The sequence below is a fragment of the Azolla caroliniana genome, unplaced genomic scaffold (assembly GCF_043228905.1).
Source record: "Azolla caroliniana isolate FFs.n. ecotype wild unplaced genomic scaffold, voAzoCaro1.0.p SCAF_12, whole genome shotgun sequence".
NCBI classification, from domain to species: Eukaryota; Viridiplantae; Streptophyta; class Polypodiopsida; order Salviniales; family Salviniaceae; genus Azolla; species Azolla caroliniana.
The window spans coordinates 18,924,948-18,996,099 of record NW_028230447.1 but is presented as its reverse complement, the minus strand read 5'-3'; the positions used below and the strand labels follow the sequence as shown (position 1 = coordinate 18,996,099).

Here is a 71,152-nt window from a genome sequence, read left to right as displayed (position 1 = left end):
TTTGTGGTCATCCTAAAGTCCCTTAATATCATTTTTGTAAAGGTCACATTGTGGTTTTTCCGCAGCATGTCAAATCTGATTGTTATTGAATCTAATAGGAAGTGTTCCTCGCGAAATCGACCAAGAACAAGCCTCTCGCGAGGCTCATGATCGCCATGGGAGAGGCCCTTCGCACCATCTCCTTCAAGGTCCGCACCGCCTCTTGCGGGGCCACCGCATGTGTGAACACCTTCGGAGACGAGCAACTTGCCGTCGACCTCTTGGCCAACAAGCTCCTCTTTGATGTGAGTTGCTTATTTCTATTTGTCGACAATACAAGGTGCTACTTATTAGAGATGTCTAGGAACACAATATATGTACTAATTTTAATTTGCTTCTAAGGTTTTTTATAGGGATGGACACAATGATTGTGGCGATCCCACCTAATAATCTTGTTGCTAAATTTGATGATGCAGGCTTTAGAGCATTCTCATGTTTGCAAATGGGCATGCTCAGAGGAGGATCCAGTACCTCTTGACATGGGAGGTGGTAAGTAGACATTGATGTGTGTGTACATATATACATATACATATATATATTAGCATTCATCCTCTTCATGTATACAGAAGAGTTCATAGATGTCTTCCAACAATGAAGTTCATACCTAGCTAGGGGAAATGTTGGCACAGAAACGTTGCCGAGAAACCCTAAACCCACATGGGAAACCATTTCTAAAATTTGGATACCATTGTTACAGAGGAATTTAGCGTGGCCTTTGATCCCTTGGATGGATCGAGCATCGTGGACACTAACTTCACCGTGGGAACGATCTTTGGCGTGTGGGCTGGGGACAAGTTGACCGGCATCACCGGACAGGACCAGGTGGCTGCTGCCATGGGCATCTATGGGCCCCGGACAACATACGTTCTCGCCCTTGCGGATGCCCCGGGGACACACGAATTCCTTCTCATGGATGATGGTAAATATGCACATCTCAATATGACCAATGTCTTACGAGAATATGCTTAATCATACCAAATTTGCTCCATTAAGCTATACAAGCATATGGGCTTATGGGATTTATCTCTAGTTCAAATGATTCCATTAAGCTATGTAAGCATATGGGCTTATGGGCTTTATCTCTAGTTCAAATGATTCCATTAAGGTGTGATTGAGAGCATATGCTTTGCAAGCTATCAATGCAAATATACGAGGCTGCCTAATGTTAACAACTTATTACTTATCCCCTACTCATGGTATTAGGCAAGTGGCAACATGTCAAGGAAACCACGGAGATCGGTGAAGGCAAGCTATTTTCACCCGGAAATCTCCGTGCCACTTTCGACAACCCTGAATACGAGAAGGTAATCAATCACACAAAGTGCTTGTTTATGTCCATAAATGTGTGCAATCACCATTATCATGTCCTTCCTTTCCTAGTAATTTTGATCCATGTATGTTAGTACATACTATGCATCCATCCGAGTGTGCATCCACCACTATTATGTACATGCATAGATAAGACTTAACATACATTTGAGAGTTTTAGGGTTGCTCATGAGGGTAATGTTGTTTATTGATTGTGTAAGATTTATATATTCATCATCCTAGTTTGTTGTGTGGGTTGCATGGCACAGCTGGTTAACTATTACGTGAGCGAGAAATACACTCTACGATACACTGGAGGCATGGTCCCTGATGTCAACCAGGTAAATAACCCGAAACCGATTTTAAATTATAATATGTGCAACTATTGATTTGAATCCATTGTCCATGAAATGTACTCAAAGAACTAAGGGAACCAAAGTAATAAACATGTAATATATACAATGTATAGATCATCGTGAAGGAGAAGGGAATCTTCACAAATGTATCGTCACCGAGCACGAAGGCAAAGTTGCGGCTTCTCTTTGAGGTGGCTCCTCTTGGACTATTGGTAGAGAAGGCCGGGGGCTATAGTAGTGATGGCAAGCAAAGTGTGTTGGACAAGGTTATCGTGGGCACCGATGACCGCACGCAAGTTGCTTATGGTTCGAAGAATGAGATAATCCGGTTTGAAGAGACCCTTTATGGCTACTCTCGCCTGTCTGGCAAACCTGTTGCATCCACTGTCTAGCCATCTCTCTCCCTTTCCTACTCTCCCTGCCCTCAAAGTTGTGTAAAATTTTGAGTGCCAAGTATTTTGATCATTTTTAATTGAAAAGAATGGATATTTTGTTTCGACAATAACCTTAAAAATGTAAAAGTAAACCACAAAAGATTGTTGATGTACACAATACCCCTTGGACCATAATCTGATTGAAACAAAACCAAAGAAAATTAGAATGTTGCGGCCTGAATATCATCTAACCTTGGATAATGCAAGAGAGATTATCTGAGTGTCTATGTGAATCAATCAAGAGTTGCATAATTGAATATCCATGAGAACATTGTTTTAGAATATCGTAATTGTTCATGATCCTTAAGCATCACAAATTTCACCACGTTGTCATCAAGCATGAACATTTTCCATTCTATTAGGGCATCCAAAGCCACAAACTTGCAAATTCTTAGGGTGAACACAAAAGCAAAACTTCAAGAAGGTGAAGTTGTGTGTTTGATTGACTTCAAGGACATTGTTGAAGTTTGAAAACAAATTTAGTAGGGCTACATAGAACTATCAATTGCCATTTGGATGAAATTTGATGCATGATCAGAGATTGGCATATTGATTGCGTTGAGCTAGTAGAATTGACCCTAGCCACTAAACTCTCCTTGATTGAAGCCAATTGCAATCCATTGACAAACAAGACCATAGAATCGTAAGTTGCCCATGGATAGCTTTTTTTATGTTGACAAGCTTGCACAAAATGGGCTACTTAGGGTTTGGTAGCCAAGTCCATTGATGATCCCCCAATTGACAAATAAAAATTGCCACGAACAAGGTATGAGTAGTGTAATGACAAAGTAAAGATAATAAAAATAAATGGTTTAACAAATATCTTTGAATACTTGAGGCTCCAACTACTAGGCTCCGAATGCATTGATCGAGAGAACCCAAGCTCAAGTCGAGCCTAGGGTTACTTTAGAAGATAAATCTAGTGAAAAGAATGAGCATGAAAAGAGTATACTAACGACGAGAGTGAGCAAATAAATGATGACATACAATAGGGATCTAGCAATTCTATCTACCAGATATCGCTCATATCATGTTCATCCCACAAACATGGTTTTTCAACCTCTATTTACATATACAAATGATACTTGCCTCATCAATGAACAAAAGACATGCCTCATAATTACCATCCAAATTAAGCCACTTAATCGCAAAGTCGCCCACCTCTCTAATACCACATGTCTTCTCTAAAGATCATTTTCGCAGCAATGCTTTCATTAGAAACCCAATCAATAAGTTGGCTACATTTCATGTCCATGCATTTCCGAAACCTGCACAAAAAATATCATCGGACGAGTGTTTTCAACATGACTTATGTCTAATGCTCAATTGCACTTAACAAGGTATTTATCTCCATGGGTGTACAAAGCCCAAATGAAGCCCAATATTAATAGATCATTAAGAAACCTTAATCCATTTGTTAAAGATTGCAATATTTAACCTTGCTGAATCAATCATTAAGAAACCTTAATCCATCTAATAAAGAGCACAATATTTAGCCTTGCTTAATCGATCATTAAGAAACCTTAATCCATCTGATAAAGAGTCCAATATTTAACCTCGCTTAATTGATCATTAAGAAACCTTAATCCATCTATTAAAGGGCCCAATGTTTAACCTTGCTTAATTGATCATTAAGAAATCTAATCCATCTATTAAAGAACCCAATATTTAACCTTGCTTACTTGATCATTAAGAAACCTTAATCCATCTGTTAAGGAGCCCAATAATTAACCTTGCTTAATCAATCATTAAGAAACCTTAATCCATCTGTTAAAGAGCCCAATATTTAACCTTGCTTAATTTATCATTAAGAAACCTTAATCCATCTGTTCAAATGGCTTCAAATTTTTTATCAAAAACAGAGAGACGAAGAGGAGGAAGAAGAAGAAATTCAATACACAGAAGGAGACACAAGACAGAGACAGAGTGAATCAATGGGTGCTCTTCTTCTCCTTCTTAACAGATGACAACCGAAGAAAAACAAGCATTTCAGGAGCTTGAAGAAACCATGGATGGGATTGTGATCCTCAGAGAACAAGCTAACAAAACATAACAACTCTGTTTATTTGTTTATTTATTTATTTATTTATTTATTCTGCAGGTATAGTTAAACGGTTTTCCTTTCCTGCCCTGTGCATTATAAGAATCAATGGCTTCCTTTGTTTTCCTGTGCAGATAAGAATCAATGGCTTCCTTTGTTTTCCTGTGTAGATAAGAATCAATGGCTTTCTTAGTTTCCCTGTGCAGATAAGAATCAATGGTTCCCTTTCTTAGCTTGTTCAGGTACGATTCAATGGTTTTCTTGCTTCTCCTGTGCAAGTAAGAATCAATGGCTATCTTATTTATTATACAGGCTAACCAGTTCAAAGAGAAACACAGCAAGAGAATCAATGCTCTCTTCTTCTTCTTCTAGAACCAGAAATTCCAGCCCCTCCTCCTGACAGGAATTGATCTCTGCTGAAGTTTCACCCTAGCAGTGGCTATGGTGCCTTTCAAGCTCTTGTTCTTTTCTTGCAGGTGATCAATGGCAATACACAGCTGATTGATTGCCTGTCGCTTCTCTTCGCTTCTGTCAGTGATGATGAATCCCTGTCTCTGGTTCTCTTCTCTGAGGGAAGCAACCTGCTGTTGCATTATAGACTGTCTTTCATCACCCTTTCTGCGCTCTGATTCTACTGCAAGCTCCATGGCAGCTATCTTCTTCAGTAATTCGTTCACTTGTGTCTGCACCTCTTTGAAGTTCCCTACACCTATATTCATGGCTGCCCCGAAGCTTATCTTCTCTTCTCTCATGGCTTTGAAACTCTGATTGAGACTTTGAAGTTCATGTTCTTTTGAATCATGCATAGCTTTCCACTTCTTCTCTTCCTCTTCAAGCTTTCTTGTTTCTCTGGCTATGGCTTCCTCGAGGGCATGCTTGGCAGACCTCATCCGAACAGCTTCTTCTTCGAGCTCTCGTATTGTCCTTGCCCCCAAGGCGAGCTCTTCCGACAGTGTTTCTTTCTGGTTAGCAAGAGAGGCATGTTCTCTGCTAAGAGCAGCCATTGCGGCTTCAAGCTTGACATAATCCTGCACCTTCTGTTCAAGCTCCATGCCTACAGACATCCTTTCTTCATGAAGCAACTTCAGTTTCACTGAAAGTTCCTCCATCTCCTGGCTCTTCAGCTGTGATTGCTCCCTTTCTGCACTCAAATCAGACCTCACATTCATCAATTCCCCCTCTAAATCCTCAGTTTTTCTTTGCGCACTACTCAGAAGCAACGCCATAGATGCGATCTCGACAGAGAATGCCTTCTTCTCGGTCTCGAGTTGAGAAACCATGGCTTCGAGCTCCTGTGTCCGGCTACTTGCTTCTTTGAGACTCGCCTCAAGCACAGAATTCCGATTGTTCTCCGCACCGAGATTCTTGTCTGCAATCTCGAGTTCTTGGATTTTCTTCTGCAATTGCCCCTGTAAATCATCACTCCTTCTCTGAAACTCGCTCATGGCAGAGGAGATCTCGACAGAGAATGCTTTCTTCTCCGCCTCCAGGCAAGAAATCATGGCTTCAAGTTCTTGTATTTTGCTGCGTGCTTCTTTGAGCTGTATCTCGAGCAGAGAATTCCGACTGTTCTCTGCAGCAAGCTCCTTCTCGACTTCCTCTAACGCTTGGCGCACCAATTTATGTTCATCGAGGCTCCTCTCTTTCTCATGGATCAGATGGCTTCGCTCTGTTTGTAGCTTGCCATGGATTCCTTGGAGTTTAGACATTTCCTGTGTGAGGAACATCATCTCCTCGAACCTTGACTTTAAATCCCGATCCATCTGCTCATTCTTCTCTGTCGATTCGGCCAACCTTTCTTCCAGGTCCCTTATCTTCTCCTGTTTGTCCTGTAATTCGGAGTGAAGGATATGGTTCTTTTTTTCGATGCTCACCATTGATTCTGTCAAATCAGCCATGCGCACAGCTCCTGACGCAATCTCACTCTCAAGACTTTCCTTCACTTTGCTCAGATCTGATAGCAGAATCTGAAGGTGTCGGATTTCTGAGGTTGTTTCCCTGTACTTCTCTGAGATTCTTGTTGATTCCTCAAGCAGGCCATTGATTCTCTGTTTCGATTCTGCGAGAGCTTCATGAAGCTCCGCATCACTCGATCTGTGCCTTTCTTCCTCTTCTGCCTTTGCTCTGCGAAGCTCTTCCATGTCAAGCATCAAATTTGCGGTCTGTTTCTTTGAATTGTCGACCTCTTTCTGCAACTCCATCGCGCGGACATTCGCAGCCTCGAGTTTCATACACTGAGCCAAGTTTTCTTCGTCCTTTCTCAGTGATGCAGATTGCAGAGTATCCAACTCCGCTCGCATGGAGGAAACTTGTTCCTGGAGATCATTTACAAGGCTTCCACGAGCTATGGACTCATCTTTGATCTCTTTCCTGTCTGTGAGCAGATGGAGCATTCCATCTTTCAAGTTTCTGAGTGTATGGTGCTTTGGTTCAGGAAGGTGGATATGACCAATCGAATGCTCGCCATCACCATGGAAGCTGTGGTGGGAGCTTCCATTCTCCTCATGCATCAAATGTTGGAGAGTCTTTAGCATGCTTTCCAGCTCCTCTTCGAGCTTCTGCACCATCTCCGATCTTTCTGACAATTCGGAGTGCACCCTGTTCTGCTCGGCCTGATGAAATCTACGAGATTCTTCTGCCTCGCTCAATTGGCTTGTTAAGCTTGCAAGCTGTGTTTCCAGATTCTTTACCTGTTCATTGCACAGGTCGAGAGCTATTTGAAGCTCTTGCTTCTCCTTCAGCAACTGCGCTTCAAGGCTGTTTTTCTCGAGTTTCCATGATTCTTCGTGAGATCTGAACTGCTCGGTGGTGGTAGCTAGCTCTTGTTTCAGGCCCATAAGTTGCTTCTCCAGAATGTCTGTGAGCTCAATCCCTCTATCTCTCTCACCATGGAAGCTTGCCAGTTCTTTCTGCAGACCTTGAATAGTCTCTTCCCGGGTTTCAACTGCCTCTTCAAGCCTCTTTACCACTGAATCTCTTTCCGAAATCAAACTCTCAGCAGCAATCTTAGCATTCGATTCTGTGGCTTGGAGCTCCCTCTGCAGAGCTTTCCATTGTTCCTCGAGACCATGGTTCAGAGACCTAGATTCATCTAACAAAAGCTCAAGTTTCTGGACCTGGAGATGGAGAGCTTCGGCTTCGGTACACCTTTCTTCCAATCGATCCCTGAGGATTCGCTCCTCTTCTTGCATGGCAGAAATAACTCGTCTGAGATCTGCAACGATCTCTTCCTGCTTCTGTATCCCCGATTGAAGCTTTTCCATGACTGTAGTTTTATGGATAACCTCAGTCGATAATTTGTGAACTTCATCTCTGGCCTGTGAGAGCTCCTGTTGAAGATCACTAAGTTGTTCCTCAAGCATCCCTGAGAGCTCGATCCCTCTATGTTTCTCATCATGGAAACCTTCCAGTTCTTTCTGCAGAGCCTCCATGCGACCTTCTCGTCTCCCTGCTTCCTCTTCCAGCTTCTTCACCTGTTTATCTCTCTGCGACAGGTTCTCCATGGCTTCCATGGCATCAATTTTGGCTATTTCAAGCTCTTCCTGGAGCTTCCTGAGTTGCTGTTCTAACGCATTCCGCAGACCTTCAGAGCTCTCCAGCAAGACACGCAAGTTATGGAGTTCTTTTTCTTCTTCTTCCCATTTCGTGGCCTGTTGAGTTCCTACAGAGACTGCAAGAACCAGCTCTGTGTTCTCCTTCTTCAATCTCTCCATCTCCTCTTGAAGGCATGAGAGCTCAGAATTAGCAGAAGTCTTCTCCATGGTAAGCTGCAAGTTCTGACTCTCTAGAGCTTTAAGCTCTTCCTGAAGCCTAATCAATTGTTGCTCCATAGCCTTCTGCTCAGATAAACCTCTCTCGAGCTCTGGACTCAGCCCTTCATTCTCGACCTGCAAACCCTTCCCTACCGAAGAAGATCCCCCTCTTCTGACATGGCGAGGATGATGATCATTACCCGATCTTCCTCGGCTAGACTTTGTGGGAGAAGGTGTTTCTGGGTCAGAATCAGAATCAGAAGACGAGGAGGAAGAAGAATTGTCTGCTTTATGGATTACTCGGCTTGAGAGAGATGTCTTCAACCTGTGTATGTATGAATTGGGGGAGGTGTGAGATGGATCGACAGAGATACCATAGCCAGCAAGAACATCTGGGGGGATGATCTGGAAGCTTCCTTGCTGTTGATCATATCGTTCAGCTAGAGCTCTGTAGCTTCGATAGAATTCCTCGACCAAGCTCACGAGCTCAGGCCTCTTCTGATAATACATCTCTGCTCGCTTCGCGAAGGAGTCCGCATCTTCATCTATCAGCTTCCTCATTGTGGTCACCTTGTCTTCCATATCTGCATTTGTTTTTGGTTTTCATTCCATTTTTATGCAGTGCACACAGAAATTTCAATTACACAAGAAGATCAGACATTAGCTATCAGTGATGACTCATCAGGGCAGAACGGTCGATCTCTAATGACTATGCAACAGACCATTAACAATGACCCATCCTGAGCACGGATTGATGGATTTGATTGAATGATGTATTACATTAGCGAGAACACATCAATCAGTAAAAAAAATGATTAGATTACGCACTTCATTAGCAAGAATTCATCAGTTAAGATTGATCCAATGAATATGTAGAGGTCCCTTAAAGATCGACTCATCAGCAAAAGTTTGATTGAATCAATATGCAAACTGATGGCTAGAATTAATCACTAAATGATGGATAAATAAGCAAGATAATCAAAGAGAGGTATATATGTGTATTTGATACTGGTTAATTTAGAATAATACCTTTGAGGTTATCTTCCAGCCATTTCGAGTTTTTGAAGGATTTATGGCTATCCCGCCACCACGAATGCGATGACTTCGTATGATGCAGAATGTTGTTCGCTTCCATGGAAACTTGATCGACTTTTGCAGAGAGATAGTGATTTAATACAAAAGAAAAGGTGTTGCAATAACTTTGATTCCAATCGATCGAATCAATTCGATTCAATTGACCTTCTGCTTACTGCAGAAAGGCGTCCATTCCTGACTGAATGTGGTGGGAAATCAACAAATTTGATCTGCTGCAAAAGAATGGTATATGATTTGTTTCAGAAACAGTATCGGAATCGATTTTTATGCATTTATATATATGGTCAAGCATATCCGAATCGAAATGTTGCCAACATGATTCTTGTGCAGAGTAAATTCGGCAGAGAAGGGAGGCTAGGCATGAAGAAAAAGGGGGGGGGGGGGGGTTTGATCAATATATGTACATGTACATGTGTATTGAACAAGAACAGAAACAGAATTATTCTTTCTTTTTTGTTTAAAAAGAGAGAGAAAGAGTACATACAGAGGGGGGGGGGGGAGGAAGAAGAAGAATGAAGAAAAATGAAGGAAAACAGAGGAAGAAGAAGAAGAAGAAGAAGAAGAAGAAGAAGCAGAGAAGGAAAAACAGAGAAGAAGAAGAAGAAGAAGAATAGAAGAGATATGGAGAAGATGAAGAAATTATTTATTTATATTTATTTATTTATTTATTTATTTATATTTATTTATTTATTTATATCTATTTATCTACTTCTTTATTTATTCATTATTTTTCTTTCTTTCTTTCTTTTTGCTTGTTTATTTACATATTTAGTTATTTACTTATTTATTTCGCGAGCGAAAAACATGGCAAAAAATAATAATTTTATTTACTCATTTAATTTTAAATGGAAAATAATTGCGCACGAAATTCAAATTTTCCTTTTTTTTATTTTCCGCGTCAAAATTTACATATGTATTTTTTTGGAACATCGCGGCTATGGGCCGGGCGGCTGCCAATCAGGATGCGCCACGTGCCCGCGGGAGTTCGTTGCTTTCCACGTCATCCCCGCGTCATCATGACTTCTGCCTGTTAACATATATTGTTAAAAATTCGTGGGTACGGCGTGGCAGGCCGGGCCAACGGAAGGGCGCCACGTGGATCGTCCCCACGCCACGTCAGCCTCCGTCCCTGCCAGCTCGGCAGCCCTTTCGAAAGGGGTGCATTTTTTGGGCGGGAAATACCCCTCCGCAAGTTCTCCAAAATTACGAGCATGCCCCTCATCTCTCTCTCTCTCTCTCTCTCTTCTTCTGCTTCTGGGTAAAAGCACATAATCATATAGTAATTGTATGTAAAAATCCACTTGTTATAACTATCTCTGGCCTTCTCGTGAGCTTCTTATCTAGTTTTCTCGGCAACACATTGGATCGCCTCACACCCATGTCAAGGCCTCGTTTGTTCTCTCCCACCCTCGGTAATAGTAACGAGACTAATATGCACGCGCGTTGTATCGTACGCCTCTCTTTGTTCGAATGAAGTCGACCATCGGGTTTGTGACTTGTCGACACCATATCCCATCCCTTACATATGTACTACAATAGCATCCCTAGTCCCCGCCACGCTCCTTGCCGACCTGTTAATGTTTTCCCTTCCATGTCGCTAGTTTGTTTTCATATTCCGTCCTGTGATTTATTACACACGATGGTCTTACACCTCTCTTTCCTAAACTCCTTCCTCACAGCTCGTCTGGATTCTAAGTACACACCAAACCCTTTCACTAGGTTTGGTTTCCTCATAAAACCTTGCTTCAAGTTCATACTTTGTTCCTCTTGCTTGACCTTGACATCAAAGCATGTTTTGGCTCGATTTTCTACGGAGTAAGCTTTTGGAGGGTGTCATGTTGTTGCCTCTTTGAAATGGTCTACTTTGTAGAAACTATGCTCAGGAATTGGTCTTTTGTAACAATAGTCAATAAAGATGGGAATGAGAGATTTACTCATTATCTCCTTAAAGTAACCTGCATGGAAGGGATAGACCAGTCTTTTTGTCTTGATGCAAATAAATGTTATTTTTTAAACTTCTAGTGCAATAAGACTCGCAATGAAAAATAACACAAATCTTACGTCACACTATTTATGTTTCATGTAATCGAGGCATGTCTTCTTCTAAAATGTATGTTTTTCAAATGGAAGATATCCATGAGAACCTGCCTTCTCTTGGTGTATAAAGTGACAACAACAATGGTAATTTGTATAAATTTCGCGACATGTAAATACCTCGAAGGAGAAAAACAAAACAATATAATCACCAGCAATGTGTAGGTTGGCTCAATATGCCCCCATTCTCCGTTGAGTGCCCACAATTTACAGTGGTAGAATTTGACGGGTGCCATTTATACATTTATTAAGATGAGCAATTGTATGGTTTATGACATGGAAAGCTAGAAATTTTATCTTCAATTGCATATCGATATAGTGCTTTAAAGAATATATGTGCATAACATATCAGTTGTGTTTCCTCAAGCAACCAAAATTCCAAAGACTTCCATGAAAGCTATCAAATTTTCACCCACATTCATAAACTCGGGTCTCATGTACATAATGTGGGCAAATTGATTCGGCAAGCAAGTGGTTGGCGGTATTCTTAATTCAGGATTAATTGGTGAGTCAACTTTTTGTATCATATGGCAAGCTTTTGGACTAGATTTGCAATCTTTAAAATGTTTGATTCTTCCAACTCCACATTCAATAATGAATGCATGGCCCACCATGTAGGAGCACCTATGACATACCCACGGGCCACGACTCATCCATTATGCATCGGTGACATGGATGGATCATAGGAGAGGAAAAAACAAACTTATTAAAACCATGTAAATCGTGGTGAAAAGCTCTCTTGCCACTTACTCTCCAAGGAAATCACCCCATGTTTCAATGTGTTAATTCTTCTCATGTTTAAAGCCCACGTCCCATCACAATACATTTACAAGACCGATGCAATTTTGTATGATTCCACCTATTTTAATTGACAATTGTCATTAATTTTGCTTAAAAAGTGAAGAGCTCGACATTTTAATGGTCTGACTTTTTGCAAGGGTGAGAAAGGTAGATGTTTGATCAGTCGTTTACCCTCGGATCGAGGTTTTCGAGGAGTTCGTAAACTTGGGAAAAAGTTTCGTAGCTTCTAAAAGTGCCAAGTGAAAAAAATTTGAAAACTTTTTTCTTTATTATGAAAACCCACTAAAACCCCTAGTGGGAGATGGTGGACCATGGGACTCAACCAATGTTCCAAAAAGAAAAATGAAAAGAATTACAAGCATAAACTAGCCACTATCATAGGCTCTAATAGTTTAGAGGAGTATACATCATGAAATTGTGTTTCTGTTTAGATTATTGTCATAGTTTTAATATAAGCAAAGGTATAATATGGGCCAACCTTAAAACATAATGCTACACACGTTTTCAATTTCGGTCAATTGATTTCTCAAAAACAATTCACAAAAAAATTTGTTTCATTAAACCTCAAAGTTTGCACACTAGTGAAACATTCAAATTGTTTCTGCATAGGTGTCTTTCTTTCAAATGTGTCCTATACATGTATTCGTAAAGAAACCAATCGTGCCCTTTGGGTAATACAACATAAGTGCTGCTTTTCGAAGCATGAACACTAAGACAATTGCCCTAGTTCGAGTTGTGGTCTACGGAAAGAGGAAAAGCGCACTAGACATCATTTAGTTCATAAACACAACTTGTCAAATGTTTTTTTATCATCATCAATATTGAGCATTGGATTTTTTGAATAATAAAGTTGGGTATTTTTGCACATGTTTTTCTTGGAGATTGTTGGCTTGAAATGTGTGGTTTAAAATAGCGCATTGATTTTTATGGTTGGGCATGGGGGTTTATATTTAGGAGGAGGCAATGACGGCTTACAAGTGGTGCAATATATGACACAGATAAATTTGATTTGTAATGTGGTGGCTTTTAAGCCAATAGGAGGTGGCGACAAACGATGTGCCTCAAATAAGCATATCAAAATATTTCAAATCAATACTCGCACACCACACACATTTGCATGCATTGTCAGAGAAAATGAGTCACAAATTGAAATATAAATGCACTCTTTGTCTCGAACCTTTAGTTGTTGGTACTCATTGTAGGACACCATATATTCTAATTGTTGGGGCCAGGGGGGGAGGAAGGAAACCGTTAGCCATACTTTTTAGGGTTTGTGAAACCTTTAAATGCTTTTACAAAGGGCAAGCTTAGAGAAATGCCCTTGGAAAATAAAGTATGAATGATTGTTTTTTTCTTTTAAACTGTTGTGACATTGCTCTAAAAGGAATTTGACAAAATAACACCAAGCATGTGTTAGGAGAATGTTAGCACCAACACTCCTTTACGTGTCTCCTCTCAAACATTGTATTGCCTGAAAGCCATTACTACAACCAACAAACTTAAGGCTTCAAGGAGAAGAAGAGAATCCAGGAGACAAAAACGTCTATTGAATTATCTTCTAGTGGGACTCACTAAAATTGAATAACTGTTTGTCTATTGGTAATTAAGAACGTGGTCAATATTAGCCAATTTTCTATTACATTCGATTGATTCCTGTACAATTTAGTTGATTCTCTCTCAAGTTGATACTTTACTAAATATTTTATTGCCACATATCCGCATTAAATGCAAACATGATTGAGTTCACATCTCTAACAAGACCTTGAATATAGTGCAAACTCGATATTGCAAGTGCAATGACATGGAAGACACGAGTTTTGGTTCTTGTAGTTCTTTTTTTGCTGGGTATGAAGCCTTGATCTTGTGTTTGTGGCTCACCTTGTGGCTCTTATCCTTGACAAATTAGGATGTGTCCATCATGATTACCTTTCATTTGTTCTCGCACCCCTTCCTTTTATGATTCGTGATATATGATAAGTACAAGTGTCATTTCATTTGCGGGTCATGATCTTGTGTTTGTACATCATCTTCTAATTCCTATCATCGAAACCAACAACATACCCATGCTCGAAATCCTCGTTAAATTTCCACCTCTAAACTACTGATCATTTCAAATCAATCATAATTGGGATTATACTTTGAGCGACAAAAAACCATATTTGTCTTTTTAATAACAATAAATGATAATAATGTATGAAATGCTATATTAAAACGTTGTATTTGTAAGTGCAAAATATCTTATAATGTTTAAATGTAAAATTTGACCGAACGAAACTTTACAAATAGTTTGTTTTCAATCGATGAATATGGACAACTCATTAAATTATTCTCGAGTCCCGACTTATCATTTGATACCTTTTTTCATGATTGGATTTCATGTTTAAAGCATATTACATTTTACATCTACCTAAAATACAAAGATGCTCCCAGTCCCAGTTTTTGTGGATCCTTCAACGTATATTGATTTTGTACACACAAAATTATTGTCATCATGACAAGGCACCAAATGATTGAGATACATAAAAACCTTGGCAATTCAATACTTCGTTGAAACACCTATTTGGGCACCCTTATGAGGTATGATCTAAAGTGTTGTTCATGCACATTTGTTGCTCTCTAGACTCTTAACCATTTCGTGAAAGTCTGAAATGGAGAGGATGATCTGTACATGTAACATTAACACACATAAACAACATTATATTTGAGTAAATTTTATATAACAAGTAGAAATGTGCCATTAATTTAAAATTCGATAAAACACCAGCCATCAATAAATTATTTACCTAAAACGTTTCTCATGGTAATATTTTTACAATCACAAGTGACTCGTGAAGACCAAGAATAATACATTTCCCAATTTGTGGCTTTTCTAAAGATATTGATCACTCAAACAACTTCTCATTGACGAATTCAAAAATCATTTGAGATGCATTGATTTTATTGGAATTGCAATCTTGGTGTCACAATCTTTAAGAACTGAGAAGTGTCTCATTGCTTAATACACATTAGCCTACACCATCATTTAAATGTATGAACCTTTGAAAGAACTCAATGCATGCATGTACGATTGGAATTTTGTGCAATTACCATGATAAGTGAATAAAATACACCATCCTTGTCGATACACACATAATGTTTTAACAACAAGATGGATAGACATTCTAGACAAACTCCAAATTCTCATAATCAAACTCCAAATCTACTTTATTGTATACATAGTCAAATCGATCATGAAAACAAGTTATTGAGTTACAAGATTTGCATGTTAGTATTAAATACTTTCCCCATACACAACACGTTGCACGACCCATGAAGTCATCAATGTTGTCAATGATACGAAAGACCAAGCATGAGACCAAGAGAGAGGGGGGGGGGGGGGGGGGGGAGAGAGAGAGAGAGAGAGGAACAAAACAAAGTAGTTCTAAAGCTTTAGTCCTAATGCCACCCAAACGTTAAATGGGACAACATTTTTGTAAATGAGTTATAAATGTTTCGTTTGTGCCTTTTTAGCTCTTCTTCTTGAATCTTTAATTTTCTCCACCCTTTGTAATCTAAGTTACTACTTTCTCTCACTTCTCTCTCATAAGTGTTAAGTGCCATTTAGCCATACAAGGAAATTGCACCTAACTACAATAACCATATCTATTGTCATATAGGGAAATTGCATGCATCAATAAATGTTAGAACCTATCCATTGTATGCCATATAAGCCATTGTTTTCATATGATTTAGCTCATGCTCCATTCATTTTGGGATTGGGCGTTGGGGTATAAGTCATGAAACTTGTCAACTACACACATTTTGCCCAAAACAAGCTTGGGTGTATGAATATCACACTTTCATAAAATGTTATTCCATTATTTACTTTTGACTATGCTTTCCACACATATTTGAAGAACCCAATCCTTGTGTGACTTTCTCATGTACTCACAATGTGCACTCTTCATAGTGACATTCATTAATAAAGGTCTTGATCATTGAGAATCACTACTCATTTTCATATGTATTACATGAAAATGTTTTTTTTTCCCCCAAAGATGATAATAAAATCTATCTACCTATCTGTTAAGTATCCAACACTCAACACACTGGTTGTGGAGATTGTGGTGCTAGGTGACTCCTAATATCCTATTGATTCTAGATCCCAACACAAAAAGCAGATGCCCTCTCTCAATGTGTTGAGCTATTGATTTGCGCTAGGATGAAGCTTATGAACAACAAACTCATTGCCCTTCGAAATTTGATCATGTCAAAGGTTTTTATGACTTGTATGCTTCCTATAGGCGATTTGCTCGTCAGTGACATATATACAAAATTAAAGAATGATTTCAATATTCAATTATTTGAACCAAATTACAATTAATGACGAGCTCTTGCTTCATAATAACCATGAAAATGTGATCTTATGTTATCTAATGGATACTATATGACACTTGTAACAATAGACAATTTTACAAAGATGGCCCATTTTATTCCTTGTTTGAAAAATATCTCTTGAAATGTGGATACAACAAATCTATGAGCTCCATAGGCTTGTAGATCACATAATGTCAAATCAAGGGCCACAATTTCATCTCACAATATTTGTGACAACATCTCTTTCTAATTCCTTAGAACCATAACAAAGTTGCCCTCAACGTTCCACTCAAGGATCGATAGTCAAATCGAACAACCATGTCTTCAATCAATATCTTTGATGCATGGTGAGCTATCAACAATATGAATAGGTACAACTCTCACCATTGGTTGAGTTTGCTTACAACGCCTTACATTCTTGAATCGCCACAAAACCCTTCTTCACAAGCCATGGTTTTAATCCAAGCTTTGACGTTGATATATGGCAATTTAATGAATCCAACTGAGGCTGAGTGAGCCAAGGTACTAGCAAGGGTTCATTGCAACCTTGCGCACGAACTTGCCAAGGCACATGCATTTTATAAAAACTAGGTTGATTGTTGGAAATCTACACCACCAACTTTAAGGTTGGTGACAAAGGTTGGCTTCCATGTTGACACATCACCACAATCCAATATTGTGCAAAATTAGATCAATATAAGAGATTGAGAACATTCCATGTCTCCAAACAAATAAAACATTGGTGGTCTTTTGACTCATCTTACGAAAACATTTCCAAATTCATGGGTATCTAATATGACACCCATAAGGCCATATTATGGATATTGGATTCTTATTTGACAATATGGACAACCTCCTAGCATACAACTCAAGGACGGGGGAACATCGAGGAAATCTTGACCTCAAGGAGATTGCACCGCCAGATCCATTACTTCATCTTGATGGAAGTTTATCCATTATTAGAGGCCACTTGGGACTTTCCATCCACCTCACCAATGCACTTGATGTGATCCGCAAGTTCCATCACCATTATACACACAAGACGTCTTTGACTCGAAGTTGTCAATAAGAGGAGGGGATGATTTTAGGAACTCTAAATGGGTTTCCATGTATAAGGTTCTATAGTCGCATGTTAATTCATGCATGGTTTAATATTGATTCAATAAAAGGAGGCATTAACCATAGTTGATTCTCAAAAAGGTCAACATATGACATTCATGTTTTGTTCTCATATCCTGTTTTTGTGGCAATTTCCTTTAACTAATTGAAGTTTGGTTTACTTATTTGTACATTCTTTTATGCATTGTTAACTAAAAGGTTGTTTATTTGTACATGATTTCTTGCGTCAGTAACTAATAGATTACTTATTTGTACATGCTTTCATGTGTTTAATAACTAATTGTCTAAGAGTTGAAAGGATGAGTTTAACTAGGTCATAATATATAAGTGTTAGAAGTTCAAGAGTGCTTGACAACCACTCTTGCCTATTTTGCCAACAAAATGTAGTCTGACTCTGACATACGTCCTTAGTAAGAGATAGAACTCTGACCGAGATAAAGATGTGTTCTTGACACAACACACCTATAAGCATCACACAATCATCATTAACTTACATTGCCAATGTGAGTTTATCATGAAAATTTCAAGTTGAATTGATAAGTTGTTGACATAACTTTGGAGCAATAGTGTGGTGTATGCTTTCCCCCTCTTCCCGATTGCTAAATCAATTGGAACGTATTGTAAATAGCAAACTATGCATTCATAATTTGGGTAACATTCAAAACTAGTATGCCCATTATGTCTTTTGTCATATCTGTTTTACATCAATTTAAGCATGATGTATGCACATTGTCTTCTGAAATATACCCTCCATAATCTTTGCTCTTGAATTCGCTTGAAATAACAAGAATTAGGTGCTAAAGCAGAACATGAAAGTGTTGCATTTATACATTTAAGAGACTACATGTTCCCTCAAATTATGGGATTTACGAGGTTATCTTATTATGGCAGCCTTCAAAAGGAAGTTCTATTGGAGGCATCTTGTCAAGCGAAAGTACCCAAGAGGTAACATGGACTTCAAATATTATCTGAAACTATAGAAAGTTCTTAAATGTATCATTTTCAATGTCCCTTACATCTTTTCTAATGATATATATTCATATCCTTTTTGGTTTCAAAGTTCAAACATTCCTATTTGGATTGTTCGATAGTTACCATAATCTTTTCTAGTACTTCTTGTAATGTAGTGACCATGTAGTTTCCAAACACTAAAATGATGACCCTTCTCTTTTCCACAATTTTGCATTTCCTTTTACTCACATTGTAGAAAATAGAGATTTATTTTTCATACAACCATCTACTGACAACAATGATGTCTCCTATATTAACAAGATTGATTCACATCCAAACAGCAAATGTGCAAATGATTGATTGGATGAAAATGAATTTGAATATGGTGCACCATTCCAAATTTTACCAAACACTTTTGCACCATATTCCAAATGGCACATACAATACACACATTTATCAACTTTTCACATATGTGCATAGTGAACCAAAGTAAAAAAATACATGGTTTGTCACAATACATACAAACTCAAGTAAAAACTTCTTATTAGATTGTTGACCACCTAAATGATGATTTTTTTGTGTCCCATCAACATTTCGTGATCGTGTAAAATGTTGGGATATTAAAGCTTAGGAGCCACGTATACTCTAAATTTTTGTTTATTTTAAAATACAACCAAAGAATCGGGAAATCATGATTCTAATTTCTACCCTTGAGAATCAAATACATACCTCATGTGATCTTTCAAAATATCATCACACAACATGAAAATATCATTGAGTTTATTGGTCTTCGACAAAGAATTCCTTCTTTTCTTTTGGGGTGGGGGATATACAAATCTTGACCTCCAAACTTCAAGCTATTGGCGGAGTTTGGTAATGGTATGGAACCCTCCTTGTATGTACACGGGTCATGACTTTGACCCAAGTAATGCTGTACATCATATAAACAAGCAAACAACGGCACAATCATCGGACTTGGAGGTTGTCGTCTTGGCCTTCCAAGCACCCATTGCCTTGTCCACAACAGCTTCCGCTGCAAATGATCGGTCGGATGTGGATGCCACTATATCTACAACTTCTTGATTCGTGAGAACATTCCACACCTATAACCAACCATCATCATATGACAAAGGATTTAGACTATTACGAGCAAACACATCGCCATAATCTTAAAATTAGAGAATATGGGCCTATCTGTACACATGAAGGTTTAACATGCATTAATTAAGTTGGGGTATGATATGGTTACTTTGAGCTAATGAATCTACATTTGGCTTTAATAGTTACTTGTGTAGATCTACGCCATAAATGACTACATGAAGGTATGGTTGGTTCCATTTAGGCATATGGTGACCCATGTATACCACAAGTGATTCCATCAAGGTATAATTAGATAGTTGGATCCATTGAGGTATATGGTTGCATATATGCTTGTAAACATTATCTTTGACGTACCCCATCCGTGGCGAGCACGACAAACTCATCTCTCTTGGATAGTCGCCATATTGTTACTTCAGGCTCCGATATTACACCATAATTCTTGAGGCAATAATCACCGAAAGTTCTTGCCATGGCTAACCCAGGAGTTGTCTTATTGGGTAACCAAACCCTATGCACCGAGGGCTCGTTTGGTAAAGGGAAAACACGGCCTTTGTGTCGTTTGATCCTCTCCGCCTCTCCTGTTGTTTTTTTTACCAACAAAGAAAAGTTATTTAGGTACTTGGTAATCGATATATTAATAATCATTTGCATCTCCAATTTAGAGTGTCCATTTGCCTACTTGGTACATTAGGTATCAAGTCAACAGTTAATTGTGATGCTATCATGGAGTTGTCATCAACCCTAGTCCCCAATACAGCCCTTGAATCTCCAATATTACCTACAATGAGGTCATTTCCCTGTAAGAAGTGTTGTAGAATATTCAAAATATATAAGCACCATTGCATGATTTATCACATACACAACGATGAGAATTGATAAAAAAATGCAATTATGAGAGTTGATCATGTCAAATGGAATTATGAGAATTGATCATATACAATGCATCTAAGTTTTGGCCCACAAAAGACAAAAGTCCTCTCAAGTAGGTGAGGAAAATAAAATGGAGGGATTGTCGCAACATGTTATAGACCAGTGCTAATGCAACCTTTTTGTGCTAATCAAAATTTGGATGTAGTTTTGATCACACAACTATGCAAGAAAACAAATTCTAGAGGATACATTCAACACTTGGCATATATGATAAATTATACCCACCTGTTTTACGAGAGCAACCGCGGTCGTACCACTCGAGTGGGAGTCGAAATCCCCTCGCAAAAGCTCTCCATCCATCTGCTCAAATGCAACAAGGAAAGACTCTTTCCATGCAATAACATGAGCCGCGTCATCAGATGACCCTTGTCGACGACTATCGGCACCGACAATGTCAGTCTCGCTAGCACCAGATGTAGAGAAAGACATGGAGTTCGCAGGAGGTTGCATATTCATCCAACAATTAGCTAGAATGATCGGCAATTTGTCTCTCACTGTTCTCGAGATTCGATGCCCATGGTTGCCATGCCCATCGAAGACCCCACAGAAGATGGTTCCTTCTTCACAACCAAACCTCTACACATACAAAAAAGTAAAGGTTTCAAGTTTACATGAATTGATTTACGCCAAAACATGACCTCTCCAAGCAAACATTGCATCTTGATGGATAGTAACCTACTAATGGATTAGTGATTTAGGCTTTAACTCCTAAGGTGTCAAGCATTTCGCAATGATCAAACATGGCAACCTACTAATGGCTTAGTGATTAGGCCTTAACTCCTAAGGTGTAAAGCATTTCGAGATGATCAAACATGGCATCCTACTAATGGATTAGTGATTTAGGCTTTAACTCCTAAGGTGTCTAGCATTTCGCGATGATCAAACATGGCAACCTACTAATGGATTAGTGATTTAGGCCATAACTCCTAAGGTGTAAAGCATTTCGAGATGATCAAACATGGCATCCTACTAATGGATTAGTGATTTAGGCTTTAACTCCTAAGGTGTCAAGCATTTCGCGATGATCAAACATGGCAACCTACTAATGGCTTAGTGATTTAGGCCTTAACTCCTAAGGTGACAAGCATTTCGAGATGATCAAACATGGCATCCTACTAATGGATTAGTGATTTCGGCTTTAACTCCTAAGGTGTCAAGCCTTTCGCGATGATCAAACATGGCATCCTACTAATGGATTAGTGATTTAGGCTTTAACTCCTAAGGTGTCAAGAATTTCGCGATGATCAAACATGGCAACCTACTAATGGCTTAGTGATTTAGGCCTTAACTCCTGAGGTGACAAGCATTTCGAGATGATCAAACATGGCATCCTACTAATGGATTAGTGATTTCGGCTTTAACTCCTAAGGTGTCAAGCCTTTCGCGATGATCAAACATGGCAACCTACTAATGGATTAGTGATTTAGGCTTTAACTCCTAAGGTGTCAAGCATTTCGCGAACATCAAACATGGCAATCATCTTCAAGTTGATTGTGACAAAAAACAAAATCTCACTATTGGATTAAAATCATAAGATTTTCAGTGACATACCTCCCAAGCAAGCATAGTGTCTTGATTGATCCCCTTGCGAACACCACGCCGAGTGAAGAGAGAAATTCTCGAGCTTCCACCGTTGGATACATACCACTTTCTTGCTCTTTGGGAAATCTGGTCATCTGCATGATCAGGATCAACAACACTAGAGTTTGTGGTATTGATCCTGCCTCTTCTGTCCATGTCTGAAGAAGAGTGGCTCGAAGAAGAGTGAGCGAGGCGCCAGCCCCATGGTGTCATCGAGAACCTTGGGCACACGGTCAGAAACCCTAATTTCTTCCTAACTCCTATTAACTTGGCTTGAAGATCCCTAATCTATTTTTTTCTAAACCCTAATTTGTTTTAAGGAAAACAAAACACACACACACACACACACACACAATTTCCTCCTAAGGCCTAATTTCTTTCGAAAATCCCCGATTTCCTCCTCCTTAACCCTGACCTATTTCGAAAAACCCAGTTTCCTACTAAACCCTAATTTACTTGGAAGCCCCCAATTTCTCTGGAAGCGGACTTTCTTTCTTTTTTAAACCCAATTTCCTCCCAAACCCTAATTTCCTTGCAAAGCCCCAATTTCTTACTAAGCCCTAAATATATGTTTCTAACGGAATGGAACAGCAGAGCTATGAGTGAAGCATTTAAATTGATACGAGGAAAAACGAAAATAGAAAACAGAGAAAGTAGGAAGGAATGGGTCGTGTTCAGCCGTCTCTCTCTCTCTCTCTCTCTCTCTCTCTTTTCTAGGGTTTGATTGAAAAGAAACGACGCAGGGGCTGATCCATTTTCAGTAAATTCCAACTGAAAATCGAGTCACTGACTCTATCATCATCAGTGATCACCATCATAACCATCACCATCACCATAACTATAACTATAGTATGAAGTTTGAACCATACGTACCATACGTGCATTCGCAATTAAGAATGTTTCAATCATTCGAGTATGGTAAACACCCTCGAAGTATAGTAAATAGTAAATACCATTCTTTTGTATGATGTATTCATTATTTATTATAAGGTAAAAAGTGTAAAAACAAAACATAAGAATATTTTCATAATATGCGCATTCGTTTGCATTCGTACGAGACAAAAAAAGAATGTTTGCCAATGCATTCGAGTATATTACGTACTATGGGACTCCATAACCATCACCATCACTTCTGCCCCTAGGATTAATGGCACCTTCCAAAGACCCAACTAACCCGAATCGTCCACCTCGACTCGACCCAAGTCCGAGTGCTTTGCCGATGTAATGCCATGATTTATAGATTAGTTCGATCGCGACACTTTGCACACCAATGTGACATGAACATGTGCATAAAACCCTTGGGATTGATTCAATATGCGTGGTCGACAATCCATGTGGAATGATGACAATCTGAAACCATCTAAACCCGTAGATATCATGATCCTGTGTCTGACCCACGTAAGCTCCCATGAATTCGATGGATTCTTCAAAAGTTGTGATATAAAGAGAAGTGATGGATGGAATCAATTTGTAGATGTCTTAACAACCACCCCACCTCATTGATGGTCGAATGGTCATTGTACGTGTTGTGGGTTGGTTAGTTCTTATCATCTACATGTATTTGGGTTATGTTTTTGCTTTGCATGTGTGTGTATGTATCGTATGAAGTGAAAAAGATGATAGGCAATCACTTGACACCTTCCATATCAAAAAATCGAGCACATGTTAGGGTACACACCCATCCATGCATTTGGAATACAAGGTTAACGGTACTATATTGTGTCATTGCTTTCACAAAATGTTTATCTTGCACTAATCTACTTATAATCTTGAACTTAAGCACTCTTCATATATCTTAATGCTTTGTTTGTGTACATTAGTTTTACCCACAACAATGTAGAACATCACGAGAGGAATTTGATTTCGATCATCCAACCCATGATTATTCGCGTTAAATGTAGATAGGCTAATTGCACCATAGTGTTATGTGCATTTCACAATACTATCCAATATGTCATAAGAAGGATTGAGTATTTTACGATGTAAATGTCATTTGAAAATGAATTGATCAAAACCTTTGGCTTTCAATATCAACAAACCATTATAGGGATCTTAATGCTTTGTTTGTGTACATTAGTTTTATCCACAACAATGTAGAACATCACAAGAGGAATTTGATTTCGATCATCCAACCCATGATTATTCGCTTTAAATGTAGATAGGCTAATTGCACCATAGTGTTATGTGCATTTCACAATACTATCCAATATGTCGTAAGAAGGATTGAGTATTTTACGATGTAAATGTCATTTGAAAATGAATCGATCAAAACCTTTGGCTTTCAATATCAACAAACCATTATAGGGATGTCCATATCAGGAGAACTTGCTGGCAGTAGCCCGTGGCCAATATGATAATATGCACGGTTCCCCAAAGTCTGTGAACAAGAGAAGGAAAAAGCTTCTTCACTTATGGAAAAAGTTGCCCCTATTGACAATGTCAACTCAAGCCTCAATGGCACTATCAACTTCCATGGACTCTTTCTTGAATATTAACAAATTCCAACACCTTCTACAAAGTTCAATATTTCGTCTTAGGATTATTTTACATTGTTGTACATAAAAAGCTGTAACCTTCTGGGCAGACAGGTTCAAGTTGTAGTGTTCAGGCATTTTTTCTTAATACTATTGAAGAAAATCTTTTATAAAAAAATAATAGGGATGTCCATATCCAAGTTTTTAGGAGTTTATGTCCTTGTATGGTTATTGAGAAGTAGAAGCAACACGAGTTATACTTTTGCACGAAAAGGTTTGAATTGTATGGTCAAAATCTTATTATGTATGTTTTTGAAACATTGACTAAAATTTGAGCATTTGTCAAACAATCTTGTCAAACGACAAATGTAATTCAATAAGCTAACTCCATATTGACAAGTCTTTGATTAGATGTTAGATTTCTTGTTTTTTATTTTAGATAATTAACCTCAATGACACTACATGAAAATTTATTGTTTGAGATTGAGATCATGTTGTTTCTTGTATACAAGTCTTACACTCTTTGTACATTTGAGCCCTAATATATATTCTTGAGTGCAACCTTGCACAATGAAGAGATTCTTGCTTCAAAATGTGTATTTGTTAGGTTGACGTTTTCTTTCTATTTGTTGAAACGATGTCTAGAATTTGAACGAGTAATAGTTTGATCAAACCCTAGAGTGCAATTTCAATACGCAAATTGTTATGCATATTATTCACAAGCCTTGAATATGGATGTTTAAAATAATGGTTTAGACTCGAGAGAGTCTTTAATAGATACAACGTTTTGGATGGCAAAATGTTCTATCTATTGAGATAAGGGATGTCAACGACATTGAGAAGTATGAGTAAAGGGCCCACATTATCATGATGATATGTCCAATATGCCCTCCATATTGGGGCTATATGAAGGAATTCGTATCAAATTCACATACATGTATGAAGTTTGAACTTATGTATGCCCTCTATCAAAAAGGGGAAAATCAAGTGCACTTCTTTGTCTTCATATGTAATTTGCTTAAGTGGGGGATGAGGTCAATCAAATGAATACCTTAAGGTGAGAGAACACACAATTAATAAAGCAAATTAGGCATCATACATTAGCTAATAGATTGCTTTTCCAACACGCACCACGTTGTTTTAACAACAAAATCAGACATCATAACAATACTTGTTTTTTACTCATGGTTATTGGTTAATTGAAATTAAAGAAGATGTTTTAAGTAACTATGTTTCCCGAGTTTATTACTGGCATACCATGATTTATTTCCTTGCACAAGCACTTTTCAAATACCACTCAATACAAATTACATTTGCCTTTGGTTGTTAAATTGTTGCTTTGGAAAGTTTTAATGACAGTTTGGAATGTGTAACCTGGAAGAAAGAAAACCAACTTTTAAATGTTGTATGTATGGCTGGACTAGCCGCAACACAGGTGTCTATCCGACACTTCTCCAAAGGGGTGGTAGGGATAGAATGTTAATACACGCGTAGGATAATTACACTTAAGCACAGACGAAGACAAGATTAATCAGCATAAGCAAAACTATATTAATTCTTCGCGCTTCCATTACAAAACATCGGATCCTTTTATAGGCATCCGGCCAGATTACAATCGGTGCTCGGTAAGCAACCGTTAACCGAAACCGAATCGGTTCGGATCCGGATCGGTTACAACTACCGGATCCGTCCCTCCTAATAATTCTATTCCTATTTCTATATTTATCCGATCCGACCTTGCTTTCCCACTTGCCTTCTCTGACCGGCCAACACATGGCACGCCCGTGGGAAAGTGCGTTGCACTTCGAACCCACAGCCGGCTTCAGTCTTCCTCCAAATTATTCAGCTAACTCCGCTCAGAGGTTCCAAGTGTTGTCTGGCCTGTGCCGTCTCTGACTTCCGATTGGATTGGCTGCCTTTTCGCATCTTGCTGCTCCGACTCTGCTTGTACCGGTGGTACCGGTGTTTCTTCTGTATGCTGTCCGGGTCTGTCCTGCTCTACCTCCGTTCCGTTCCCGGTATCGCTCTCTCCGGTTTCCACTGGTTGTGTCCTTTCCTCCCCGGATTCGGCACTTCTCTGTCTCCACTCTGCATCATCCCCGGCATCAACCTGCTCTTGCTCCGGAAGTTCTACCTCGGGTAATTCTTGTCGGGGTGCATTGTTGGTTGGGTCCTCTTCAGCCGGTCGCTCGCCCTCACTAATGGAGATCGGCGTTGTGTGTCCCTCGGCTTCCTGTCGCAGTCGCTCCTTCTCGTACCCTTCCAATTCTAGTTGGGTTTCGAGCTGCCCGTCATCCAACCTCTCTACTAACCCTCAGATTTCCTTGAGATGCTCCTCTGCTAGAGCATAGAAATCCTCCGACAATTCTTCCCGGATGTTGACGATACTTTCTTCGTCCATTTTATAGAACCCATCTCCGGTTTTCTTCCGATTCTCTGCATCAGCTCGGAGTGTCTGCAGTTCAGCTGCCTGTTGTGCCCATTCCTTCCAGAGTTTCTCCGTGCTTTCATTTATGCTGGCCTGAGCTCGGGTACTCCAGCTTGACATGATGAACTTAATTCGGTCCACCCCTGCTTTAGCCTGTTCCGCAGCTGCTTGTTTTTCCCTCCTTATCCGTTTGATGATGTCGGCCATTAACTGAGTTTGAGCTTCAGAGTCGACTTTTTGCTTGTCACAGGTACTCCGCCATTTGTTGATTTCGAAAGTCAACTTCACTTTCTCCTCATTCCTGCTTTTTGTCAGCTCCCCTACTTTCTGCCGAAGTACTTCCATCTCTTTTCTTTGTTCCGACGTCAAGGTCTTCTCCACCGACACTTCCTCCCTTGCTTTGGACAATTCCAAGCGGTTTTCCTTGAGCTGCTCTTTCAGCTTCTCTAACTGTCGGTCGTACGATGCTGCCTGATTCTTGATGTCCGACGTGGCCTGTTTATAATCCTTACACAGTCGGTCGAATTCCTCCGTCTTCTGTTTTAGGCGTCGGTTCGCCTGATCTCGCAACCGATCATCCCGGTCCTTTTGTTGTCGGAGTTCCTCTCGCAACCGCTCGATTTCTTGCTCCATTCGTCGGCGCAGCCTATCTTTCTCCTTTTGCAGTGTCCCGTTTTCTTCTTGTAGTCGGTCGTTGGTGGCTTTGCTTCGGCGAAGGCCTTCCTCCATTCGCCGTCTGTCGTCTTCTACCAATTGCCGCTGCTCTCTTTCGTTATTTCTCAATGCCTCCTGAGCCTGTAATTCTTCTTTCAAAGTTGCTATTAACTTCTCGGTCTCAGGGCCGGTTTGCAAGGCCTTCTCCGTTTCTGGTTCGGCTTGCTTTTCTGATGTCCCGACCGGCTCGGTGCCATCTTGCGCTTGTCGGCTGCCTTCTTTTGCCTGTGCTAGCTCTTCTTGCAGCTCATGTAATTGTGCCCGGAGCATGACCATCTCCTTAGTCGTCGTCCTAGTCACTTCTTCTCTTTGCTCCTCCTCTTTCTCCATCTGGTCTGCTACTCCCGACAACTGCCCTGACAACCACCTTAGCCATTGTGCCTTTGTTCTGCCTTCGTTGGTGTCAGCAGACGTGCCTAGCTCCGGCTGTTTTTCCGGCTGTTTCTCGGGCCTCTTCTCTTGTTCCGGCGCTTGTTCCTTCCTTTGTTCTTCGAATTCCGCCGCCGTTGGTTCCGGTACTGCCTGCTTTGGTGCAGACGAACCTTCATCCTGTGTCGCTTCTGTTCCGGTTACTTGTTCTTCCGCCCGTTGTTGAGTTCCGACCGCTGTTGGGGTCGGTCTTGTCGCCCGTTTCTCCTTCCCTTGCCTGGGTGGTAGTATTAACATCGGTTCGGATGACTCTTCCTCTGTTTCGGCGTCCTCCGTCGCTGCGACTATCGGTTCCTTTACTAGTACCGGTTCCGATTCGAGCGTTACTGGTTCGGTGTCGGTTTGCCTCTTGCTGGTTTTCTTCGCCAGCTTCTCCTTGCCTTTCTCCGCCTTTTTCTTCTTCGTGGTCGGTTGCGGTTGCTGTTTCTGTGGCTGTCGTGATGGGCCTTCCTCCCGTTGCTGTCGGGAGGAGTCTTCTTCCCGCGGTTGTCGAGATGAGCCTTCTTTCCGCGGCTGTTCTTCTTCCTGTGTCCATCCTGGAGTGTGTTTCTCTAGGATTCGTCGGCGTTTCATGGTTTGCTTCGGGGTAGTCTCCTGCCGACTTCTTTGCTTGTGCTTGATGGGGGACACCGGTGGGACCAACACTGTTAACCATTGGGATATTCCGGACCATGGCTTCTTCCCTTCCACCAAGTGCTTGATCGCCTCTTGCAGTCCTTCGGTGATGAAGTGGAGCCAGTCCACCTGCAGGCCTTCGAATGTCGCGGCGACGATCGCTGCTCGGTATTTGGCTATGGCTGCCGGACGAGGGTTCACGAACCCATACTCCATCAGGGCGCGGGCCACCTCTCCGAACAGCCGGTTCTCTCCGCCCTGTGTGCGATACGCCTTGCTGCTGAGGGAATATTCGCCGAAATACTCGAAGAATATTTGGTTCGAGGGTAGCTCTATTGTTTGAAGTCCTCCCTCCGAAATCCCTGTGAGCGCTTGTACCGCTCCTTCAGTGACCTCTGCTAAGTCCACCGCTGTTGCCGCCTGCTCTGGTTCCTTGTGTGGTGGAGCGTCAGCGACCCGCAGCAGCCCTCCTAATCCGTTCTCCGTCAGCCATTGTCGCGCTCCGTCCGACAGTGCCATCGCTTCTTCTTCGTTTGCTGCTGCCTGTGGTCTGAGGTCGGGGTGTAGGTGTTCTGCGCGTCGGATCTTGCTGTTATGAGCCTGCGTTTGCTTGTGGGAAAATTCGTAAAAAGTGAACCCTTCCCCGGTTCTTCCTTTATATAGTGGCGTTTCCCTCGAGCCGCCTTTTCCTGTTTTTCGCGCGTGCGTATCTTCTGCCATAATTAGCATCTTACTTTTTAATTTCGGCGTCTGCACGTCCTCTGCCTCGAATAGTATGTCCTATTTTTGGCGCCTGCGCATGTTCTGTCATGAATAGCCTGTCCTATTTTTGGCGCCTGCGCATGCTCTGTCATGAATAGCATGTCTGTCCTTTGCTGCCGCGTGTCATGCCTGCGCTTCTTTGGCGCGTGTGTCGAATCTCCTATGTGTCTGTCATTATGACTCCTTAATTGACGCGCGTTTTAATCCTGTACCTCGGCCCCCCACGTTCTGTGCTTTAAATAGCTCGTGCACCCGTGTGACGGTTGTAACTACCTCCTTCATCATTACCATGATTTTCTTGATCCTCTTGTCTTGACTTTTCTACCCGTAGCTCCACGTAATTCTTTTTTTTTTTTTTTTTTTTTTAAATCATATGCCGCATCATTGTTCGGTTCCCCCCGATGTGTTCGGGTCCATGTGCACTGTTGTCGGTTTCTCGCCATTCGGGTTTTCCGGGTTTTGCTTGAAGGGGTTAGCTGGCATGTGCCCCTTATACGGTTTTAGGCGAAACCCATTTGCCCATTTGCCCACAACTTCTCCTGACAACGTCCCGAGCTGGTAAGACCCATTGTACTCCTTTGTGATCCAGAATGGTCCGGTCCACCGAAATCGCAATTTCCCTGGCATGCTCCCCATCCTTGTCTGGAATAGTAATACAGGTTTCCCGACCTCGAATTCCTTTTCGTTACCGCGGCGGTGTCGGTCTACAAAGGCTTTCCTCCTCCTTTGCTCTAGTTCTAGCTGTAGCAGGCTGGCTATTCGATTTTCTTCCTGTTCTAACAGCATCTTCAGCCGGATTCGTTCCGATTCCTTCTCGCTTAACCGCTCCTTAACCTGTATTCTTAAGCTAGGAATTTGGAATTCTACAGGCATGACTGCTTCCAAGCCGAATGCCAGTCGGAACGGGGTCGTCCGGATGCTAGTCTTGTACGCCGTTCGGTACGCCCACAGCACGCTCTGCAACTTCGTGTCCCAGTCGGTCCGGTTCTCATTGAAAATTTTTCTAAGGATGTTCTGTAGCGTTTTATTCGTTGATTCCGCTGGTTAATGATTATGGTGATAAAGATAGGAATAGGGTTAGGGTTTGTTAATAATACGAATATGGAAATGATTAGCATTGCGAGATTGATGATGACATTGATAGTGATGAAGATGGAAACAATGTGATGGCGAGATTGATAAGCATTATGGGGTTGAGAGCATGATTACGATGTGCATTGAGAAGCATTGTGGGGTGGGGGGTGGTGCCTAGAATGGCTCCACCCCCCTCCCAAGGGGTTCAACGTTATGGGAGAGAGAGAGAGAGAGAGAGAGAGAGGAAGAGAGAGAGAACTATTGCTTTTTTTTTCATTCATTCCCCATAAGGGGTTAATATCGGTACAAAGGGGTAGATACACAAGGGTGCAAGACCCTTGGCCATTCACACCTAGTCACAAACTCACACCTCTTTATATCCCTCACACTCTCACTTACATTCACACTCATAATCGTATGACATTACACATACATATATCTTTCACCCGCACTTATCACACTTAACAATCACCCGTACGTCTCGTACGGTAACACAATATGGCACGCCCGTGGGAAAGTGCCTTGCACTTCGATCCCACATGCCTTGATCATAATCTTTCTTCGACCGGAACTTCCATCGGTCCTCTCAACGATCGACTCCCTCGATCGGAGCGCTTGACTCGAACATCTTTGTCGGTCAGCGAATCTTTATCGACACGAACATTCTCGTTCTGTCGGCACACGAACTTGGTAACATACTTCGGGTTGTCAAAAAAACGTTGTATGTATAGTCTTCTTTGTATCTTGTGAGTTGTGTGTGGTTTGCGTCCATTTCTTTTAGGTCCATGAGTTTTTGAAATTTGTTTTATGCCCCTATCTTTCTCTTTTTATTTCTTTATAATAATATTATTTTAAATTTCTTTTTCCTCTCTCTTTTTTTTTTCACGTTCTTTCTTTTCTTTTCTTCTCATTCTTCCTTCTTCTTCATGCGTTTTCTCCCGTTTCTCTCTCTTTTCTTGTTCTTAATGTTTCTCATTCTTTCTTCATCTTTCTTCTTCCTAATGTTATATTCAATCTTTATCTATTGTTGTTTGGTTGCCATCCGATCACCAACATCTATTTCCAGCCCTTCCGACCATTTCCTTGGTCGTTTGTCCGGCCGCCGGCCATTCCACCGCTCCGCTTCATTGTTCGACGATTTCGGCTATTCCGGCCGTCTTTCTCACGTCGATATTTGGCCGCCGGGGCTGTTTTGCCACTCTAGCCATTCCGACGCCGCCACTCTTGGCCGCCGCAATTTTGACCGCTATTTGGCCCATCCGGCCGTCGTTCGGCCGTTGCTTTTGTTGGTTTCGATCATCGGTTGGCTGCTACCACGATCGACATCGCTCTTCGTCCACTTCCCTCCATTCATTCCGATTGCCGCTGTTCATTCCGATTGCCGCTGTTCATTCCGGCCTCTCTCCGGTCATTGTGGCCACTCCTCGGCCACTCCGGTTGCTCGTTCGATCGTCTCGATGCTATTCTTCTTTTTTTCTTTGCCATCATCACGGGCTCCGTTCCCTTATTCCATCACCGTCTTCGTTTGTCTCCATTTCCCGCACCACTCTTTCTCGCACATTCGTATTGCCACATCTCATTCATTGACATTATCTAGCATATTGTAACCGCCATTTACCATACATTGTTGATTTGATTTCGCCCACATTATTATCACCATTTATCGCACATTTCACATTTACGTTGTCATCGTGCATCCTTCTTTGACTTCTTCTCTAAGGATGGTCGGCCGTAGGGCGTGCCAAAATAGTGTTGATGGTTTTAGGGTTAGGGTTAATGATTATGGTGATAAAGATAGGAATAGGGTTAGGGTTTGTTAATAATACGAATATGGAAATGATTAGCATTGCGAGATTGATGATGACATTGATAGTGATGAAGATGGAAACAATGTGATGGCGAGATTGATAAGCATTATGGGGTTGAGATCATGATTACGATGTGCATTGAGAAGCATTGTGGGGTGGGGGGTGGTGCCTAGAATGGCTCCACCCCCCTCCCAAGGGGTTCAACGTTATGGGAGAGAGAGAGAGAGAGAGAGAGGAAGAGAGAGAGAACTATTGCTTTTTTTTTCATTCATTCCCCATAAGGGGTTAATATCGGTACAAAGGGGTAGATACACAAGGGTGCAAGACCCTTGGCCATTCACACCTAGTCACAAACTCACACCTCTTTATATCCCTCACACTCTCACTTACATTCACACTCATAATCGTATGACATTACACATACATATATCTTTCACCCGCACTTATCACACTTAACAATCACCCGTACGTCTCGTACGGTAACACAATATGGCACGCCCGGCGTGCCAAAATAGTGTTGATGGTTTTAGGGTTAGGGTTAATGATTATGGTGATAAAGATAGGAATAGGGTTAGGGTTTGTTAATAATACGAATATGGAAATGATTAGCATTGCGAGATTGATGATGACATTGATAGTGATGAAGATGGAAACAATGTGATGGCGAGATTGATAAGCATTATGGGGTTGAGAGCATGATTACGATGTGCATTGAGAAGCATTGTGGGGTGGGGGGTGGTGCCTAGAATGGCTCCACCCCCCTCCCAAGGGGTTCAACGTTATGGGAGAGAGAGAGAGAGAGAGAGAGAGAGGAAGAGAGAGAGAACTATTGCTTTTTTTTTCATTCATTCCCCATAAGGGGTTAATATCGGTACAAAGGGGTAGATACACAAGGGTGCAAGACCCTTGGCCATTCACACCTAGTCACAAACTCACACCTCTTTATATCCCTCACACTCTCACTTACATTCACACTCATAATCGTATGACATTACACATACATATATCTTTCACCCGCACTTATCACACTTAACAATCACCCGTACGTCTCGTACGGTAACATTAAACGATCTAGAAATTCAACCATCAAGAATGCATGATTATGGACTCTAAAAATTCAACTACAATGAATGTAGAATTTGGGATTCCACATGAAAATTCCCAAGAGCCTTGAAAATAAATTTGTTATCAAGATTCTTCCAAAATAACCCCCCATTTTGTGGAATATTCCTAGAATTTTGGGACATGATGAAAATGAAGAGCTCCTTTGTTAAACACAACGATGAAGTTGCAAAATACTTGGTTGAAGTTGAAGGTTATTAATTTTGATCTGGATTACAAGGTGACGAACCACTTATTTCGAAGCATCATAAAATCTAGTGTGACTTACATGCTTTTAACCTACTATATTCAATGGCAGAAAGTGAAGCACAAAACGTTGAAATTGATAAAAACAAAAAAAACGAAGCAAAGGCGAAACTTTCGAGATATCGTTAGATGTGTCTCTATTGCCCACATGTCGTCGACAAGCCCTAGAAAGAGTCGTGGTGCAAGCAATTCATACGTGGTATAGTTTGCATCCTCGTTTTCGCAGATGATATGTATGAGAGGGTTTCGAGCAAGTAAAGCATTAACGAGCAATTCCCCGTTCCATCTTTTCGTGGTTGGTGATTGGGGGTACCCGACCTTCGACTTTGGCATTACCTGGCTCAACCCGGGCTTGGGCACTACTTGGCTTCGTCGTGGCCCTAGCCTCTTATGAGACGGTTTCGAGCAAGTAAAGCATTACTGATCAATTCCCCGTTCCGTCTTTTCGTGGTTGTTGATCGGGGGTACCTAACCTTCGACTTTGGCATTACCTGGCTCAACCTGGGCTTGGGCACTACTTGGCTTCGTTGTGGCCCTAGCCTCTTGTCACTGGCACTATCTAGTCCCTCCCGCGCCTCGCGTGTATAGCACTTCGAGATACTGTCGACTGTTTTTATGTTGCCCACATATTGTCAACGAGCCCTTGAAAGAGTTGTAGTGCGAGCAATTCATACATGGTTAGTTTGCGTCCTCATTTTTGTAGATGATATGCACGAGAGGGTTTCGAGCAAGTAAAGCGTTAACAATCGATTGCCCGTTCCGTCTTTTCGTGGTTGTTGATCGGGGGTACCCGACCTTCGACTTTGGCACAACCTGGCTTTGCCTAGGCTCGGACGCTACCTGGGCTTCACCATGGTTGTGGCCCCGGACTCTGTCTCTATCTGGGCAAAGCCAGGGCTGTGGCCCTAGCCTCTATCTCTGTCTGGCACTGCTTGGTTCCGCCCGTGCCCGTGTTTTTGTCTTCCTTTATGTTGTGTGTGTGTTTGTGTGTGTGTGGGGGCGAGGGGTATATTTGGAGATTTTGGAAAACTACGACAAAGGGTAGGGTTGTATATGTATTTTTTGTTTTTAATACATAAAAAAAAACATAATATTCGATTCCGCCTGCACTCTGCGTGTATCTTTCTCTGTTTCTCTCGACACAAAGATTTTTTTCTGCAGGAAAAATCAAAACCAAAAAACCAAAGAAGCCATGTCTGGAGCTTCCCCTGTCCCTAGACGCGAGCAATTCAAAACTGCAGGTAATATCTGATGCTCGTATTCTCATTCTTTTCTGATTTATTCATGCTTAGCCTGTGGAGAGTGGCAGATAGAGATAGAGAGGTCATGACAAGCAGTCTATCTAACCCTATGTATTATCGTGAGATTGTAAATTTTTTTTGTTTTATTTCGCCTTTCTGCAAGAATTTTGGTTGGAGCCATGGGGTACGTGATTAAACATCAATGATATATGTTGAAAACAGCTTTTCACTAAGTGAGGCTGGAAATATATAAAGGATTAGAGAAAATTTTCGTTTCTCTTACATGCTTGATTATGAATGTGGTTTGGTCTATTCCATCGTAACCGTTACTGCAACTTTTTGTTAAGAAAGGTACACGGATTTATGAACACAAAGTAACTGGTTTCAGTAGGGAATATTGCGAGTCAAAGAAGGCGGCAGCAGGCCATCACTATAGGTAAAGAACGGAGAGATGCTGTTGTTCGGGCAAAGCGTATGCGAAGAGCTGATGATATCGATGATGAAGGCATGCTGGATAATGAAGATATATGTGTGTCTAAGCAGGAAGTTTCTGATAAGGCCCTTGATGAAGATACAGTCCGTGCTGTAGAAGACCTAAAGTCAGTGTTTTCTATAAGGTATTATATACCACACCAATGAATGCTTATCAAATATCTAGCACCATTTTGATTGATTGCCTGTTTATGGGCTTTACATTCTTTACTACTTAGTGCAAAGATTCCGTCACAGAAGAGGATAGAGACATTGAGGAAGTTGAGGCGATTGTTATCATATAGTGCAAGGCCACCAGTGAATGCAGCAGTCCAAGCAGGAGTTGTTCCTGTGCTCATAAAGTGTCTAGATTTTGGTTCTAGTGATGAGCAGGTATGTGTAAAGTGATGGTTCATGTTATTGAAGACATGTAAACAATGGATGGTCTAAAATTGCTAATGCTTGTGTTCATATAGCTTGTTGAGGCTGCATGGTGTTTGACTAATATCGCATCAGGTGACTCAGAGCACACCTTAGCAATCATGCCGGCGCTACCACTTCTCATTGCACATTTGGGAGGCAAGTTTTGGTTTATTTGTGCGTGTGTGGGATGAGAGAGAAAGAAAGAAAGATATATTAATTTCAATTAGAGGCTGAAATTGGCCTTTGAGTCAAATCATGATCACAAATATGGGTGAATTCTATCCATACCGAGACAAAAGTAGAAGCTCTTTCCAAAATTTCATTAAAATCCATGATTATGATCTTAATGCACGAGGTGTCTTTATAATCAGTAATTATACTGGTAACTGGATCATGGTTTAACAATCATGAGGGGCATAACCACTATGCATGGGATCGATGGCTGTGAGAGGACATGGTATCCAATTTTTCCTGGTATAGTGGAGTGAGACTATGATGGAGATCTCAAATCACACCTGTCTGTACATGAGCTGATCGGACACGCAAGCAATCTGTAACAAATAAGCATGACCAGAGTAGGTAGAGTGGGCAAGGCAGCTAAGGGACATAGGTGTAAACCCAAGGCTAGACTAGGTAAGGTAGGACAAGAGTACAAGGAAAAGAAATGTATTCAAAGTACAGGAAGGAGTACAAGGGAATGAAATGTATTTAAGGCAGGACAAGAGTTACAAAGAAAGGAAATGCATTCGATAATTGGTGTTGATTTCGTGGAGGTCAATCATATTTGAAAACTCCTTTTATACATTCCAAATCCATGACTCACTAGGAGTAATAAGAGCATAGAATAGAATAGATTAAATTTTATTATCATCCACGAGGAGGCAAAATTTGACTTGTGGGGCCAAATAAACGTACTATCTTGCAGGCAATTACTTCCTAAGCAGGATGTTATTATTCTGCATTGGGGCCAACATTTGCAATGTGCCCAATTTTGATATTTTGGCATCTTGCGACTTCATCCTTAGTGCCTTTAATAATCTATCCTCGATGATTACATACTTCATAGCATTGCGAGAGAGCTCCAATAGATCTTTTACTCCCTATATTTGATTCCATTTCATAATGTCAAGCATCCTATCAGTCGTAGGATTTTTCTCTTATTAGTGTTTTGTACCTTGCATCCTATGTTCCAAGCCTGTTTTGGCAATTTGTGATTGAGTGAATTTTGTGATTTACTTGTATATTCTTTGCATGGCTACTCTATGGGTCAAGCACATGTTTCTAAAACACGACAAGACAGGATGGTGCGGATATAACTCCCAATTGATAATTTTTTGAATTTTATCTATTTCATTCCATGCACTAAGTGAGATAATGTCACCCCACACTTCCACTCCATAAATAAACACTTGAACCACCGTTGTATTGAATAACATAAGTCTCACTTCCCATCCTCGATTATAACTTTGGTTGCATTGATTCTCAAACATATAATAACTATTCCAACCCGTTTGAAGTCTAGACCCATAGCATACATTGCACCTATTTGGCAATGGGACATTAATGCCAAGATATTCTAAGCTTTGCACGACTTGTATACATTCTCCCATGTATGTGGAAGTGGGGTAGTGTCTTGGTTGTATTGCCTTTATTGCCATCGCTTTTGTTTTGTCCATGTTAATAGGTAGCTTACCGATTTCACAGAATGTTTCCAATACATCAAGTAAGTGTTTCATACCATCCAAAGTATATGAGAATAACAAAATATCATTGACTTATAGGAGTATAAAAATAAGCTCTTGCATGAGTTTTTGGCTATTTAATTCTTCTTCTTTTGCAGCCTTGTTTATTGTTTTTCTTCTATTTTATTGATGCATAGACCAAACAGTGTGGGAGAGAGTGGATACACTTGCCTCCATAATTACTTTGTGTAACCAAATGATCGACAATTGAACGTTTTGGTCTAAAGCCTAGTTGACAAGTGCTTGTTTTCTGATGATGCTCAGCCCATGAGCTAATATTTTGTTCCATGATAGTGCCATATAATGTGGCCATAACTAAGCTAACCATGATAGTTCGATAGTTGGGTGCCAATGTTTTTACTCCGTTATGTATTGGTTTAATCCAATTCATGACCCAATCTTCCAGAAAACCTTGCCTGATTGCATGATCCATAATAGTTGCTAGCCATTGGTGAGTTTGTGGCATTGTCGTTTAAGAGCTCACTTTAAACGATAGATTAGATCCGCCTCATTAAACAAAATGAGAGTGCTGCCTCTATTTGTTTAAGTGAGAAAAATGGGAAAGGGCTCACTTATCATTAAAGTTGCATCCACTGCTTTGCCATTAAACATTTCTTGTCCCTCTATGAACATCTTCAGTACACAGAAATGCATTATATGGTGTTTGCATACTCAATGTCATATGCTTATGTACGTTGTACATATTATTCCATCTCTTCATTGGTGAACTCAACAATTATATCTTCCTTTTTTCCCTTGAATTGTCTCTTTGCAAACTTCAATCGGAGTTTAAAGATTTCCATTCTTCCTTTCTTGCATTTGATAATATTGAGGGGAGATAGATAGATACATTTATCATCGTCGGAGGTCAAATATGACCTATGAGACCAAAAATATTACATTTCATGTAATACATGTGAAAGTGAATAGTGACTCTCGATGTTCAAGAACTTCACTAATGAATGTTACAATCAAACATGCACATTGTGGTTGTTTGAGAAATTCATGCAAGGATTGGGTTTGGTCGAAGATGTGTAGAAAGCATGGTCGAATATGATCAAAGGCAAAGCATTGTATCAAAGTGTGATACTCAAAATCTTGAACTTGTTTAGGGCAAAGTATTCATAGTCAACCACTCTCATCACTTGTGTCCCAACGTCCCGTTTCACAATACAATGCATGTGAGCTAAGTCGCATGCAAGCAATGGTTCGAATGGCAAACACTGGGATGGGCTCTAACATGTATCGATGTGTACGGTTTCCCCATTTTAGGAAGAATATGGTTTTATAATGAGGTGCACACATGTAGTATAATGTGTGAAGCGTGAGCCTCCACATTTTATCCCATGTCATGATACATTGGTGTTGCAAAAAGGCCTCATTTACAGAGGAATCTAGTGATGCATCATGAAGCAAATGTGTTGCATCCCATTGGGGGTTGAAAGAAAGAAAGAAAGATATATTAACGTCTTTTAAGAGGCCAAAATGGCCTATAAGACCACATAAGAGATTACATCTTAAGTGTTGTCTCGTTTTTGAGAACAAATCCAAATAAAATAAATATTACATAGTAAATATAAAAGTAGATAAGATGAAAAGAAGAGAAACGAGGGAATCTGGTTTTTGGCACATGTGAGATTCTCAAGTTAGGTATATTGTAGCTTTTGTCTTCGAAAGATCTCTATCATAGGTCGATCCAGAATGGAAATGTCTCCGAAGCGAGAGAGAGAGAGAGAGAGAGAGAGAGAGAGAGAGAGAGAGAGAGAGAGAGAGAGAGAGAATTGCAGAAAGAAGTGCGGCCCCAGTAGCAGAGCAGTGTGCCTGGGCAGTTGGAAATGTAGCTGGTGAAGGAGAACAAACAAGGGATATCTTAATTTCACAAGGAGCATTGATTCCATTAGGCAGGTTGTTAATCTCCAATAAACCTGGCCTAGCAAAGACTGCTGCATGGGCATTATCTAACCTCATCAAGGTAACTCACATGTATAGCCAATTATCAGATTGAGTAAGTAATTAGTAGGAATTCCTTCATATTTCTATTTTAATAATGAATGGACAGTAAGGAGAAATAACATAATATGGTTTTTAGATGCTTTACTGTTGAATAGTGGAAATCCAAGTTTTTTTAACAAACTGTCTAATACCTTTCACAAGGCTGAGGCCCTGAATGGCCCTAGAAACCATGACTATCTGGGCAAAATGATGAGTGCAGCAGGACTGGAAGGTGGTTCAAAATGAAACCTACAGCTGGGTTTTGAAAAGAATGAGCTGTCAATTATGCATTAGGGAAATGAACAAGGTGTATGGGATTTTTCTAGAGGCAATTTTTTTCCCAAAACTAGGCAAACCCAAGAGGGTGAGCAATGTGTCCCACTTTCTTCTATAAGCATATGATATCATTATTAGCCTGAATATGCTTAAATTGTAAAATCTCTAGTTGTATTCACCTTTGCAGTATGAGTTTGGTTGACATAATTAGGGTCACAAAGTGTCTTTTCTCTGAACAAAATTCAGAGGCACGCATTCTGTTTCAGGGACCGAATCCAAAAGCTGCAATGGAACTTTTAAAGCTAGATGGTTTACCACAAGCCCTCACTCATCATATCGCAAAAGGGTACCAAATATTCTTTCATTATTTTAACTTGTATATTTAAGTTCAGAGGCTTTCTCCTTTACTTTTTGTTGCTGCCATATGCATGAGGAGGTATATAGAGAGGTAGGGTGCATTGTGCAGCATTGTGTATCTGAAGGCATGTAATTGAATATTTGATCATAGAGAAGAATAATCACCATTGTTTGTGTTTTTTCCTATTTAGGGATGAGGATCTTGCAGTGGAGGTTGCATGGGTGGTAGTATACCTTACGTCATTAGTCGATACAAAATCCAAAATATTAATTAAATCTGGTCTCCTTCCACCACTCATTAGTCAGCTATCAACATCACAAAAGTTATCATTGTTGACTCCAGTTAGGAATACTGTCCAAGCTCCTCAGGGATTACTTTTACACAATGAATATTCTAAAATTTAAAATTTATTTTCTTGTGGAGTTTATTTCATAATGTTCCACAGGTCCTTAGAAGTATTGGGAACTTTGTGGCGGGCGATAATAGCAACACAGAGGCGTTGTTTGATGCAGCAACAGGAAATCCAGGTACCTAACATTCTTCACCTTTGAAATGTGTACTAATCGTTATGATGGCTATTCATTGTAGTAATATCTGAGCTGAGCCTTGCAAGTAAATAATAGGGGCAAATACCAAAATACCAGTAATTGTTGGCATATTTACCTGAATACCTGGAAATCTCTAAATTTACGAGAATATCCCTCTAGTCTTACATCGAAATGCGCTGGTATTTTATTAGAACTTAATAGTATTCTGGTATACACCCAACGAGTGGAGGATGGTTCTGGTGTTTGCTCCTACGATCTAACATCATTCTTCACCGTTTAAACATGTTTTCATCTTTATGAAAGCTATTCATTGTAGTAATATTTGAGCTGAGCCTTGCAAGTAAAAGATATAGGGGAAAATTCCAAAATACCACTAACGTTTTGACATATTTACCAAAATACCTGAAAGTTTCTAAAAGCTATTAGAATACCCCACTATAGCCTTACATAGGGATATCTGGCATTTTCAAGAACTTAACCCAACAAGTGGGGAATGGTTCTGATGTTTGCTCCTGCTATTTACTTACAAAGATTGTTTTGGTATTTTCCTGTTAGTAATGCGATTATGCGCACCATAATATTGATCCTTTAGTTTTTGGAATGTGGGCATGCCACACCATTGAGTCTCTATGCATGTGATTAACTACTTGTATTTGTAATGTAGGTGGAATCCTCGAAAGTCTATCCCGTTGCCTACAAAGTGAACACCGTACTCTACAGAAGGTCTTTGCCTAGAAACTTTAACATCACATATTAGTTTAGGTCTCACGTTTTTGTTTTGTTTCATATTTTCGTTTCAGGAAGCTGCATGGGTTATTTCAAACATTGTTGCTGGTTCTTTGCAACATAAACAGTTAGTGTTCTGTAGTGCTATATTGCCAGCCTTGCTTCACTTGTTGGCAACATCAACATTTGATGTGAGGAAAGAAGCTGCTTATGCCCTTGGAAATCTGTGTGTTATGCCTGCGGGAGAATCAAAGGTGCCTCATCCTATAATGGATCACTTGACAATCCTTCTAGAGAGAGGATGTTTGCCAGGATTCATTAACCTTGTCAAGTCTCCTGATGTGGAAGCATCACGACTGGGATTACAATTTCTAGAGCTGGTAAATATTACTATTCAAAGTTTGAACTGTCATATATTAAGTAAATTTCAGTTTATTTGTGTACGTGATTGTCTCTATATACATACATACAAGCACGCATGCATACCTGCTGTGTCTGTATACATACATGCATGACTGTATGCGTGGATGCACACATCTATCCATCCATGCACACATACAGAGATAAAGACTGTACTTTGACAGGTAATGAGGGCATTGCCAAATGGTCAAGGTCCAAAGCTAGTGGAGAAAGAGGATGGCCTTGCTGCATTGGAGGTCTTGGAGTTCCATGAAAATGAAGAGCTGAAAAATATGACAAATGAACTACTAGACAAATATTATGGCGAGGACTATGGCTTAGAAGAAGAGTATGGACCTGGCATTAGAGAGGTGGTACAAGGAGGTGAAGACTATCCCTCATGGAGAAAAGGCTGGGTAGTGAATTCATAGCCCATAAATGTCAGAACACATACATGAGTTTGATCTGAAGTAGTTACTTTGCTTATATCTTTCCATATGCTAGAAATCATGATTATTTTGTATCATTATGATATTCATGGATGATAGTGGGAAAGTGTACTAAACTTCTTTGATTGTTTCTACATGAAAATTTCAAAGAGTGGATGGCAAGTGTGAAATACTATCACCTCAGGATATAAATAATCTATACATTCTGTAAATGAGGGTGTAGTAGCGTTTTCCTTGTGTATCACGGAACCTAAGATATACTTCTGGTGTAAATTTTTTTTTCTCAAAATGTTTGCCATCTTCTGTATTGCATGACAGTTTATCTTTAAAAAGCTTGGAGGTTCCATAATTTTTTGAAGTCTTGATGCCAATGCTATATTTCTTGCATGTATCCTTGCTATAGCTCTTAGCTAAAGGTATGAAGTTAGTTGTGTTACATAATGTGGATCCAACCAAGTATTTATGGTTCATGGTACTAATTATAGTGTTATTTCCATTTTCACATCAGTATATATGTTCTATACGTAATTTAAAGGGAGGTTGTAGTTCTCATCTTGTATGTTACGGAACTCAACTTATGCTTCTGCTGAAAAAGTGTCGCGTTATGTGCTTAAAATGACGAGTATGTTCTGTATTATACATTGAAAAGTTTTCTTTAAGGTCAGATTCTTTTTGCCAACACTATGTTTCTTGCATTATCTTTGCTTTAGCTACCAGCTAACGATATGTATCATATAATTTGTAATGCTACTGTTATGATGATATTCGCTATTTCTATTCTCACATGAACATGTGATTGCCAAAAGTGAAAACACAAAGTTTCACTTCTGCTGTGAGTACAATCTGTTTTTATTTGCCCCAGAGGTAGATTCTATATTCTGTGGAGTCTTGATGCCAAACTTACTTTCTTGCATTAGCTCCAAGCTAGGTCAAGTTAATGCTTCACATAGTATGAATCCAACTTAGTATTTTGTCTCATCGTATTACATACGAAGATTCTTGCATTTATCCTCCTAGATAGGAGTGTGTATGGAGCTACAGCTTACCATATTTATGATCCAAGAAAGTAGCCTATGGTTTATGGTCATATGTCTAGAGATACTGATGTTTACATATAGCTAGGGGGTTGTATTGAATTAATGCATTGAATCAGTCTATCGTTCATGTACTATTTATGAGCTGATATCTTGGCTATTTTGTTCCCAAACAATTCTCTTGTTTACAAGATTAAAACATGCAACCTTACAGTACTTACAGTATACAAGTGAGTACCAAGTACACCGCGTTATGAAATAAAGACATCTTAAAGATGGATAGGTTTATACATTTCAGAGCTACTTTCTTTGAATACAATCAATTGAGAGCATTCTTGCTCAGTCCAATCATATAAGGTTTCAATCAAATAAAAGGTATGGTTTCCAACTAGGTCTATGCGTTAGTATTACATACAGAGCCAATGCTTTGGAAACAACAAGATACATAGTCCAGATTATCATTCTGATCTGCCGCTTAACAGATGACCATTGGTTTGACGGGTATTGTATGAGTTGCAGCTGGAGCATTTATGACCAATAACATGAAAGGGAACCTCTGAATTGGCACTACAATCATTACATAGTATCCAAACCTGCAAATTTAAATGAAAAAAATGCATATGATTCATGGCTGTTCATTCCCTAACAGGTATACACACAAATCAAAATAGATCAATGTGAGAGTGGCCGAGTGATGTACCAATTTATTTTGGTACACTTCAGGCATCGGTGTTGCAGCGATCTGTGAAATTTCGAATAATGCAATCAATAATCACCTTGTTCTTTACTACTCCAAGGTGTACCTTGAAAATGATAAAATCTCCACTAAATGAAAATAGGATGAAGTTTAAATAGCAAATACCTCCTGATCTAGCTGTTCCCACACTTCAGACATATCACAAAGAGATTTGGAGCAAATTGGACAAGTATATCTGTTACAAATTCAGTGTCACGTACAACATTAACACCAAACTTGATCAAACACAACATAAAGACTTATGTACTAATGCCCTTCATAGAAATAACTTACTGTAAATGTGCGCACATCTCTTCTAAGCATTCACAATGCATTGTGTGACCACATGGCATGACAGCAATACTTTTCAAAGAATCAAAAAGATACTGCCATCCAAGACATCAGCACATATGTCAGTATATTAGAGAATGAACATAAGGCTTTTCATGATTGTGATAGAAAAAATGTTTATCCATACATATACCTCAAAGCAGACTGGACAGTTATGCTGCATTGAGTTCTCTACGCATTGATGTTTATTCTGTAATTGTGTGGAATAGCAACAGCCTAAAACATAATTTCGAATATGGTAAGTTACATTTAATACATAGTGAAAGAAGCTTGGAATATGTTAAGCGATGAAGGACCTACCACAGCGCTCACAATGGAAATAATTCTCCTTGCCGCCAATCCTGATACAGAATCAAATAATAATTACAGATATTTGTGTAAAGTAGATACAAACAATCACAACATATCTAGCACATGTTATTCTTTAGAAAAAAAGAGCAGAAAATCGAAAGATTTACCTACAAAGGCCACAAGCATCACAATGGAACTGCTCCTTTGAAATCTGCAAAACAAAGATCCACAGAACTTAGTCAAGTGGGTGAGCTGGAGAGATATAACAATCAACAGCCACATATCACCACCAATGATTCATGAAGAGCCATAAAGATTGTAGTAAATACAGTAAAAGTATTTTTATTCTACATAAGCTAGGTGTCTTTTCTTTTTCTATCTTATTATCAGATATTATACCAAAATCTCAACTTCTTTGGTCTTGCTGGTACTTTTGGCCTTTTCAAGAAGTTATTATAACATATAAGAACATTTCATTTCATTATTCTCTGCAAACTTGCGGAAAATCTATGATTATACACACAAGCGAATAGGTATAGCATAAAGGAGTTACATCATCATCGAAGAATTTGCACTTGCCACAGAAGTACTCCCCCATACAGACTCCGCAGTTTTTGCATGTTTGTTGAACCTAGGAAACAGAAAGTTAAAGTTCCGCTTATATATACTCTGGGAGTGAGTGAATTATGCAGCCAATTGTGTATGTTAATACACATGACAGAGATGACACCTGAAATAGAGATTATATGTGCAGTCTTGAAAATTATGTAAGAGAGGGACAAAACTTCACTTACATTCTGTTCAGTGTTGCAGAGAGAACAAATAACCTGAAAACGAGCTTTAGAACCTTGTATTAGCATGTATCTCTAAAGGATTCCATAGCCATATATGAGATAAAAACATGTATATAGAGAGAGAGATATAAATGTCTATAGAGGCCGAAATCAGCCTATTAGACAGATCATGATTACAAATTATAGTGAATTCACATCATCAATACTAACACAAAAAAGCTCTAGGTTTCCTAAAATTTCATGATCATGGTTTCAATGCATGTGCTGCAATGATTTTTCAGATGTTTAGAGAGAGAGAGAGAGAGAGAGGGAGATGCTTACCTTCTCAACTTTGTGGCGATGGATTTCATGGCGACTGGCGGTGTCTTTCTCTTTGGCCTGATTAGAGCAAAACAGAGTAAGGCGGATTGAAATGACCCATGTAGGCAACATACATGCATATACACATGCCTTTGGTACGCATGCATTTATTTATACACACATACATTTCCATATGAAAACAGCTACATCTACGTATTTTCACAAATATGTATGTATGTATGTATGTATGTATGTATGTATGTATGCATAACAATCAATTTCTATGGTTATGGGGATAGCAGAAGAGTCATCAAACCTTTGCTTCATTGTGGCAATGGCGGCAATTGAAAACTTCATCGCAGCAGGGTGCGCGGATCTTGCACCTCCTTCGATAGTGAGAACAACTGAAAAAAAAGAAAGAGAAAAGAAAAGGAGTAAATTCAAAACACAAGAAAAAAACGACAGAAACTTACCAGAAAATCTCTCATGACAAAACCCTAATTCTAATTAAAGAAGAGGGGAAGAAAACCCAGATACAAATATGTACAGATGGAAAGAAGAAAACCCAGACGGCACAGAACACCAATGAGGAATCCCCCTCCCTTCCCCTGAAAAGAACAGAAAACCCTAAAAATCGAGAAACAGTTGAATGGGCGCGCGAGACAAACCCGTGTTGCATTCTTCCTCTGTCACGATTCGATTTGAGATCAATCAGCTCGTCCATTGGAAGGAGATCAAGGAATTAAAACAACAAAAACAGGGGATGGGCTATATAAAATATACCCACAAAGAGAGAGAGAGAGAGAGAGAGAGAGAGAGAGAGAGAGAGAGAGAGAGAGAGAGAGAGAGAGAGAGAGAGAGAGAGAGAGAGAGAGAGAATCGGAGGTTCAAAGGTCGTTGATGGTGGCCATAGCTGCTTGGGTGGGTGTATATATGTCTGCCAAATTTCAATAGAAGGCTCTGCTCTCTATTTCCTTCTCTATCTTTAGAGACACTTCTCTCTTCTTTCTCTCTTCTCTCTCCCTCCCTCTCTCTCTCTCTCTCTCTATATGTCTATGTGTTTCCTTCTCTATCTTTAGAGACACTTCTCTCTTCTCTCTCTCTCTCTCTCTATGTCTATGTGTATGTCTCTTTGTTTCCTTCTCTATCTTTAGAAACACTTCTCTCTTCTCTCTCCCTTCTCTCTCTCTCTATGTCTATGTGTGTCTCTGTGTTTCCTTCTCTATCTTTAGAGACACTTCTCTCTCTCTTCTCTCTCTCTCTATGTCTATGTGTGTCTCTGTGTTTCCTTCTCTATCTTTAGAGACACTTCTCTCTCTTCTCTCTCCCTTCTCTTTCTCTCTCTATGTCTCTCTCTCTCATTGGGCATAACCAACCAACCAACTTACTTGACCATGTCTCTGCCTCCATCATGATGACCATGTGTGTATGTGTGTGTGTGCGTGCGTGTGTGCGTGTGTGTGCACGTGTGCGTGTATGGAATCAGACTCATCCAGAACAACACTCCGAGCTCGACCTCGTCACTCACCATGCTAGCTAGTATGTCCCTCCACTGGCCCGTGCAAATCATCGTGCAACCCCATAGTTTGGTGAGAGATGAGGTTGAAAGTATGTAGCAAATCGATGGATAATACGATGGAAGTTGCTTGCTTGCTTTGCTTGCGAGGAAGAACCCAATGTGCTGGATGAACCTGCTGCTTCACTAGCGCAATCAAGACGATTAATGTTGCTTATCGGCTATGGTAAAGTGAGACAATGCTTTGCCTTGTTTGACCTCGGATCCTTCCCATACATTAATGGTCCTTCCCTACGCCCCCATCGGATCAAGTTTGATATGATCATGTCCAGTGTTGACTTTCGCCATCATGCTTGTATTTGTTTTGCATGATCAATTATGCATGTTTGTCACCATTTCCCAACATTCTCGTTCCCATCATCAATCAATCTTGTCATCCATATTCCCCTTGCCTTTCCTGCACCTCATGTTTTGATCTCTGACCGATCTGGTTAGCGAGATCATCTAATAGCGTATGCACTCGATAGAGCGGTAGAAAGAGATGCATGACATGAGGAGACGAGCTTATTGATGGGTAATACAAGGTAATGATGATGAGCCTATTGGTAAGTAATAAAAATGACCAATAGATGTAGGAGGGAGACAATGCTTAACATATGGAAATGTTTCAAACTAATTGATGTGGCGGGGAAACTATAACAATGCATGCACGGTGAGACATACCTTGAACTCAATCCACATTCATTTCATTATGAAATGTTAGCGAATGTATGGCCATGTTTGCATCTTGTGGACCGCGGCTTCTTGTTCACAAATTGTGTGCGCTTGATATTTTATCCATCCAATGTTAAATTTAACGATAACCAACTTGTCTAATTCAACATTTATGTCGGCACATTTTCTATTGACTTTGCCTCTCTCATGTTGATTTAATGATGGATCCACGTTTGTCCCATTTATTTTTAGTTAGTTCTCTTTCTATATATACACACAAAATGACGTTTCAACAATGGTTTCGTTAGAAACTCAAACTACAATGTTTGTAGATTGATTCATATCCAAAGGTGAAGTCTAGCCTTCTTCCTTAACTTGCTTATACATGTTTTGAAATTTTCTACATTTTTGGAGAAACTAAGCCTAACCATTTCTCTTCCATTTTCCAAGTCCAAAATATTCGAAAGTGAAGGTTATTATGAGAGCAATTGAGGCTAGTAGACGCATGAAGCCAAGTGTTCTTCTTTTACAAACCAACAATAATCTATAACCACAAGAAAAGAAAAGAAAAACACTCACACCATGTTACGATACGGCATGTATGTTAGAGCATGACATTGAATATGTTTTACAACTTGAGGTTACATTTGTTTGATGCTCATAAAAACATGTCGTTGATCGAAAGAAGTGGATTGTAAAGGCCTATGTTTGGTTGGCCATCAAGGCTTTGCATGTAGAAATGGTCTCCTTTATTAGTGCCTTTCTCGATGCTTTAAGTGAGTGATTGATCCCATAATTGTATTTTGATAGTTAAAGGTGCTCTTGATATATTTCTGAAATGACTATTTCAAGTTCGAGTGCCCTCCCATGTTTTGTGAAATAGTGAATGGATACAACAACATCCTTACATTTACTTAAGACAAGAAAATCTTAACTCAAAAAACACATCATGTGCCTTCAAATGCAAGACAAAACATGAATTAATAAACAACACACTTAATAACAAGACAAAAATGGATGATACATAAAATTGCTAGGCATAAAATAACAAGTTTATGGTAGATTTACATACTAAATTTTGAATTATCTTTTCGTGGAATATTCTTTAAACGCATAGATAGAAAGAACAAATTGAAGAACCAGGTGCACGGTAAAGTTGCAGAGTTCATTGGTATCACGTTGTAAAGGAATTATGAAGTACTTGGAAGTTTTAGTATGAATATTGAAAATCAACGCAACCACAACGATATTCATGGATGGCAAGTGAAACTAATATTATATAATCCATGGTAACTTGAGGCTTGCTTTATGGAGTAGAAGTGTGGAGTGTTAGTATCTCTCCTAATGCATGGAATGAGGTTGAGAAGGTTCAAAATATGCTTTTAAGGATACAATTTGGAGTTAAATCTTGGAAACATGTGTTTGACCAATAGAGGTGTTGGCATTATAAAGAGTATATAGATGCATTATAAATGTCAAGAATATGCCACATTGCGTAAAATGTTGGATGTAAACTACAAATCACGAGAGCAAAATTCTCTCACATGCTTGGGTGGGTGAAATAAATAAATGGTTCAAAAGATTGTGGGTGGAAGATCTCTTAGAGCTTTTTGAGCAATGTTATGTGATATGTAGTTGTTGAGGAAAAGTTAACAAACCTACTAAGGTAGAAGTGGGAAGATGCTAAAAGGACAAAATTAGAACATTACATTGGAAACATCAACCGTGAATGTTGGGTTCAGTGTAAGGCAAGAATGCCTATTGATTGTATTCAAACTTATCTGATTACTAACATGAGTATTAACTCTCATAGGGCCCTCACCACTCCGTTGCATTGGATCATACATGTTAGGTATTGGAGTTGCATTATGGCATCAAAATGAATAAAATATAAAGGCATGCAAGGTATGCAAGGAAGGACACAAGTTTATTATACTCAAGAATAATGAACAATTTTCAACTTAGATTATACTCAAGAGGAAACTTAACAATAATAGAACCAATATAAGCTATATTAAGTTAAATGGGTGTTTAAACCTAGATGATGCACTATCAATGAGAGCCAACAAAATACACAAAAACTAAGACAGAGTGAGGTACCACTCTTCAGTGCTTTTCTTATACAGTTCTCCAACAAAGTTAGTGTGGAATTTGAATTCAAAAGACACTTCCAGATTCTCACACTTTTCTTAAAGACCTACTCTAACTATATATGTACATAGTAATTCATTGATATGGCAAAGAAGAAACTAAATGGGATGAGGCCCACACTACAAAGCTAACCTACAATTGTTTGGTTCTCATACATTGACAATGATAACAACACGAGGGTGACATCAATGATCACGACAATTCCAAAACCCCTAGGGTCCCAAATGTACTTCCTAATAGTCACACTAACCTCAATATCACTACTAACACTAACAGAATGCATAGTACCCCCCCATATCCCACAAATGCCCTTTTTGCCCCGCACTTCCACATCCACTAATCATAACGTCCGCTATCCATCCTTACACATCTCATGCATTAGTTTATCATCAACACTCTTCATAATATAATCTCTTGATGAATCATTCCCCGACTCATCTTTGTCTTCAACCATCGTCAACTACAACCATGCAACACTTACAATCTGAACATTTCCTCCATTACTTCAACATAGGTCATTTTCTCGACTAAATGATTGCCCATTTCTAGCTTGGTTGCATCCTCCAGAGTCCACACATATATTGTTGAGAAACAAGCTCAACAAAAGGTATGTGATGCTTATTGAGAAGTAAGATATTCTATAGTAGCTATTAGGAAATTAGCTACTAGTGGATATATAAGTAAAACAACTATTTAGCTACTCACAACTATTAGATGCATATATAAGTCACTTATAGCTTAGGTAAAAAAGGAGTAGTAGTTGTAAGAGTGAGAGAACAGAAAAACAGAAAATTGACGAGAGTGAGTTGAGCTCTGCGTTTAATGAAATAGAAGAAGCCTTTTGGGTTTGCTACAGAGGTAAGTCTCCTTCCCCTTCCTTTTCTGTCTTGAGCACACTAAACGATCCAACACATCACGATCTGTTGCGCACAAAAAAGAGCCGGAGCGCCTTCGTAACATGGTATTAGAGTAGAGTTGCACGTAAAGAGGAACAATACAGATCTGAGAAGTTTGTTTCTGGTTGCTGTTTTGAATCAGAAAGTTATATGTGAAGTTAAGCGTAGCAAAAGCCCTAATTTGAAAGAGAGAATGGTTGCTGAGAATGGAAGCAAAATAGTCACAGAAAAGTTGGACAAAAACAATTTCCCTGCGTGGAAATTTAGAATGACAAATTTCCTGATGGGAAAAGGATACTGGGATTACATTGAAGGAGACCTAGAAGAGGCTCCAAAGTTCCCTGAAGAAAATGCAACTGCTGCACAGATTAAAGCATTTAAGGAATGGAATCAAGGGGCAAGGAAAGTATTGCATTGACTCTCGCTTAACATCTCAGATTCGATGCTTGGACACATACAAGATGCTATGCTTCCAAAAGAAGCTTGGGACGGTTTGGTAAAATTGTTTGCAGTGAACACAAAGGCTAGAAAGCTTCAATTGAAGATTGAGCTAAATACCTTGGAAAAAGGTAAGATGTCAATTAATGAGTATGCTTTGAAAATAAAGAGCATATGTGAATCACTTGCTTCTATTAATGTGAAGGTAGAAGATGATGATAAGGTGGAAATATGCTTAAGAGGCTTAGGACATCAATATAAAAGCTTCAAAACATCTATTCTCACAAGGGTTAGCATCCTAAGTTTCAATGCTTGTAGTGGAAGAAAGAAATCAGATGGATGATGTAAACAAAGGAAACTCTGAGACTGAGGGGCAAGCCCTCTACAATAGAGCTGGAAGAGGCCGAGGACGAGGCCATGAAAGATTTGGTTTAGCTAGAACCAACATCAATTTGAGGACAACAAGCTATAAGTGGAAGAAACAACATCAGAGGCAGGGGGAGCAATCGAGGTAGAGGTAAGAAAACCTATTTGAATGATGATGGCTGTTGGTATTGTGGAAAACCTGATCATACACAGGCTGAATGCTATAAAAAGCAAAATGATGAAAAAAGAGGGAAGAGACAGCAAAATAATTATGCTTCAACTAGTGAATATTGTGATAAAGATGGTGCATTTGTGATGCAACATGAAACAACAACAATGGTTGAATGTTCACAAAGATGCAATGAAGATTATATATGGTATGTAGATTCTGGGGCATCTAATCATATGACAAAACATGCAAATTGGTTTGAAAGTTTAAGAGAACCAGAGATTCCTTGTTATGTACAGACAGGTGATAACACCACTCATACAATCGAGCATGTTGGAGATATCCCATTGTGGGAAGAAAAAGGAAAAACGAAGTATATGCTGAATGTTATGCACGTGCCAAACCTTGCAAAAAATCTGATTTCTGTTGGATAGATAGTAAAGCAAGGAATGCAAATTAAGTTTAAGCAAAGTGGGTGCTTTATAGAGAACCATGGAAAGCTTATTGCAAAAAGAAAACGCCAAGGAAGAATTGTCACGGACACACCAAGTGCGGACTAAGACGGAGCACGGATGATGAGGCTACGATAGAGTGATGACATAATGACACATGAGCATAAAGATAGAGATGAAGATTAAGGAGAGAAGATGGGCGAAACGAGAATACTAGATTGATATGTCCATGACTGGCGTTGAATCCCCTGAAAGGGACCAAGGAGGTTACAAGTATTTTATACATGTTCCAAGATTGAATATCTCTACAATATACTCGAGAAATATCTCTAGAATATAGCTGTCTAGAATATGCCATACAATATTTCTAGAATATACTAACGACTAGAGTATTATCAATCAATTTTGAAATGTACTATATGCTAGACTATAGAATACTAAACCATTATATACAAATGCATGCTCATATCAAAATGGTTGAGCATGACATCTTCTTGATGTGAGGTTGTAGGTTCAATACTCACCAACTATGTATTTCATGTCACTGTGTCATGACATTATCCTCCCCTTTACGGTTGCTTTTTCGAAATCGTGGTGTAGGGGTGAGCGGGAAGTGGAGCATGTCATTGTGTCGTGACATTAATGTTTGTGCTAGATGTGGATATGCCTAAAAAGATTACAACCATGTTTGCAGAAGGAATGAGTGTAATCTCAGATGTGGAAATGTGACATAAAAGAATCGGTCACATAAGTATGCAAACCTTGAAAAATATGTTGAGGAAAAATGCAGTGGTTGGATTGCCTAAGTTGAAAGATTGTGAGATGAGCAAAATATGTGAAGCATGCCAATATGGAAAGCAAAACAGGTTGCCTTTCCTTGATAAAAGACATGCAACCAAAAATTTGTTGGATTTGGTATATATACAGATGTATGGGGACCAACAAAAAATGCATCAATTAGTGGTTGCAGGTTCCATGTAACTTTTATTGATGATTGCTCAAGGAAAACATGGGTTTACTTCATGAAAGAGAAAAGTGAAGTATTTGATTGCTTTCGTAAGTTCAAATGCATGGTAGAAAAGCAGGTTGGAACTAGAATAAAATGTTTAAGATTTGATGGAGGAGGAGAATACTTCTCAAATGAGTTTTCTGATTTTCTATGCAATCAAGGAATAAGGAGAGAATTTACATGTAGATATACCCCACAACAAAATGGAGTTGCTGAGAGAAAAAATAGAACTCTGGTGAACATAGCAAGAACCATGATGATTGAAAAAAATATGCCATTGTATTATTGGGTAGAAGCTGTAAACACAACAAACTTTATTCTAAATAGATGTATAACATCTGGAGTACATGAAGTAACTCCTGAAGAATGTTTCTATGGAAGGAAACCTAGTTTAGGACACTTACAAGTGTTTGGATGCAAGGCAGGTACCTACTTAAGTGAGAAGTAAGCTTGATCCAAAAGCTGAAAAATGTATTTTTGTTGGATATTTAGAGGAACAAAAAGGGTATAGATGCTATAACCCTTTGACAGAGAAGATTGTGGTAAGTCGGGATGTAATATTTGACGAGTTGGGCAGCTGGTACAACCCAAAACAAAATGTAGAAACTGATGAAGACAAGGATAAATCTGAAAATGTAAGAGATAACCACAGAGATGGAAACAATGTTGGACAGCAAAGTTCAACATCAATAGAATGTACAGGACCATTAAAAAACTTTGGTAGTAAATTTGATTCAAATGCATGGAGTAGAAAACATTCAGGACATAAAAAATATGATGATAAAAAGGGAAAACAGAAAATGCCAGAATATGAAATGCTTGATGATGGGTCTAGAAACATGGAAGATGTAGATTTAGATACATCATTGGATAATGAGCTTGGTATAGGAGCCTTGAAAATCCTTGGTATGGAAAAGGCAATGAAAGATGCAAGTCAGAAACTGAGAAGATCAGATAGAGAGAAAAAAACAGTTGAAAGATTTGGTTATGATACATACATGGCTATGCATTATGCATATATGTCTAAAGTGGTACAAATCCTTGATCCAAATAATTTTGATGAAGCAAAATCTGATAAGAAATGGGTGAATGCAATGCAAGAAGAAATAGATGCATTGGCTGAAAACAAAACATGGGATTTAGTGAAGTTACAAAAAAGAAAAAATTGTTGTAGGTTGCAAATGGGTCTACAAAACAAAGCATGATTCAAATGGGAATGTAAGTAGACATAAAGCAAGACTTGTGGCAAAGGGATATGCTTGAATTGATTATGATGAAACTTTTGCACCGGTTGCAAAGATGGCAACATTGAGGACACTACTTGTTGTGAGTGCAGCCAAAAGATGGTTTCTGCACCATATAGATGTAAAAAATGCTTTTTTACATGGAAACTTGGAAGAAGAAGTGTATATGTGTCAACCACTAGGTTTTGAAGATAAGAAGCATCCAGAATATGTTTGTAAGCTGAAAAAGGCCCTCAATGGACTGAAACAAGCACCGAAAGCATGTGTTACCGGCTGACAAAGGAGTCCAGAGTGTGAAACGGGGAGTTATTTAATTATTAGGAATGGTTGTAAGTAAGCTATGAGTGTGGACGGACGGACCGGAATCGGTATGCCGTTCCGGATCCGGACCGATCCCGAACAGGTGCGGATGGCACCGTTTTGTACTACAGACCGGAAACCTATTTAAAGGCCCGGATACAATGTAATGAGCATCGGTTAATTAATAAAGCTTAGTGTTTTTATCTCTCTGTGTTAATTGCCGTTTTGCATTCATTGTTATATCTTACGCGTGTGATTATTAAGGACGATCTTACTAAGTAGCCTAATTAAGTCGGATTAATCGTTGATTCTAATCCTCTTGCCGTAACACCCCTTTGGTGAAGTATCTTCCGTAGACACCCTGTGTTAGGCCATTGTCCGGCCCTAAGAGTTAACACAGTTTTTGGCGACCACGATTCCTGTTTTTGCAGCGAACGACGGCACAGATGGATGACTAGATCAACACATGACCTGGTTACAGATCGAACTCGACGCCTTGCCGAAAGGCAAAGGAGATGTGAGGCTTTCCAGCAAGCGGCGCAGGAAATTAGAGTGGATCGCTCGTTTTCCAACGTAATCCAGAGAGTAGCGGAGGACTCCCTCTGGTTACAGCAAACATCGCACCCGGACGACGGTAGCAGCCTAAGCAGCCTCTGGGAAACCGAATCCCTTCTCCAAGCGTTGGCAAACGGAGAAGGCGAAGCAAAAGCCTTTTCAGCGTATGAATCGGATTCCGAAGGGGAATACAACGTGCACACGAACTACCGTAGTAGCAATGAAACCCCGGGCGGACCGGAGGACAAAGGATCGGACACCTTACCGACACCGGAACCGGAAGTGCTAAGGCTGGAACCTCCGGAACCAACAGAGGAAGAGCGACCTCCGACACCAGAAGTCGAAGAGGAGAGGCCTCCATCACCAAAAGAAGAGGAAAGACCACCGATGCCGGAAACAAATCAGGAAAGACCACCGACGCCGGAGAAAAACCAGGAACGACCACCAACACTGCCAGCCCGCGCACCAATACCGGACGACGACATGCCGTTCCAGTACTCCAAGTATAGAGATGATCCGGACGCGGAAGCTCATGTTCACGCCTTTGAACAGACATGGGAAGCAAACCATGTGTCCCAGCGATTGACCCCGGAGGAAGAGGAACGCTCTAAGATAGCAGAATTTGGCGTCACATTGGAAGGACCGACAACGAGATGGCGCCGGACGCAGGACCCGTCTACCATCACCACCTTCGCAGATTTAAAAGCTAAATTCTTGCATTTTTTCCAAAAGGAGGTGGACCAGACAGTAATGGTGGGCTTGTTTTATACCATTCGACAGGAGGCAGGGGAGAGCATTCCCCAGTTTGTCATCCGGTTTCAACGGATGCATAGTCAGCTTGCCTGCACACCCCCGGAGGAGGAATTACGGACTATATTTCTGAATGCGCTCCGGGAACCCCTACGCACGGTGTGCACGGTAATTGACTTCCGCGCAAGTACCATCGACTAGGTCATTGACCGAGTGAGAGAGATGGAAAAGACAAGCTCCTGGCTCACACTGGGAGCACTCCAACGGGCGTTACCGTCCGATGAAGACCTCCGGTTTCGGCAAGCAATACAGTGCACAACCTGCTTGAATTCTGGACACTCGGCACTAGAATGCACTATGAGGACGCAATGTGTAATCTGTCAATCCAAGGGCCATACGACGGATAGGTGCGAGTATAATCTATTGAATCGGCAAGCACCACCCGTCCGACAAATAGAGCCACGCAGCAGCCAGGATGAAGAAGAGGAACGCTGGCGGCGAATGGACCGCGACCAACCGGCACAGGATGTCCGGTATGGCGATCGACGGGAGAATGATGTCCGGTACAGTGATCGGCGGGATAACTATGACCGGCATGATAGATATGATCGGTACCGGGATTACAATAGACGATACGAACATTACGACCGGGAGCACTCCCCCGGGTATCGTTAGCAACGGGAGGAATACGGCAGATATAACGAGCAATCTCGTCAAGAGTACCGCAATAAGAAGTACTATAACAAAAAATGACATTTCAAAAAAGGCGGCTACCCACAGGATCCGGAACAAGGAGCTTCAAGCAGCCAACCGGCCCAAAACCCCGCGCTTACCACGGGACCTGCCTCGGGTACAACAGACAATGCCAAATCTAGCAATACCCAGAAAGTCTACCGCTACTACTGCCGACAGGAAGGCCATTATAGTAATCAATGCCCGGCGAAGAGCTATGACAAACGACTGGCAGTAAATATGGTAGTCCCTGAAGTGGCAGATCTGCAGCAGGTGACCACAAGGTCGAAGGGCATGGCCAAGGAATGGGAGACGCAGGAGACCATCCGGAAGCAAGCGACGGAATGGGTGAAGAAAGCAAACGAGCAAAATGTCACAGACTTACAACGGCAAAAGGAGAACACCGTAGGGCTTGCCGACGGCAGTCACTCCGAGAACGAGACATGGCAGGCGTTGCAAGAATGCCAGATTACGCTGCCACTAGGAAGACTCCTACAGCTCGTGCCAAGATTCACGGAAGGATTGAAGACAGCCATGACGGGAGGAGAATCATCACCGGCACCAGTACTCTTCTCGAATCCGGAGGAGGGACCAATGGTGGTGGACAGCAGCAGTCCGGTAATTACTGCAATTATAAAAGGGAAAGAACTCCCCGGCACAGTAATAGACGGAGGCTCCGGGGTGAATGTAATAAGCCTCCGGACGTGTGATGACCTGGGAATCCATGAGTGGGAGCCGTGTCCGTTCTGGTTACGGATGGCCGATACAAGCTCAGTGTGGCCGACAGGATTAATACGAAAATTAGAAGTCACCGTTGGCGGTCACACATTTCACATCTCGGTAGTAGTGCTACAATTACAGGCACAAGGCGCATACCCGCTATTGCTGGGGTGGCCGTGGTTGAAAACGGCACATATCAAGCAGAATTGGAGGAAAAATATAATTACCTTCCGGCGAGAAAAAGCCAAGGTACGGGTACCAACATAGCCAAGGACGAGCACTGGCAAGGAATGTACACCGTTGTATGCAGAGTGCGTCAACATGCTAGAAGGGTTAGCTGACGAAGAAGAAGCTCAGTATTTGCAGGAAAACCCGAAGATCGTACCCCTCTTCGAAATTGACATTGCCGAAGCAGTAGCACCATACTTACCGCAACCGGAAGAGACTGAAGCAGAATCGGATAAAGACGCAATCCGAGAGTTACGACAAGCGCAGGAAGCGTTGGAACGGGAAATGGCCGTTTCATAGCGCGTAAAAGCGTTGCAACTTGAAGAGGTGAACCTAGGGATCACGGACGAAGCAAAACCGGTGCACATCGCCAAGGAGATGAAGTCCGAAGACAAAACGACGATGATCACACTTCTCACGGAATTTCGCGACGTGTTCGCCTGGTCATATGAAGACATGCGCGGACTCGACCCTCAGTTATACCAGCATCAGATTCACTTGAGCAAGGACGCAAAACCAGTGGCACAGAGACGGTACCGGATGAATCCCAATTATGCTGCCAAAGTCAAGGAGGAAATCGACAAACTGCTAAGAGTGGGCTTTATCCGTCCGGTAAAGAAAGCGACATGGCTGAGCCCGATTGTAGTCGTACCGAAGAAGAACGGAAAAATTCGAGTTTGTGTGGACTACCGGAAACTCAATGCGGCTACGGTAACGGATGCGTTTCCACTTCCGTTCACAGATGGAGTGTTGGATGCCGTCGCCGGCCATGAGGTCTATAGTTTTCTAGACGGATTCAGCGGGTATAATCAGATCTGGATGCACCCCGACGACCAAGAGAAAACGGCTTTCGTCACCGAATGGGGGGTGTTTGTGGCCGTGGTGATGATGTTCGGACTCAAAACGGCACCGACAACATTTCAACGAATCATCATGGAAATCTTTGGTGAATATATCCCAGCTTTTATGCAGGTTTTACTTGACGATTTCGCCGTCTATAGCCGGGAGGAGGACCATTTTCAGCACCTCCGTCTTTGTCTAGAAAAGTGTAGAGCATACCGGCTAAGCTTGAATCCGGAAAAAGTGTGTATTTGGCATGTCCAGTGGAACCTTATTAGGACATATTGTGAGCCAGGAAGGTATTGCAGTCGACCCGAACAAAGTGAAAGCCATATTAGAAGCACCGGCGCCGGCAACGGCAAAGGCATTGAGCCGGTTCTTAGGACAGATCCGATGGCACAGCCGGATGCTCCGATACTTGGCCGACCTGGCTACACCGTTGCATGCCGCCGTACATCGGACACCATTCCAGTTGACCGACACCGAGGATAGGGCGTATAGGGCCCTCAAGGTACTATTGTCGCAAGCACCGGTAGTGCAGCCCCCGGATTGGAGTAAAGAATTTCATGTGTTCGTGGACGCCTCTGACATCGCAATCGGAAGCGTACTGATGCAGCTTACGGAGCCAAAGTGGTACCGGCCAGTGTACTATGCCAGCCGAAAGCTATCCCAAGCGGAACGGAACTACTCTACCACGGAACGGGAAGCTCTAGGGATGATTTACATCATGACAAAGTTTCGGCATTATTTATTGGGAAGGACGTTTTCCTTCCATGTAGATCATTCGGCACTCCTCTACCTGGTGTCCAAGGCGTCACTCACCGGTAAGTTGGCTCGGTGGACCTTACTGTTACAGGAATTCGAGTTCGAAATATTCCACCGACCCGGTATACAGCACGCCGTAGCGGATTATTTAAGCCGATTAGAGTCCGGAGAGACGGGTGACGGAGTAGTGGACGAGTTTCTGGATGCAGAGCTGTTTCGAGTCACTACGGAAACTGCAGCAGATGAATCGGTGGCACAGGAAGACAAGTGGCTCACAAACATGCACCAGTTTTTGAGCACAGGACTGCCTCCGGAGGAGATGAACCGGGACGAAAGGAAACGCCTGGCGGTGCAAAGCCGACATTTCTGCTTACTGCGAGACACACTTTACCACAAGGGCGCGGACGGCATATGGAGACGGGCGGTGCGCAGCGATGAAAAGGACCTCATACTGAGGGAAGCCCACTTCGGAGTTGCCAGAGGTCACGATGCCGGAGATGCGACGACCAGGAAAATATGGCAAAGTGGCCTATGGTGGCCAACTACATTAAGAGATGCTGTACGGTATGCAAAAGAATGTGACCTATGCCAGCGAATGGGCCAGCCAACGGAGCAGGCTCGGATGCCACACCAACCTGTACTACCACTCGAACCATTCCAGAAGTGGGGGCTGGACTTTGTTGGACCATTCAAACCACTGGCAATGAGAATAGGTAATCGGTACGTCATCGTGGCGACGGATTACTGCACGAAATGGGTGGAGGCCAAAGCCTTAAGAGACAACACCGTTGCGTCAACGGCAAAATTTCTATACGAATACATCTTGTGCCGTTACGGATGCCCAATTGAATTAATAAGCGACCAAGGGGGGCACTTTCTCGGCCAAGTAGTTGAAAGCCTGACGACATTCTATGCCGTTGTCCATAAACGGAGCACACCATACTATCCGCAAGCAAACGGGTTAGCTGAATCGACGAACAAAACGCTCCAGAATATCCTCCGGAAGATCGTCAACGAAAACCGAACGGATTGGGATACCAAGCTACATAGCACGCTTTGGGCATACCGGACGGCATATAAAACGAGCATCCGAACAACACCGTTCCGGTTAGCGTTCGAACTAGAGGCGGTAATGCCGGTGGAATTCCAAGTACCCAACTTACGGATCCAGCTACGGGAATGGCTGAACGAGAAGGAGTCGGAGGCAATACGGTTAACAGCGCTGTGTGAACTCGAGGAACAATGACTGGCAAGCATCCTGCACTTAGAATTGGAACAACGGCGACGGAAAGCATTTGTCGACCGACACAGGAAAGGAAATGAAAAAATGTTCGCAATCGGCAAGCCGGTGTTAGTATTTCAGACCCGGATGGGCAAGATGCTGGGAAAACTACGGTTTAGATGGACCGGCTCGTATTGGCTAACACGTGAGTATAATGGGTCCTACAAGTTAGGGACACTTGCCGGGGAAGTGCTAGGCAAATGGGTCAACGGATTCCGATTGAAGACATATAGAGGACCGATGCCTAAGAACCCATTTGAGCAAAGGACCGACACATGTGAGGAAACGACAACCTGTGAGGGCAACGCCAACCACCAAGACGGAGGAGACGGCAAGCCGGTAACAGGGGAGAATGAGGCGACGACAAACCGTAATGAGGCCGGTAAGGGTCCGATAGGACCAACGGAAAACTAACCTCACACCACATTTAAAAAAAAAAGAAAAGAAAAAGAAGCGAGGTAATCATGCAAAAGCGAGGTATGAGAGAGAGCGAGGAGCGAAAAGGTATGTAGTGGGCATTTAAGCGCCACCACAGGACATAATGCTATTTTAGTACACGACGTGCACACACTCGAAAAAGGCGCCAAAATGCACAGAGAAAAACCACTGCGCGTGGAGACCCTCTACTTTCGCGAACCCAGGAGCACAGAAGCACCAAGGCGCTGGAAGATCATTAGACGAGAACCTACGCACAGAGAACCCCCGCTTTCTGAACTCTCTCTCTCAATCTCACTCTCATCACCATCCAACCTCGCCACCACAATCCGACCTCGACACAGACATGGACCCACAAACTCTGTCAGAAGCCGCTAAGAAATGGCTAAAGCAACACGGGCTCGAGGGCTTCTTGACGATTATGGAGGTACCACCACACAAAGAAGCCGACAAGGTTATCAAAGAAATCGACACAGAGGTCATAACGGGGGAGGTGATCCGTGCGTTAATAGGCCTTCCGGAGGGAGGCATACTCACGATTGACAATCCGACCTTGGAGCAACTCATCAAGTATTTTGGTGAGTACTCCCTAGCCAGCAAGGGCTACCGGACATAGGGCGGTGGAGATATGTTGTTCCGCGAGATTGCTCGTGTGCTCCACGAATACGGCCATGTGTACCCTAGACCCCCTGTCATGCCGCAGAATCGGGCAGGGATGATCATCGCCACCTATGAAGGGATCAATGTGGATTGGCCGGTATTGATCGCAGACGGTTTGTGTGCGGCGATTGAGATCGTCAGAGGCAAAGACGGCAAAGAAGGCCGAGACGGACGAAGGATTTTCGGCAATAGTGTGAAAATTCCATAAAACGTACAAAATCAAGTATGAATCACATAATACAATAATTGTGAAGATTACATTTTAAATAAATTTAATATCTAAGTACAAAATGATGGAGGTTTCGAATGCACTTTATTACACGAGAAATGGACAACTAAATGTCAAGATATGAGGGTATAAAGTTTGTGAAAGGAAAAGAGAAAATTGTGAGATATCCCACATAGGCACAACAAATACGGCTCTCATCATATATAAGGTAGAGCAAAAGATATTATCTTTGTGTCTATGTGTGGAGCATAGAGAGTTCAAGGTAACTTGAACTAAGAGTGGAGGTGGGCTAGCTACTTGTAAAGGGTTTTGGCCAACCAAACCCGGACCAACGATGGAGCCGGTGATCTGGCGGCATCCGGCGCCAGTGAGACACCGGCATCCGACGGCAATCCGGTGACGGTATTCGGCGACGACAAGGTGACGGCATCCGGCATCCGACGCGGCACCGGTAACCGACGGCATCCGGCATCCGGTGACTAGATAAATAAATATATAAATATATATACATATTATATACATATACAAGGAGGGCAAGTAAGGATTCGAACCTTGCACCTCCGAGTTAGGAGTTAATTGTCTTACCATTAAGCCATGCCATTTAGTTAAATTTATATTTCTATCATTGTACTTTTACAGGAAAATTCTCATACATGAGAGCTAAAATGAGTGACATGGTTATCATGCACCACATGTAATACACAAGCGCCAAATGGCAAACATGCATTTTATGCATGTCTTGTACCCTCACATGCATCATATGCATGAGAGCATCTATAAAAGAAGGGGGAGGAGAAAAAACGAGGTTTTTTTTTTTGTTATGAAATTAAGAAGAAGAAATTCGTTATCAAATTGATCATGTAAATTGTTTCTTAAATCCAAAGATAAAAGATCAATCAATTTCTCTCAATCATTTAATCTCAACTTCTCTCTTTCCCAATCTATCTTAAGTACTTTCTCGCCAAAGCTTGTGCCAAAACTTGTACTGACTTTGAATCCTTCCGGTCTAGAACCCCGACGGTTCTGCCTCACGATCTGCGCGTAGTGACGGATCTTCACGACATAATTAAGTGGTGAACCCGACGTGAACGAGGCAGTAGGAAGGATCAAGTCGAGATTAATACTTGGAGATGGCGTCCTCAAGCAACCAAGCAGGAGAGCTCGGAAGGATGATGCTAATCGTCGAGCAAATGATGAAATCTCGGGACAATGACGCGAGCGTGGAGAAGGCTGTCGATCGTGTCGTAGAGCTCGAGGGCCAATTCGATGGAAGGAACGTTACGAAGTTCCTTGATGCATATAGAAGGGAGATGAATCAGAGGGACGTGTCCGAGGCACGTTAAATCGCAAGCTTCAAGAGAGTTGTCGCCAACAACATCCAAAGACGCGTCATCGAGCTTCAAGAAGGTAAGGCAACATGGTTCGAGTTCGAGAAAATGATACTAGCGGAGTTCGTGACTGAAGACTCAACGAGGATGACTCGACATGCCCTGATGAAGTGGATAGAGAAGAAGAATAAGAAGATGAGCGTCTTGAGGGTGTACGACGAATTCGACCAGATGTTTAGTCGTCTCCCCAATATGGACCAAGTGTTGCTTGAAGCGGACAAGACTTTGTACTTCTTGAAGGCCGTGGACATAAAGGATAGATGGGAGTTGGGGACTCTTCTCGAAGATGATACCCAAGCAAATGGGCTCGTAGCGGACTGGATCACGGTGAAGCGGGCATGCAATAGGCTCGACAAGCATCACCAATGGGTTGATGACACCGACTTGACGGGATCGACTACCACGGAGAAAGCAAGACCGCCGAAAGTAGCTGAGCCGCCAAGACAAGTAACGTGGAAGAAAAGAAGATTGATGACGACATCATTGAAGAGCTAGCGAAGAAGTTCGAGAAGGTCACGCTAGCCAACATGAATCGTCGGGGCCCTAAAGGAAAAGAACCCTTTAGATGCGTGTGGTGCGATAGCATGGACCACATGAGAAGGGATTGTGCGAGCCTTCGAGAGGCGATTCGACAAAATATCGTATACATAGAGGACAACATGATCTGCTCAAGCGAGACTAGAAGACCCCTACGGGTGAATTTCGGAAGAGGAGGAATGAAGAAATCTATGGAGGATGCCGATGCGACTCATGTGGATGCGATGCACTATGCTGCATCGGCCGGAATAAGAGTCGGGAAAGACAAGACTGAAGCTGCTAGAGCGGGAGCAAAGTTTTGGACTTCCGTTCTCGAATATGAGAAGAAGGGAAAAGTCACATCGAACGAGGTAGAGCTTGCGGACTGAAGCGTGCAAAGCATAATCGGGTGGTCGGATCCGGTGGAACACCATACTCGCAGAGGTGATGTGCGACAACCATGAGGTGTTCGTCGAAGAAAAGAGAAAGAGAATAGAAGAGCAAGGCCCATCAAAAAGACATGAAACAAGGAACGCGAAAAAGAAGGACGATGCAGAGACGAGTCGACCTTTACAAACGGAGGAACGAGAATCAAGCCGAAAAGGGGAGCCGAGCATACGAGTTGAAGAAATGGTTCGGCTCGTGAAGGTTGGTGTCGAAGACCCCGCTCGGAGGACAAGGACTATACCTACCTATAAGCTAAGGTCGGACATAGAGCAGACAACGAACCTAAAGAAGATTCTCGAAGAACAAGTTCTTGATAGCCACGTAATTTTGTCCTTGAGGGAATTGCTTGGCATTACGAAGAAGGAGTTCCATGACACGATCGTGGACCTTGTAAAGAGAAAGAGACAACAATCGGACGAGGAAGAAGAGAAGCCGCAAAAAGCAAAAACGAATGCCATAACGATGGCAAGAGACGAAGTTGATGAAGATATGGTGGACAACCACTATACTTGACCTCATTGGGCACGAGCGACAACGGAGACGCCGGTGAAGATCGGGGAGAAGAAAGAGACCGTGGTAGCCTTGATGGACCACGGCTCGGAGATTAACCTCATGTCAACCGACTTCTACAAAAAGGGAAGGTGGCCAATCAATACAAACCACGGATGGAAGATTCGTGCGGCAACAAAGTCTACGGAGGACTTGTACGGAGCTTGTCCCAATATCAAAGTCACGATCGGGGATGTGGAGATGGATCAACACTTCTTTGTACAAGAATCGGCGTCGCATCCTGTCATCCTAGGGCAACCTTATATCACATCATCTCGGATGGAGACCAAAGTGTTCGATAATGGAACAGCCTTCGCACGAATAAAGAGTCTTGACAACCAAAGATCGGTCCAATTCCTAACGGTGCGAGCCAATCATGAAAGGAATCAAGATAGTCTCGGAGGCGAATCCTCAGATTTTTAGAGCGGACTATTGAAGCATGGGGCACAAATAGTCTGAGCAATCACAAGGCCCCACAAGAAAGAAGAGTGCATGGATTGCGAGGAGAAGCAACATGTGTCACACCTAGTGGCGCATGTAAACTAGTACTACCCGACAAGAAGCACAAGCGCCGGATACAAGAATTCGAGAAGATGCTGAAAGAAGAAAACATAATAGAAGAAGGAGAGTTCGTGACTCATATTATGGAAGAAGCCTCATTTAACGACACCATCGGCGAAATCGAGGATGTCGTGGACTTGAGCTATCTTCACAATCAACGCGTGATTTCGGTTAACTCCGTCAACATGTACGCTATCATCGATGAATACCGTTGTAGCATCTCAATGAAGGAAGCTGGCATCAACATGAAATATAAAAGGATGGATAAGAAGATCAAGCCAGTGGTTCCGCTACTGGAAGATAATTGGCAAAAGATGAAGGAAGTCGCTAACGATCCAAGCTTAAGAGATCCGAAGAAGATAGGTCATGTCTTCACCAAAGAGACGAAGGGGAAGCTACGAGTTGGAAAGGAGGATTTCCTTCTCCCTGAAGAGGAGCGAATGTTTCGTGATATGCTTGAGAGACATGGGAAGGCTTTCGCATTCTTCCCACGAGAAAGCGGATGCGCTGACCCAAAGGTTATAGAGCCGATGGTGAACTTCACGGTGCCTCATGTGCCTTGGAATTTGAAACTGATACCAGTTCCGAGAGCACACCTTCCGAAGCTGATCGAGCTTTTAAAGGAGAAGGTGAGTATGGGAATTCTAGAACCGTCGAATGCTCCTTATTCCAATAGGTGGTTCACGGTGCCGAAGAAGAATGGATCATTGCGATTCATCCAAGATCTTCAACCCGTCAACAAGGTGACAATTTGAAATGCCGGAATCGGTCCGAGCGTGGACGAATTTGCCGAAGCGTTTGCGGGCCGGTCCATCTACTCCATTGGCGATCTCTACTCCGGATATGACCAATTCCAATTGGCGATTTACAGTCGGGACATTACAACCATGAGGACTCCGATCGGGCTTGTGCGGATGTGTACCTTACCCCAAGGCGCAACGAACTCGGTGGCTCATATGGTGAATGCCATGAATAAAGTCTTGAAGGATTGCATCCCGGACATCACGATGCCATTCTTGGATGATATTGTGATAAAAGGATGTTCAGATGAGGAGAAAGATGAATCGAAAGATAAGGAAGGTTGTAGAAAGTTCGTTGCGGATCATATGAAAGATTGCGAGAAGGTGCTTCAAAGGTTCGAAGATGCGAATTTGACATTTTCGGGAGAAAAATCCGCATTCGGGCAACCAGAGATCTTGGTGGTAGGTCACTTGTGTGGAGCATACGGCCGGAAGCCCTCGCCATCCAAAGTGAACGCAATCCAAGACATGAAAGAAGAATGCGAAAACCAAACGGAGGTTCGAAGGTTCCTTGGACCGTGTGCGTTTTATCATATATGGATTCCTCACTACGCTCATGTCGCTGAACCGTTCGTTATATGGAATACTAAAGAAAAGAATGAAGTTCGCATGGCGAGACGAGCACACAAATGCGATGCGGAGATTAAAGAAACTGCTTCTTGAAGCTCCGGCACTAAGGAAGGCTGACTATGCCGAAGGGAAACCAATTTACGTGACCGTAGATACGAGCCCAACCGGAATCGGGTGGGTCATCAATTAAGAAGGTGAAGATAATGCGCGATATGCCGTCCGGTTCGGAGCAAAGGTTCTGTCAGGAACTCTATTAAGGCAGAGAAGGAATTAGTACTAAAAGAAGGATTAGTACTATTGTTGGGGAATAGTACTAAGACAGAGAAGGATTAGTACTATGAGAGGTGTCGAACTTTTGAGAGAAGGAATGAGTGAGTGAGAGAGAGAGAGAGAGAGAGAGAGAGAGAGAGAGAGATTGATGATGCGAAAGATATATGTATTATATGAAGGAAGATATACAACAGTAGTTAGAAGGCTTAAGACTGGCGTTGAACCGATTTGGTTCGAACTAATGCCTTGCGCCTCCTTTTATAGTGTCTTCAGGAATACTCCTGAAGTTTCTAGAATGTTCCAGAGAAATCTGGAATATACATCAATTTCCCAATAAAACCTAAATGAAAATAATATCCTTCAAATTACAATTCATAACCTAATGGTAAAGTCTCGACCCGTGTAACAAAAGGTTATGGGTTCGAGTCTAGTTATGACACTATCCCCCCTTTAAAACGACGAGTTCCACGAGTCGTTTTGGATTGAGGACCCGGTTTCTCGGGATATCGTCGATGGAAGTCTTCTAGAAGAGCACGAGCATTGGTCACATTCTCGATCGGTTCCCAAGTACGCTCGCTGGGACTATATCCTAGCCAATCGACTAGATAGTAGAGCTTGTTGCGAACAATCTTGGAATCGAGGATGGCAGCGACCTCATACTCAGGTCCATCTTCGAGCTCGATAGGAGGTGGTGGTTGTATAGTACGTCCTGGGATAGTGCTCTCGTGATAGGGTTCGAGGAGAGAACTATGAAACACCGGATGTATCCGAAGTTGCGGAGGTAGCTCGAGACGAAAAGCGACATCATTAATCTTCCCGATAATACGGAAAGGACCTAATCGCCGATAATCCAACTTCTCACATGGGCGAGTAGTCTTGATGTGTCGTCGTAGCAGCCACACCCGATCTCCAATGTTAAAACTGGATGGAAGTCGATGACGATCTGCGTAGTCCTTGTGTGATTGTTGAGCTTGCTGGAGTTGAGTAGATAAATCCGCTTGTATCTTGCGTAACCGCTCCAAACGATCCTCCGCGCAAGGATTTGTGGACACTTCTGGGGTTTCAAGGACACACCACCGGGGATGATATCCCGTATAAGCGTAGAATGGCGTGACTTTAGTCGATGCGTGGATAGCGTTATTATAGGCAAATTCGGCGAACTGAAGAATATCTGCCCAGTCATTCTGATGATAGTTGAGAAAGCACCGCAGATACTGCTCCAGTGTTTGATTTGTTCGTTCGGCTTGACCGTCGGTTTGTGGGTGGTAGCCGGAGGAGAGGTTACAAGTGACCTTCAGCATTTTAAAAAGGTGCTTCCAGAATTTTGACACAAACTGGGGTCCACGATCGCTGATGATATTATCAGGGAGTCCATGATGCCGACATACTTCCCGCATGACAATTTCGGCGGTGTCTTCACTAGATATTTCTTTAGTACATGGTAAGAAATGAGCCATCTTCGTATATCGATCCACCACTGTGAGAATCGCACTGAATCCCTTAGAGACTGGAAGATCTGTAATGAAGTCAAGAGCAATGGATTGCCATGGCTTGCTTGGAATTGGTAATGGTTCTAATAAACCATATGGATGATGTCTTGGCATTTTCGCTCTGCAGCATGTATCGCAAGTCCGAACAAAATCTTCGACAAATTGTCGCATACGGGGCCACCAGAATGATCGTTGTACTAAATCTAATGTTTTAGTACTACCAAAATGTCCTGCTGTATATGTGTCATGGCAATTTTGTACTACTCGAAGGCGGCAAGAACCATTAGGAACATACAAAAGTTCTTTAAAGAAGAGTAATCCATCACAGTATTTGAATTGCCGATAATCCGTACCTGGTGATTGTGATTGTGAACATGACGCTCGAGAGGGGTCAATTTGTGCTAGTATAGCTTGGGCGAAAGCGTCAGTCTTCAAGTCCTCACGTATAGTATTGGTAATGTCGGAATCCACGGGCATGTCAAAGACCTGTGCTGCTTGCAGTCGTGCTGGACCCAAGATTACTTGCTTCTGGTTATCGAAAGCTGGCTCACCGGGACGTGGTGTTAGATACGAACGCCGTGATAATGCATCTGCCTTCCCTTGGTGCTTCCCCGGACGATATGTAATTTTGAAGTCGAAGCGTGTGAGGAAGTGGGCCCACCGAGCTTGACGTCGATTCAGTACACGAGCATCTTGAAAGTAGGCAAGGTTCTTGTGGTCACTGAATACAGTGACCTGATGAGGAGATCCCTCCAGGAAATGCCTCCATTGCATAAAAGAATCAACTATTGCTAATAGCTCTTTATCATGAATTTCGTAGTTGATTTCGGCGGCGTCAAACTTACGGGAGTGGAAAGCCACAGGATGTAGCTTCTCGTCGTTACCCTGTTGTGACAGAATGCTCCCCAATGCGAAATCCGATGCGTCAGCTTCGATAATGAATGGTTTTTCCGGATCCACATGACCTAAAATTGGAGCTGATGTAAACGCCTTCTTAAGACTCTCGAAAGCCATGTCCGTCTCTTTAGACCAAATGAATGATTGTCCCTTCCTGGTGAGCTGTGTGAGAGGCAGCACAATTTTTGAGTAATTTTGTATGAACTTCCGGTAAAAATTTGCAAAGCCTAGGAAGCATTGCACATCCCGCACCGAACGCGGAGTGTGCCATTCTATCACCGTTTTCACCTTGGCTGGGTCCATAGATATGCCTTCTGAGGAGATGACATAGCCGAGAAATTCCACTTGGTTGCACCCGAAACTACATTTCTCTAACTTTGCATACAGACCATGTTCTCGAAGTCGTTTTAGTACTAATAGTACATGAGAATCATGTTCTTCTTGGGTCTTTGAATAAACCAGTAGATCATCCAAATAGATGATCAAAAAATCATCCAAGAGATCTCGAAATATATCATTCGCCATGTGCTGGAAGACTGCCGGCGCATTAGTGAGTCCGAACGGCATGACCGTATACTCGAAGTGCCCATATCTGGTGCGAAACGCGGTCTTCCATTCATCTCCTGGTCGGATCCGTACGAGGTTATAGGCTCCTCGTAAGTCGATCTTCGTGAAGAACCTGGCACCGTTGATCCGTTCTAAAAGACTTGAGATAAGGGGAAGAGCATACCTATTTCTTACCGTGACCTTATTCAAGCCACGGTAATCTACAACGAGTCGAAGCGAGCCATCTTTTTTCTTGACGAAGAAAATGGGTGCACCGGCTGGAGATTTCGAATGCCGAATGAAACCGTTCTCCAAATTCTCCTCTATATAGGCTCGGAGGACTTCTAGCTCGGTTGGTGACAAATTGTAGATCGGCCCCCATGGCGGCTCTTTTCCCGGTTGTAAGTCGATGGCGCAATCGTACGGCCGATGATGAGGAAGTGTGTTGGCTTGTACTTTATCGAACACATCAGCATACTGACGATACTTCTCGGGAAGTTGAACGGTGGACTCCTCTTTGGCGGTGCTGGAGGGTTGTACTGATATTGCGAAGAGAAACATTTCCTCCTTGCGCCCTTCCTCACGCAACTGATGTAGCGAAATGGTTGCAACCTTCTGGGTAGATCCTTGGGTTTGTCGCAACCGGATTTCCCTTGTCCTCCAATCTATGTCTGGGTTATGTAACTCGAACCATGGTAATCCTAAAACTATGGGATGTTCTGGAATACTAATAATATTAAATGATACTACACATGTTAAGTTATCTAGGACAATATTAACGGGTTCCGACTCTTCTATGATATTACCAGAAGCAATGGGACGACCATCAATGACTACTACTGAGGCTGGACATGGGAGCTTTCTGAGAGATATCTGATGAGCTCGGGCAAAATTCCTATCCATGAA

At 41.5% G+C, this 71,152-nt stretch overlaps 5 protein-coding genes and 1 long non-coding RNA gene across 8 annotated transcripts in view; 2 read left to right on the top strand and 4 right to left on the bottom strand.

The window, feature by feature from the left end:
• SBPASE (sedoheptulose-bisphosphatase) overlaps positions 1-2,310 on the top strand; it is a 4,384-nt gene extending 2,074 nt beyond the window's left edge. Inside the window, exons 3-8 of the mRNA XM_087328913.1 lie at positions 99-284; positions 456-528; positions 737-958; positions 1,243-1,343; positions 1,617-1,688; positions 1,817-2,310. Of these exons, the coding sequence (XP_087185039.1) occupies positions 99-284; positions 456-528; positions 737-958; positions 1,243-1,343; positions 1,617-1,688; positions 1,817-2,095 (933 nt within the window). The 3' untranslated portion in view covers positions 2,096-2,310. The remainder of the gene's footprint in view (positions 1-98; positions 285-455; positions 529-736; positions 959-1,242; positions 1,344-1,616; positions 1,689-1,816) is intronic.
• Positions 2,311-3,611: 1,301 nt separating this feature from the next.
• LOC147857365 (uncharacterized) lies at positions 3,612-4,222 on the bottom strand. Its single transcript, XR_015530651.1, has 2 exons — positions 3,954-4,222; positions 3,612-3,894 (listed from the first exon to the last, which is right to left on the bottom strand). It is a non-coding gene; the product is annotated as an uncharacterized LOC147857365 (long non-coding RNA).
• Positions 4,223-4,387: 165 nt separating this feature from the next.
• LOC147857364 (uncharacterized) lies at positions 4,388-9,211 on the bottom strand. Its single transcript, XM_087328911.1, has 2 exons — positions 8,960-9,211; positions 4,388-8,514 (listed from the first exon to the last, which is right to left on the bottom strand). Exons 1-2 carry the CDS (start codon positions 9,063-9,065, stop codon positions 4,547-4,549), a joined length of 4,074 nt encoding a protein of 1,357 aa, XP_087185037.1. The 5' UTR covers positions 9,066-9,211; the 3' UTR covers positions 4,388-4,546.
• Positions 9,212-18,872: 9,661 nt separating this feature from the next.
• LOC147857363 (putative protein phosphatase 2C 75) lies at positions 18,873-22,518 on the bottom strand. The gene is made up of 5 exons (XM_087328558.1): positions 21,929-22,518; positions 20,603-20,953; positions 20,127-20,244; positions 19,802-20,025; positions 18,873-19,449 (listed from the first exon to the last, which is right to left on the bottom strand). Exons 1-5 carry the CDS (start codon positions 22,169-22,171, stop codon positions 19,285-19,287), a joined length of 1,101 nt encoding a protein of 366 aa, XP_087184684.1. The 5' UTR covers positions 22,172-22,518; the 3' UTR covers positions 18,873-19,284.
• Positions 22,519-34,757: 12,239 nt separating this feature from the next.
• LOC147857362 (importin subunit alpha-9) lies at positions 34,758-42,565 on the top strand. 3 transcript variants are annotated; one of them, XM_087328823.1, is made up of 11 exons: positions 34,758-34,871; positions 35,263-35,488; positions 35,582-35,735; positions 35,819-35,921; positions 39,295-39,479; positions 40,042-40,121; positions 40,324-40,474; positions 40,579-40,660; positions 41,346-41,404; positions 41,482-41,787; positions 41,992-42,565. In XM_087328823.1, the coding sequence occupies exons 1-11, from the start codon at positions 34,823-34,825 to the stop codon at positions 42,235-42,237; spliced, it is 1,641 nt and encodes a 546-aa protein (XP_087184949.1). In that variant the 5' UTR covers positions 34,758-34,822; the 3' UTR covers positions 42,238-42,565. The 3 variants fall into 3 exon arrangements, with proteins under 3 accessions (XP_087184949.1, XP_087184947.1, XP_087184948.1); XM_087328821.1 differs by having other exon boundaries at positions 35,260-35,488; XM_087328822.1 differs by having other exon boundaries at positions 35,260-35,488; positions 35,819-35,925; positions 39,299-39,479.
• A 975-nt stretch (positions 42,566-43,540) lies between these two features.
• On the bottom strand, positions 43,541-46,673 carry LOC147857361 (E3 ubiquitin-protein ligase RZFP34-like). The gene is made up of 12 exons (XM_087328824.1): positions 46,430-46,673; positions 46,078-46,165; positions 45,783-45,839; positions 45,462-45,494; positions 45,221-45,298; positions 44,835-44,878; positions 44,677-44,717; positions 44,510-44,592; positions 44,320-44,411; positions 44,152-44,221; positions 43,990-44,031; positions 43,541-43,882 (listed from the first exon to the last, which is right to left on the bottom strand). The coding sequence occupies exons 1-12, from the start codon at positions 46,483-46,485 to the stop codon at positions 43,748-43,750; spliced, it is 819 nt and encodes a 272-aa protein (XP_087184950.1). The 5' UTR covers positions 46,486-46,673; the 3' UTR covers positions 43,541-43,747.
• Positions 46,674-71,152: the final 24,479 nt, after the last annotated feature.

Excerpts from the sequence above, each read along its gene's own strand:
- LOC147857364 (XM_087328911.1), bottom strand. The coding sequence starts at position 9,065 with ATGGAAGCGAACAACATTCTGCATCATACGAAGTCATCGCATTCGTGG. Across the intron at positions 8,515-8,959 it reads GCTGGAAGATAACCTCAAAG|ATATGGAAGACAAGGTGACC; the intron begins GTATTATTCTAA and ends AAACAAATGCAG.
- LOC147857363 (XM_087328558.1), bottom strand. The coding sequence starts at position 22,171 with ATGACACCATGGGGCTGGCGCCTCGCTCACTCTTCTTCGAGCCACTCT. Across the intron at positions 20,954-21,928 it reads ACACTATGCTTGCTTGGGAG|AGGTTTGGTTGTGAAGAAGG; the intron begins GTATGTCACTGA and ends TTGTATGTGTAG. Across the intron at positions 19,450-19,801 it reads TCGTGCTCGCCACGGATGGG|GTGTGGAATGTTCTCACGAA; the intron begins GTACGTCAAAGA and ends GGTTGGTTATAG.
- LOC147857362 (XM_087328821.1), top strand. The coding sequence starts at position 34,823 with ATGTCTGGAGCTTCCCCTGTCCCTAGACGCGAGCAATTCAAAACTGCA. Across the intron at positions 35,922-39,294 it reads TCTCATTGCACATTTGGGAG|AAAGAAGTGCGGCCCCAGTA; the intron begins GCAAGTTTTGGT and ends AGAGAATTGCAG. Across the intron at positions 39,480-40,041 it reads CATTATCTAACCTCATCAAG|GGACCGAATCCAAAAGCTGC; the intron begins GTAACTCACATG and ends ATTCTGTTTCAG.
- LOC147857361 (XM_087328824.1), bottom strand. The coding sequence starts at position 46,485 with ATGGACGAGCTGATTGATCTCAAATCGAATCGTGACAGAGGAAGAATG. Across the intron at positions 45,495-45,782 it reads ATCGCCACAAAGTTGAGAAG|GTTATTTGTTCTCTCTGCAA; the intron begins GTAAGCATCTCC and ends GCTCGTTTTCAG. Across the intron at positions 44,222-44,319 it reads GAGATGTGCGCACATTTACA|ATATACTTGTCCAATTTGCT; the intron begins GTAAGTTATTTC and ends AATTTGTAACAG.